Source organism: Sphaerodactylus townsendi, linkage group LG01, assembly GCF_021028975.2.
Source record: "Sphaerodactylus townsendi isolate TG3544 linkage group LG01, MPM_Stown_v2.3, whole genome shotgun sequence".
In the NCBI taxonomy this organism is placed as follows: Eukaryota; Metazoa; Chordata; class Lepidosauria; order Squamata; family Sphaerodactylidae; genus Sphaerodactylus; species Sphaerodactylus townsendi.
This window is the reverse complement of record NC_059425.1, coordinates 10,224,971-10,286,233: the sequence shown is the minus strand read 5'-3', so window position 1 is coordinate 10,286,233 and position 61,263 is coordinate 10,224,971. Positions and strand designations below refer to the sequence as shown.

Sequence of the window (61,263 nt, the reverse complement as noted above, 5' to 3'; positions counted from 1 at the left end):
CGGGCTCGGACCAGACACCACAGCTGAGACCACTGTGCAGAACCGGGGAGGAGGGGGGCCGGAGCTGGGGGGAGCCACACCGTTGACAATTGGAATAAATTATGTGAATCGCTTTGTTTCTGGGTGTATTCGAATCGCATTTTGGGTCTTGAGTGGAAACGGGATCCGAGAGGAGATGGAAAGGGTTCATTTCGGCGGGGCGCTGAACTGTTTGCCTTGGTACAAAGAGAAGAAGGAGAGCTGGATTTATATCCCCCCCTTTCCTTGGGGGGATTTATATCACCTATGGCAGTGATAGCAAACCTTTTCGAGACCGAGTGCCCAAATTGCAACCCAAAACCCTCTTATTTAACGCAAAGTGCCAACACGGCAATTTAACCTGAATACTGAGGTTTTAGTTTCGAAAAAAACGGTTGGCTCCGAGGCGTGTGTTACTCGGGAGTAAGCTTGGTGGTAGTCATTAGCTTTGCTTTGAAACAACCATGCAACTCTTCGAACTGGTGAATCACGGCCCTAGGAGGGTTTACTCAGAAGCAAGCGCCATTGCCAGCAACCGAGCTTACTCCCATGTAAAGGATCGCGCTTTAGTTCTTCGCTTGAAAATCAGTGGAGTTCAACAGCACTTAACAGGGTTACCTACACTGCTTCCCCAAAACTAGGTCTTAGGTTTAATGCCATTAATCGAGCCCAGCGGCCCAGGCCAACCTGGACGTGTGGGGGGGGGGGGACTCTGCGCGTGCCCACAGAGAGGGCTCTGAGTGCCACCTTTGGCACCCGTGCCATAGGTTCGCCACCACTGACCTATGGTGAAAACAATCACAAAATGGTTGCCGTGGGAGGTGGAGCCAGTCACAAAATGGCTGCTGCAGTAGGTGGGGCCGACCACAGAAAGCCGGGAACTGATGAGATGAAACATAACTCATAACATTTCAAGCAAAAGCTGTTTAACAGGGTGCCTTTTAACCTTCCAAGTCAATCAAAAGTCGTGCCGGGCAAAACGACTCATCTAGCCCTGTCCGCTTGGTGGGCACCAGTGAAGGCACGGGGGGGTTAGGGACTCCTGTCCCACAGGCTGCAATTCAAGCAACTCACCCAACAACTGAGGAGGGGGGGCAGAGGGGAAGGGCAGCATATGGGAGCAGCAGTGGCGTAGTGGTAAAGAGCAGGTGCACTCTAATATGGAGAACAGGATTTGATTCCCCGCTCTGCCACATGAGCTGTGGAGGCTTATCTGGTGAACCAGATTAGCTTGTGCACTCCAACACTCACCAGCTGGGTGACCTGGGGCGAGTCACAGTTCTCTCGGAGTTCTCTCAGCCCCACCCCTCGCACAGGAGGAGAGGGCCCAGAGACTGCTGGCTGTCAAGTTCAGCAACCAGTACATAAGAACAAGCCAGCTGGATCAGACCAGAGTCCATCTAATCCAGCTCTCTGCTACTCGCAGTGGCCCACCAGGTGCCTTGGGGAGCTCACCTGCAGGATGTGAAAGCAATGGCCTTCTGCGGCTGTTGGTCCCGAGCACCTGGTCTGTTAAGGCATTTGCAATCTCAGATCAAAGAGGATCAAGATTGGTAGCCAGAAATCGACTTCTCCTCCATCAATCTGTCCAAGCCCCTTTTAAAGCTATCCAGGTGAGTGGCCATCACCACCTCCTGTGGCAGCATATTCCAAACACCAATCACACGTTGCGTGAAGAAGTGTTTCCTTTTATGAGTCCTAATTCTTCCCCCAGTATTTTCAATGAATGCCCCTGGTTCCTGTATTGTTGTGAGAAAGAGAAAAATTCTCTCTGTCAATGGCGTTTTCTACCCATGCATAATTTTATAGACTCCCAATCATATCCCCCTCAGATGTCTCCTCCTCCAAACTAAAGAGTCCCAAACGCTTTGCAGCCTCTCCTCATAAGGAAGGTTGCTCCAGTCCCTCAATCATCCTCGTTGCCCTTCTCTGCACTTTTTCTATCTCTTCGATATCCTTTTTGAGATGCGGCGACCAGAACTAAACACAGGACTTGATAATAAAAATAATAGAAAAGGAATTGATAATAAAACTGCAAAGATTGTCATGCCCTTATATAACTAGCAGTGGATGCGACGACGCGCTTGGAGTCACTTTGTGGTAAGTCCGAAGTTCTTGGTGCGCCGCCATCTCAAAAAAGGATATTGGAGGAGATAGAAAAAAGTGCAGAGAAGGGCAACAAGGATGAATGAGGGACTGGAGCACCTTCCCTATGAGGAGAGGCTGCAGCGTTTGGGACTCTTTAGTTTGGAGAGGAGGCGGCTGAGGGGGGATATGATTGAAGTCTACAAAATTATGCATGGGGTAGAATATGTTGACAGAGAGAAATTTTTCTCTCTTTCTCACAATACTAGAACCAGGGGGCATTCATTGAAAATGCTGGGGAAGAAGTAGGACTAATAAAAGGAAACACTTCTTCACGCAACGGTGATTGGTGTTTGGAATATGCTTTGCCAAAGCGAAAGTGGTGATAATACTAACCTCGGAATTAGCTTTAAAAGGGGCTTGGACAGATTTATGGAGGAGAAATCGCATTTATGGCTACCAATCTTCGATCCTCTTTGATCTTTGAGATTGCACAATGCCTTACTAACAGACCAGGTGATCGAGGGTGGCTTTAACAGCTTCCCATGAAAGACCATTGCGTTCACATCCTACATGTAGGAGTCTCCCAAAAGGCACCTTGGTGGGCCACCTGCTATGAAGCAGTGCAGAGAGGTGGACTAGATGGACTGTTTGGTCTGATCCAGCTGGCTTGTTCTTATGTTCTTAGAGGACTCCAAGTGCGGTCGCACCACGGCTTTATATAAGGGCGTGACAATCTTTGCCGTTTTATTCTCAGCTCCTTTCCTAATGATCCCCAGCATAGAGTTTGCCTTTTTCACAGCTGCCATGCATTGAGTTGACATTCCCATGGAACTATCAACTAAGACGCCCAAATCCCTTTCCTGGTCTGTGACTGATAGCACTGGACCCCTGTAGCGCAGTGTATGTGAAGTTTGGATTTTTTGCCCTATGTGCATCACTCTTTACATTTTGCTGCATTGAACTGCATTTGCCATTTCTGGAGCCCACTCACCTAATTGATCAAGGTCCGGGCTTGGAGCTCTTAGCAATGATCTTTTCTGTGGTTCTCACCCACACTACATAATTTGGTATCATCTGCAAACTTTGGCCACCACGCTACTCCACCTACTTCCAGGTCATTATGAATAGGTTAAGAGAGCACTGGTCCCAAAACGGATCGCTTGGGGACACCCACTCCTTACATCTCTCCATTGTGAGAACTTCCCATTTTACACCCACTCTTTGCTTCCTGTTTCTCCAACCAGTTTTTAATCCATAGGAGGACTTCCCTCTTATTCCTTGATTGCTGAGTTTTCTCAATAGTCTCTGCTGAGGAACTTTGTCAAAAGCCTTTTGGAAATCCAAGTAGACAATGTCCACTGGTTCCCCCTTATCCACATGTCTGTTTACACCCTCAAAGAACTCTAGTAAGTTTGTAAGACAGGATTTGCCTCTGCAAAAGCCATGCTGACTCTTTCTCAGCAGGTCTTGCTTTTCTACATGTTTTATAATTTTATCTTTAATGATAGATTCTGCTAATTTACCAGGAACAGATGTCAAACTGACTGGCCTGTAATTTCCCGGGTCCCCCCTAGATCCTTTCTTAAAGATTGGTGTGACATTGGCCATCTTCCAGTCTTCAGGGATGGAGGCAGATTTCAGGGATAAGTTGCATATTAAAGTGAGAAGATCAGCAATTTCATGCTTGAGCTCTTTAAGAACTCTTGGGTGAATGCAATCTGGGCCAGAGGATTTGGTAGCATTTAGTTTATCAATGGCTGCCAGAACTTATTCCTTGTCTACCACTATCTTCGCTAGTTCCTCAGATTCACCTCCTAAGAAGCTTGGTTCAGGTGCAGGAATTTTCCTCACCTCCTCTTGGGTGAAGACAGATGCAAAGAATTCATTCAGCAATGGCCTGCTGCTGCTGCTGCTGCTCCCGAGCACCTGGTCTGCTAAGGCATTCATGTCTTCCCTCTGTGTGTGCTTGCAACGGTGGATAACAGCGGTATCTCTGGCCTTCTCCGCGAAGGGAGGGGTAGCCAGGTGGCTCTCTATCGTTCCCCGGTCTAGACCTTGGGAAGGGACTTTCGCTTTCCTCTACTTTTCCCGCTTTTACTTTGCGTAGTTGGGGGCAGGGGAGGGGGTGGACTACAGGGGTGATAAAGCTATGGGCATTCAGGATGCGGGCCAGAACTGGGGTTCAGTGTTTGTCCCAGTAAAGACTTCTGATGGATGACATCCAGAGTCGGTCATTGAATTAATCATAGACCTCCCCAGAAGACAGCCCTAATAGCTCCTTAGGGCGCAGCAGTGGTGTAAGAGGTTAAGAGCTCGTGTATCTAATCTGGAGGAACCGGGTTTGATTCCCAGCTCTGCCGCCTGAGCTGTGGAGGCTTATCTGGGGAATTCAGAGTAGCCTGTGCACTCCCACACACGCCAGCTGGGTGACCTTGGGCTAGTCACAGCTTCTCGGAGCTCTCTCAGCCCCACCTACCTCACAGGGTGTTTGTTGTGAGGGGGGAAGGGCAAGGAGATTGTAAGCCCCTTTGAGTCTCCTGCAGGAGAGAAAGGGGGGATATAAATCCAAACTCCTCCTCCTCCTCCTCTTCTTCTTCTTCTTATTTCAAGGCAAGCTCCCCCTCCCCCAAAAAAATTAACCAGATTTTTAGGAACTTGGAGCCTCCATAGGCCCTTAATTTCTAGCCACTGACGGCAGAGCCTTCCTGGGTTGTTCTCAAAGGAGAAAGGGAAGAAAGAGATGTGAAGGGATTCAAACTTGCCACCGCAAGCTGCAACAGCCAGCCACGTGCTAGCCCACGGCATAAACTCAGTCTGTTTTAGGGTAGTTCTGCACAAACCACTCCCACCGCAGGCCCTTACCACAGCCCGAGAGCATTTTGCAAACAAGCGTACTTCAGATCACAGAACAACACATGACTTCTTTCTTAGACCCAGTGTCTGACATGTTATTGTGAGGATTACAAAATAAGTTTTAAAATGTGCAAACCATGATAAAAATCAAACCTTGGCCCATTCGTCATTCCCTTCACCCCGCCCCCCGCCCGCGCCCAAACCTTTCCTAACTGTTTATAGCACACCAAAAAAAGGATCTCTCTCCAAACCGCAAAGCAGATTCGTCACTATTATTTTCTGAAATAAGAACTTACAACAGTCAGGCTTCCGTTTCAAAGTGTATGTTACAGATTTCTCTTTAAAGACACACGCTTGGTTAATAAGCATTAGTGACTAGCTGAAAACAGAAAAAACCGAGTTACTAAAAATAATTCACTTATGCACAAACTAAAAAATAAAAGACCGATCTTGTCCTTCCCCCCTCCGAAAACTGAAGTACTTCAGAAAGAGAAGGGTGGGAGGGAAAGATATCCCTCCCCTGCCCCCCCACCCCAAACATGAAAAGGCATGTGTGTTAAAAAGAACAGACACATATTCTCCAATCCTTGCGCTGGAACCGAAAAGGGGGTGTCGCGTCCGCCAGCCGGCCTCTTGGTCACGTGATCTAGGAAATGGGGTACTCCGGAAGGGGGACAACAGCATCCCGGCGGAGGGAGGGGAAGAGATCCAATGCCGTGATTTACAGCAAAACAGTCCAGCGTACAGGCTGTGTTGAGACATGATTACGCAGAAGGCCCAATGGAAGAGAGAGGAGGGAGGTTTACAGCAGGACAGACTGGGAGACAGACAGGCCTGATTTTTGGCTAGGTGGTGGAGGGCGAGACAGGATATGCCCAGGTCAAAATTATTTGGGCAGTTCCTCAAGCAAGCCCCATAGGAACAGACAGAAAGAGACAGGAGCCTAAACCTTTTCAGTGTGGCGTGTGCAACTGAGTTTCCTGGCCCACGCCGGGCGTGGGGAGAAGCTCCCTGGCTTTTGCCCACCTCGAGCATCGAAACATCTTGGACTCCTGTGACGAAGGGCATGATTTTAGCCACAGGGTGCCACTGGGAAAAAGGATCATTCCAAGAGCCACCTTGCATTCAGAACACGGAGGCAAGAGGGGTGGAATACAGGTGTCAATGCACGGCAAAAGATGTTGCAATGTGGGCGTAGTGGGGGGAGAGAACACCAGCGGGATGGCCAATTGGCCGTGCCAGCAGGGGCTGATGGGAATGGACACCCCTGCTTTAAGGGATCAAATGCCGATTCCAACTGGCGGCGTGAGTTTCCAAGGGACCTTTAAAGCAGGGGTGTCCGACTCTGGCCCTCCAGGTGTTCATGGACTACGATTCCCATCAGCCCCTGCTATGCTGGAGGGCCAGAGTTGAACACCCCTGGTCTAGAGGGTGCGAGGGATCAACCTGCCAGCGGGTTTCTTATTGGTCCTCGGGCTTGCAAAAAGGTCGGATCCCCGGTCCTGCCACCACAAAGAACTGGTGCCGCATCTGCCCCCGTCTCCCCTGCTCTGCGCTACCCGGAAACAGCCGTTCTCCAAGGAGACAGAGAGGAAAGATAGGCAGACTCCGTGGAAAAGTCTACCCAAGCCCACGCGCACATGGACAAACTGAACATCCGCGTGAGGAGCATCTGGGGGAGCAACGGTTCGACTCCACCGTGTGGAATGGCTCGAAAAGGTTAGCACACAAACAAAAGAAGCTACTTGATGGCCAACAGGCCAGAAGCAGATGTGGGGTTTTTTTCCCCAGAGAATGAGAGACAGAGAAAGAGAGACACACAGAGAGAGAAAGACAAGAGAGAATTAACCTGTAATTCCCATGGGGTGGGGAGGGGGAGGGGGGGTTAAATCCAGCCTGTAAGCACCTGAAAACCAACACAAGGAATTGTTTAAAAGAAGCAGGGGGTGTCGGGAGAAGAGTGTATGGAAGTGAAGACACCCCCCCACCCCCAGAAATCCCAAACAGAGCTGGAAAAAAACAGAGATCCCTCCTGAAGGAACCTGGAGGGGGGAGTTCGGCAAGATGGACGCCGGGGGATGGGGTGGGGGCATGGTCGCCCAGCTGCTGCCCAAAATGTAGCAATGGTTTTGCCCGAGGTGCCGGGGTCAGGCAAAGAAAGGAGACGTGGGGAGCCAATCGCCTGCTTTTTACAGTGATTACCAGAACGGCTGCAGAAAACGCCTCCAGGCACTCAGTTATATCTCCGCAAGGAAACAGTCCCTCGGGGCTTTCGGAGTCCAGTCCCGCCCCCTCCCCCAAACGTAATGCCCCGCCCAATTCCCCCTGGCACAATCCGTGAGGGGGGGGGAACGGACCCGCTCCCCGGAGCAAAGAGCAGGGCCTGAGAGACCGCTGATCTAGGTTATAAATAAGGCTCCCGGAGACCCCTCCGCCATCAAAGCTTATCGATCCGACTGAGGCAGGAGAGAGGCGGATGCGAGGACGCCCCTTCCGCTCCGAACCCGGGGCGAGGCTCCGCCCATCACCCCCGAACCGGCGGGCTAGTTCTCCGCCCCAACGTTCTGCCGGGCTTTGATGAACGCCATCCCGTGGGTGCGGAAGTGAGTCTTCAGGTTGAGCTGCGTGTCGAAGCCCTTGCCGCAAACCGTGCACAAGAGTTTCCCTTCGGCGTCCGGAGGGGAGCCCTCCTTGGGGTCGCCCTGGGCCCCCGGCTCCTCCGCGTCGCCCGCCCCCCTCTTCTTCTTGTGGGTGATGAAGCGGTGGCGGTTGAGGGAGACCTGAGAAGTAAAGCAGAGCCCGCACTCGTGGCACTGGTGGGCGCTCTCGCCTGTCCGGTGCTGGGGGATGTGTTCCTGGAAATCCGCCGCCGTGGAGGCCATGTAGCCGCACTTACGGCAGTGGTACTGGGCTTTCCTGTCGCCTCTGGGGGTCTTGGAAGGGGGAGTGGTACTGTCTGGCTCTTCACTGCACGAGTCTCCTTCGTCGGAGGACAGCTTGCGCTTCCGGCCGGAGGCCTGCAGAGGTGGGATTGAGAAAACAAAGCAGCTTACACTACATGCGAAAGGGATCCAGGAGTCTTAGTAGACCATAAACTGAACATGAGTCAGCAATGTGATGCGGCGGCCAAGAAAGCCAATGCGATTTTGGGCTGTACCAATAGGAGTATAGTGTCAAGATCGAGGGATGTAATTGTACCTCTCTATTCTGCATTGGTCAGACCTCCCATAGAGTGCTGTGTTTAGTTCTGGGCACTGCAATTTAAGAAGGACATTGATAAGGGGGCTGGCCGCGGTTCTACTGCCCCCTACTGAAACTGAGGCTGCCTGTTGTCCCTCTTTCTCCACCTTGGTTGGGCCTGATTCCCTGATTCCACCACGGGCCCTGCCTATTCCCTCCCTTTGTTTTTGGCCTTTAGATCGGGCGCCTGTTTTAAACAACTCTTGTTAAACAACTTCTGTTGTTTAATTTATATTTGTCGTGAGTAACTGCTGCTTAAGTTTTAATGGGTTTAAGTTTTATGTTGTTTTGATTTGCTGTTTGGAGAACAGCCATACTGTGAGCCGCCTCGAGCCCTTCGGGGATGAGGCAGCCTATAAGTTTAATCAATCAATCAATCAATCAATCAATCAATCAATCAATCAATCAATCAATCAATCAATTAATAAGATGGAACGGGTCCAGAGGAGGGCAACCAAGAGGCTCAAAGGTCTGGACTCCATGCCCTACGAAGAGAGGCTTAGGGAGCTGGGGACGTTTAGTCTGGAGAAGTGAAGGTTAAGGGTCAGGGGACATGATAGCCATGTTTAAATATTTGAACGGATGCCATGTCAAAGAGGGAGCAAGCTTGCTTGTTTTCTGCTGCCTCAGAGACAGCGGCTGGATGAACATCTGTCAGGAGTACTTTGATTGTGTGTTCCCAATCCGCCCCGAACAAGTGGGCTTTTCCAAGGGGAAATCAACACTAGACCAGGCCCATGTCCTGGCCCACTTAGCTAATAAATACTCCAAGAACAGATCTTCCAAACTAAGTGTGGCCTTTTTTGGACCTCAAGGGAGCATTCGACTCGGTGAAAAGAGAAAAACTCTGGAGAAAACTCGCAGCCCTTCACATCGACCCAAGACTTCTCTTCCTGATTAAACAACTGCACACTCAAAGGGATTGTGTGTTCCTGCATTTCAGGGGGTTGGACTTTGATGGCCCTTGGGGTCTTTTCCAACTCTATGATGATGTGGAACAGGGGTGGGCAATTATTTTTTCCATGGGGCCGCATAAGAAACAGAAAATATTGTGGAGGGCCGGGCCAAAAGGCAGGGGGGCGAGGCGCTTTTGAAAGCCCTGCAGTAGCCGGCAGCCAAGGCAACCGGCTTCTGCAGGGCTTTCAAAGGCGCCTCGCTCCCCAGCAAGGCAGGGGGGCCAGTCAGGGTCATCCGGCGGGCCGGATGTGGCCCGTGGGCCGTATGATGCCCAGGTCTGATGTAGAAGGTACAGGTTGTTTGCAAAGCAAACGCACCAGAAATGGAGAGCTGTAACGCGAAGCCGGAAGCGTGCTTTATGTGTCTGAGCGGCACAGAATTCTGGAGGGGCGAGAGAACCCCCTGGGCCTACCTGGGAGTTCCTGGAGCCCAGCCGGGTGATCAGCACCTCCTGGCTCCGCGTCTCGTCGGTCACTTTGATGCCGTGACGTACCTGGATGTGTTTCTCAAGGATGAGGCGGCTGCTGAAGGTACGTTTCCCTTCGGTGCAGTAGCTGTGCCGCAGGAGGAAAGAGGGAAAGGCGGGTGAGAAACCACAGGAGGCCTCGGGGGCATTCACGCAACCCCCCTCCCCACAGGCCGGAGAGCGGGATTCAAGGGGCCTTCCGCTTTGGTACAATTTTTCTCTCTTTCTCACAATACTAGAACCAGGGGGCATCCATTGAAAATGCTGGGGGGAAGAATTAGGACTAATAAAAGGAAACACTTCTTCACACAACGTGTGATTGGTGTTTGGAATATGCTGCCACGGGAGGTAGTGATGGCCACTAACCTGGATAGCTTTCAAAGGGGCTTGGACAGATTTATGGAGGGGAAGTCGATCTATGGCTACCAATCTTGATCCTCCTTGATCTCAGATTGCAAATGCCTTAGCAGACCAGGTGCTTGGGAGCAGCAGCAGCAGCAGATGGCCATTGCTTTCGCATCCTGCAGGTGAGCTCGCAAAGGCACTTGGTGGGCCATTGCGAGTAGCAGAGAGCTGGACTAGATGGACCCTGGTCTGATCCAGCAGGCTCTTTCTTACGTTCTTAAGACAGTGGTGGCGAACCTATGGCACGGGTGCCAGAGGTGGCACTCAGAGCCCTCTCTGTGGGCACGCACAAACAGAGTGCCCCCCCTCCCCCCACATCTAGGCTGGCCTGGGCCGCTGGGCTCGATTATTAGCATTAAACCTAAGACCTAGTTTTGGGGAAGCAGTGTAGGTAACCCTGTTAAGCGCTGTTAAACCCCACTGATTTTCATGCGAAGAACTAAAGCGTGATCCTTTACCTGGGAGTAAGCTCAGATGCTGGCAATGGGGCTTGCTTCTGAGTAAACCCTCCTAGGGTCGTGATTCACCCGTTGGAAGAGTTGCACGGTTGCTTCAAAGCAAAGCCACCGACTACCACCAAGCTTACTCCTGAGTAACGCACGCCTCTGAGTCAACCGTTTTTTCTAAACGAAAACCTCAGTATTCAGGCTAAATTGCCGTGTTGGAACTTTCCGATAAATAAGTGGGTTTTGTGTTGCAATTTGGGCACTCGGTCTCGAAAAGGTTCGCCATCACTGTATTAAGAGATCCAGGGTATGAGCTTTCAAGAACCAAAGCTCCCAGGTAGCCCCATCCAAAGGGCCAGCAGACTGGATGAAGAAGAAGAGTTTGGATTTATATCTCCCCCTCCCTCTTTCTCTCCTGTACGAAGACTCAAAGGGGCTGACGCTCTCCTTTCCCTCCCCCCCCCAACAAACACCCTGTGAGGTGGGTGGGCTGAGAGAGCTCCGAAGAACTGTGACTTGCCCAAGGTCACCCAGCTGGTGTGCATTGGAGAGCACAGGATAATCTGGTTCCCCAGATAAGCCTCCAAAGCTCAAGTGGCAGAGCGGGGAATCAAATTGGTTCCACCTGCTCTTAACCACTACGCCACGCTGGCTCTTAACCACTACACTGCACCGCTACGCCTGGTCTTAACCACTACACTGGACGATTCCCCACAACCACGCCAGTGTTCCCAAATATCACAATTCGATATGCTGATCAGTTTATAAATCATGGATATGTTGTTAACGCTCTAAAATTAGTTCATTTGATAGGACAGGATATCTTGCATATATTTCAATTCCCCCCGCCTACTCCCCCCGGCCAATATTTCAATTTTTTCACCATGGTTTCAACATTAAGAACATAAGAGAACATAAGAACTAGCCTGCTGGATCAGACCAGAGTCCATCTAGTCCAGCTCTCTGCTACTCGCAGTGGCCCACCAGGTGCCTTTGGGAGCTCACATGCAGGAGGTGAAAGCAATGGCCTGCTGCTGCTGCTCCCAATCACCTGGTCTGCTAAGGTATTTGCAATCTCAGATCAAAGAGGATCAAGATTAGTAGCCATAAATCGACTTCTCCTCCATCAATCTGTCCAAGCCCCTTTTAAAGCTATCCAGGTTCGTGGCCATCACCACCTCCTGTGGCAGCATATTCCAAACACCAATCACACGTTGCGTGAAGAAGTGTTTCCTTTTTATTAGTCCTAATTCTTCCCCCCAGCATGTTCAATGAATGCCCCCTGGTTCTAGTATTGTGAGAAAGAGAGAGAAATTTCTCTGTCAACATTTTCTACCCCATGCATAATTTTATAGACTTCAATCCTATCCCCCCTCAGCCATCTCCTCTCCAAACGAAAGAGTCCCAAACGCTGCAGCCTCTCCTCATAAGGAAGGTGCTCCAGTCCCTCAATCATCCTTGTTGCCCTTCTCTGCACTTTTTCTATCTCTTCGACATCCTTTTTGGATATTGGATATTTACACTGGCATCCTTGTCCCAAAGCACGGGTTACTAGCAAGGTGTTCCCCTCACACAACCTTGGAGATACGGCTCCCTCTTCTCTGTACCAAGTGGCATACACTGATTGTTGTGGGTTTTCCGGGCTGTGTGTAACAGACTTCCCTCTGTGATACACCTCTGAAGGTGCCAGCCCCGGATGCAGGCGAGACTTTAGGAACAAGATCCACCAGACCACGGCCACACAGCTTGGAAAACCCACCAGAACCAGTTGAATCCGGCCGTGAAAGCCTTTGACAATACATCAGCTATCACTGCTTATCCAGCAGATATCATCTGTAAGAGGGTTTCCTTTCAAAGCAAGGAAGACCAAAGCAGAAGGAATAAGAAAAAGGCTCTCTTTCTCCACAGCATGGAGGTCGGTCCGTACCGGCAGGGGTAGACGCGTTTGATGCCTTCGTGGTTCACCCGAACGTGCCTCCGCAGGCTGGGGGCGGAGCAGAAGGAGCGTTCGCACAAACGGCACGGAAACTTCTTTACACACTGATGGGGGGAACGACCCAAGAGAGAGAGAGAGAGAGAGAGAGAAGACAACAGGGTGAGCGCATAAACTCCTTTCCGTCTCCCACAAAGCCCTTGCAGGGGGCCGCACACGAACGGGGCTCCGCTGCTCACGGCCTCTGCCTCTGGCCAACATTTCTTTGAGCATGGGAGCCTTCTCGCTGGAAGCAGGCAGGCGGCGTTTGGTGAGAGGGGAAGGCCCAACAAGCCGGGGTCCCCGGCTCACCACTTCTGCCCCACCCCCACCGCATGGGGGGTTGTTTTTTTCAGAAGCTGATAGGTAGAAAGAAAGAGTAGGAAGAAGAGGAAGAAGGAATAGAAAGAAGAAGAGGAGAAAGAAGAAGAAGAAGAAGAAGAAGAAGAGGAAGAAGAAGAAGAAGAAGAAGAAGAAGAAGAAGAAGAAGAAGAAGAAGAAGAAGAAGAAGAAAGATGGAGAGAAAGAAGAAGAAGAAGAAGAAGAAGAAGAAGAAGAAGAAGAAGGAAGATGGAGAGAAAGAAGAGGAAGAAGGAATAGAAAGAAGTGGAGGAGAAAGAAGAAGAAGAGAAGATGGAGAGAAAGAAGAGGAAGAAGGAATAAAGAAGAGGAGAAAGAAGAAGAGAAGGAAGACGGAGATAAAGAAGAGAAAGAAGGAAGAGAAAGGAAGAGAAAGAAGAAGAAGAAGAAAAGATAGAAGATGGAAAGAAGAGGAAGAAGGAATAGAAAGAAGTGGAGGAGAAAGAAGAAGAAGAGAAGGAAGACGGAGAGAAAGAAGAGGAAGAAGGAATAGAAAGAAGTGGAGGAGAAAGAAGAAGAGAAGATGGAGAGAAAGAAGAGGAAGAAGGAATAGAAAGAAGAGGAGAAAGAAGAAGAGAAGGAAGACGGAGATAAAGAAGAGAAAGAAGGAATAGAAAGGAGGAAGAAGAAGAAGAAGAAGAAGAAGAAGAAGAAGAAGAAGAAGAAGAAGAAGAAGAAGAAGAAGAAGAAGAAGAAGAAGAAGAGGAGGAGTTAGGACGAGGAAGAAGAGAAGGAAGAGGAAGAAGAGGAAAAAGAGGAGGACAAAGAAGAAGAGGAGGAGGAAGGAGAAGGAAGAAGAGAAGGAAGAGGAAGGGGTTAGGAAGAAGAAGAAAAAGAAGAATTTTCTCAATGTTAAGGAGACTCAAGGCAGCTTACAAACTCCTTTCTCTTCCTCTCCCCAAAATAGACACCTTGTGAGGGTGGTTGGGGCTAAGCGAGTTTGGAGAGAACAGTGACTGGCCCAAGGTCACCCAGCAGGCTTCATGTGGAGGAGCGGGGAAACAAATCCAGTTTACAAGGCAAGAGTCCACCACTTATGTGGAGGGGCAGGGAATCAAGCCCAGTTCTCCAGCTTAGGGTCCACCGCTCTTACCCACCGCTCCCCGCTGGCTCTGTGCCGGGCACGTCTCAAAACGATGCATTCATTTATTTTTGTCCCACTTTTCTCCCTGACTGGGATTCCAAGTGGCTTTAGAACACCGTTCTCTCCTCTCCTCCATTTTCTTGCAACAACCACCCTGTGAGGTTGGCCAAGGCAACAAGTTTGTGGCGAGCCCACAGTCACCCGGCGAGCTTCCAGGGCAGAAGTTGGGATTCGGACCCTGGGTGATCCAGAGTCCTTGTCCACCACTCTGTCCTCAACACCAGAATGGCTGTCGAAGCCACGAGGAGACTCTGCGAGGAGAAGGAGGGGCTGGAGACTACAGATGGAACTCAAATGTGCTAGGCGGGATGAAGAAGAAGAGTTTGGATTTATATCCCCCCTTTCTCTCCTGCAAGGAGACTCAAAGGGCCTTACAATCTCCTTTCCCCCTCACAACAAACACCTTGTGAGGTGGGTGGGGCTGAGAGAGCTTCGAAGAACTGTGACTAGCCCAAGGTCACCCAGATGGCATGTGTTAAGGGTGCACAAGCTAATCTGGTTCCCCAGACAAGCCTCCTCAGCTCAAGTGGCAGAGCGGGGAATCAAACCCAGTTTTCCAGATTGGAGTGCACCTGCTCTTGACCACTACACCACGCTGGCTCGTAGGGGAGGGTGGGAAACTCAAGCAGAGCCCGACAAGGGTGCGCCCCCCCCCCCATTAAGGCACCAAGCCCAAATCTGGGACAAGGCCAACCACAACTTGTGCATTCACTGAATTTGCTCACTCTGATCCAGTTCCTTCCTTCCAGGAGCTCTGTGTGTGCAATTCCCCAACAGAGATGGATTATCACAAGGGCCAGATCCAATACCTTCCCATCGGCCATTACAAAGGTCATTACTTATCCATCCCTCTCCAGGATCGGGTTTGTCCACACTGTAAAAACCAAGTGGAGACTCTTGCTCACATTATTCTTGACTGTCCGAGATAATGTGGGCATTAGGAATTTCTCTCCCAGGCTGGCCCTAGACCAGGGGAGTCGGGGAACCTGCTGACCGCATGAGGAAGCAGCATAAGCGTCTTTAAGAGCCTGTGAATTAGCTGGACTCCCGCGCCCCTTCCTGAGCAGCGTGGGAGTTCGCCCCCTTACCCAGCGCAGAGACTGCCGCCGTTACGCCCGTCCCGACCGGAGAGAAGCGACCTCAGCGCCGCCCGCTTAAGAAGAAGTGGCATCCGATTACCACCGCCGCTGAGAAAGCGACCTCAGGCGCCCGCCGCATACCACCCAAGAGAAAAAAAAGCGGCCTCGGTGCTGCGGGGAGAAAGCGGCCTCCAGCCGCCACGCGAGGAGAAGCGGCCTCCGCGCCGCCACGCTGGGGAAGAAAAAGCGGCAAGCTCCAGTGTTTTTCGATACGATAAAAGCGAAACCCATCAGAAACTCCCCTGCGTTGCCAACTCCAGGGCTGAGCTGGGGGGATTCTGGACTGTTTCCAGGGATTTTTTTTGAAGTAGAGGCGGCTGGTGCTGGCTTTTCTCTTCCAGGAGAACGATGGAAGAGAAAAGCCAGCACCAGCCGTTAAACTAAAAATCCCGAAGCAGTCCAGAAGCCCCAACTCAGCCCTGGAGATAACTGGGGGATTTTGATGGAAGAGGAAAGAGGCAAGGAGGAGGAGCACGAAGCAGCAAAACCACAACGGCTGTCCGGCCGGTTGAAAGAGGTAAACCTGCCCGAAGGTGGCCTGCGCCTTGAGAAGAAAGCCTCGGCGCCTCCGTCCGCTTACAGAGACGGAACGGCAGTCGCGGCTCTATGAATTTTCTTTTCCGGGGAAAATGGGCCCAAATGGCTCTTTGAGTCTAAAAGGTTCCCGACCCCTGCCCTAGACAAATCTGAAAGTGACTCTGACTGTTCTGTTGTGGAGCTTCCGTTAAACAACACAGATGTCGTGCTCTTGGAAAAAGTAGCAAAATTTCTTTTGCAAGTGACCGAACTTTCTAAGTAATGTATACTGCTATATACAGTCTTCCTGTCTGCGCTTTCAATGTACTCTTGATTTGTATTTCAAAAATGTCTGGCAACGCTCTAGAACCCATTTTTAAATGCCAAATAAAGGTTGTTGTTGGTGTTGTGTGCAATTCTAATTTCCTCTAAATAACCCCTGCAACTGCCCTGCGAGGTAGGCTGCGCTCAGAGAGATCGACCCCGAGTACCTCAAAACAAGGAGAAGGCGGCTGTACCACCCCCCTGCTCACCTTGCCGTGGATTTTTTTCGCGTATTGCACGGCGTTTTACTGCGTCGCCATCTCGGGGAACCAGGAGTGAAAGCAGATGCCGCTTGAGGTCCAGCCTGTTCCTATCGGGGAGGCGCCTGCTCACCTCGGACTTCACGGCTGGAAGCTGCCCACGTTTGCTCTTCTGCAATTCGGGGGGGTTGGCAGGGTCCTCGTCTTCGGAAGACGAGGAGGAGGTGTCCAAGATCTTGGCCGCTGGTGTTGGGGGCTCTTCTTCCGCCGGCTCCGGTTTAGGGGTGAGGGGGGCGGCGGCCGGCTTCTTGGCAGGCTCCTCCTTGGGCTTCTGGGGCTGGTGAGTGTTCTGGGCCCAAACGGAAAAGGTGGGTCAGACTGAGCGACCGCGGTTGCCCCCCACAAGGGCCCAGGGGAGGGTCAGAGTTCTACCAAAGCAGCAATCGTCAGCATAAGGGCTGGCAAACGGGGGCCGCGTCGAACTGCCCAAACTAGCTGGAGGATCCAAAATTGGTTTATATTTAACAGAACTGCTTGCCTTCCTAGCTCGGTCCTGCCTCCTCTAACCGGCTCTCCAGGGACTCAGTCAGAGACAAGCCTTTCCCTCCATCGGCTACTGGAGAGGCCAGGAACCGAATACAGGGCCGAATACAGGAGATCAAAAACTAGCTTATACTGAGCAGAATTGCTGGCCTACCTAGCTCGGTCCTGCCTCCTCTAACCGGCTCTCCAGGGACTCAGTCAGAGACAAGCCTTTCCCTCCATCAGCTACTGGAGAGGCCAGGAACCAAATAGAGGGCCGAATACAGGAGATCAAAAACTGGCTTATACTGAGCAGAATTGCTGGCCTACCTAGCTCGGTCCTGTCTCCTCTGACTGGCTCTCCAGGGACTCAGTCAGAGACAAGCCTTTCCCTCCATCAGCTACTGGAGAGGCCAGGAACCGAATACAGGGCCGAATACAGGAGATCAAAAACTGGTTATACTGAGCAGAATTGCTGGCCTACAGAGCTTGGTCCTGCCTCCTCTAACTGGCTCTCCAGGGACTCAGTGAGAGACAAGCCTTTCCCTCCATCAGCTACTGGAGAGGCCAGGAACTGAATACAGGAGATCAAGCAGCATACTGAGCAGACATTCCTTTCCCTACCTCAGCTACTGGTTCAGGAACTGAATAACCAGTATTTCAGTTCTAGGTTTTGCTGAGTACGATTGCCTGGCCTACAGGCAGCTGGTCTCTGACTGCAGTCCTAACCTAGGCTCCAGGGACTCAGTCAGAGACAAGCCTTTCCCTCCATCAGCTACTGGAGAGGCCAGGAACTGAATACAGGAGATCAAAAACTAGCTTATACTGAGCAGAATTGCTGGCCTACAGAGCTCGGTCCTGCCTCCTCTAACCGGCTCTCCAGGGACTCAGTCAGAGACAAGCCTTTCCCTCCATCGGCTACTGGAGAGGCCAGGAACCGAATACAGGGCCGAATACAGGAGATCAAAAACTGGCTTATACTGAGCAGAATTGCTGGCCTACCGAGCTTGGTCCTGCCTCCTCTAACTGGCTCTCCAGGGACTCAGTCAGAGACAAGCCTTTCCCTCCATCAGCTACTGGAGAGGCCAGGAACCGAATACAGGAGATCAAAAACTAGCTTATACTGAGCAGAATTGCTGGCCATTTAGCTTTCGGTCCTACCTCCTTCTAACCCGGCTCTCCAGGGGACTCCAGTCAGAGACAAGTCTCTCTTCATAGGGCACGGACTCCAGACCTTTAACCATTTTTGTTGCCCTCCTCTGGACCCGTTCCGGCTTGTCAATACCCTTCTTGAATTGTGGACCCCTGGATGACATGGCCCGGCTAGTCTGATCTCATCAGATTCTCTAGAAGCTAAGCAAGGTCGGCCCTCTGCTCATCTCTTGCCTTGACCTGGATGCTCCAAAAACCTTCCGGCGTCCATCACTTAAGTCAGCTAATCGGCTTGATGGCTCTTTGCATCACCACTGATTTCTGTGGGTGACCCAGCGATTGAAACGGAGCCTCTGTCTTGTAGGCACTTCACTTCCAGGTTCTGGCTCTCACCTTGAGATGCTCCAGCATGGTCCGCTTCTGGGCAAAAAGGAGGGGGCAGTCGGGACATTTGAAGACGCTGACCCTCTGGTTGAGCAGATGCTGGTCAAAGTGCGAGGAGAGCAGAGGCTTGTGGGTGAAGACGGTATCGCACATGGCACACTTGTAGATCATCCTGCAGGGACAAACCACCGTCAGCCACGAGGACCGAGGGAGAGAACGAAAGGGAGGAGGAGGACGAGGAAGAAGAAGAAGGAGGAGGAAAAAGAAGGAGGAGGAAGAGGAGGAGGAGGAAGAGGAGGAGGAGGAGGAAGAAGGAGGAGGAGGAGGAAGAAGAAGGTGGAGGAGGAGGTGGAGGAGGAGGAAGAAGAAGGCGGAGGAGGAGGAGGAAGAAGGAGGCGGAGGAGAAGGAGGAAGAGGAAAGAAGAGGGAAGAGGAGGAAGAGGAGGAGGAGGAAGAAGAAAGAAGAAGAAGAAGGAAGAGGAGGAGGAGGAGGAGGAAGAAGAAGGCGGAGGAGGAGGAGGAAGAAAGAAAGAAAGAAAGAAAGAAAGAAAGAAAGAAAGAAAGAAAGAAAGAAAGAAAGAAAGAAAGAAAGAAAGAAAGAAAGAAAGAAAGAAAGAAAGAAAGAAAGAAGGAGGAGGAGGAGGAGGAAGAAGAAGAAAAAGCGGAAGAAAAGTTTGGATTTATATCCCCCCTTTCTCTCCTGCAGGAGACTCAAAGGGGCTTACAATCTCCTTGCCCTTCCCACCCCAACGAACACCCTGTGAGGTAGGTGGGGCTGAGAGAACTCTGAAGAACTGTGACTAGCCCAAGGTCACCCAGCCTTTTATTCTGATCTCCACCAGCCCACTGGAGCCCGGGAGGATCTTCAAGGCCAGATTGCTAAACAAACTAAAGCATTACGGAACGGCCAGCGGTCTCCCGAGCCACATGCTGAGTGTGGCACCATCCAAAGTTGCTCTGCTCCCCGCACCGCTGCCCCGTGAGCAGGTCCCCTGCCCTTACTTGGATTGCTGGTTGCTGAAGCCCGGGTGCTGCGTGTAGATGTGGGCGTGGGCGCTGGGGGGGCGGCAGAACGCCATGAGGCAGATAGAGCACGCGTAAAGGCAGCAGTGGGACTGTCTGAAGGACCCAGATTTGATGGAGTAAACACCTAGCCAAACGACTAAGCAGCTTCCGGGCACCTTGAGTGACTCCAGAACAGAGCAAGTTTCGGAGAGGGAAAGAGGCTCTTGGGTGGCTGCTGTGCCCACCTATGCCCCACATGTACCCTTGTGTGGCAGAGAGAAAAATGGCAACCAGCTTCTACTCTCTGGCACAACAACAAAAGCATATCAGAAAGCCCTGCTGGATCGGTCCAAAAGCCGGGCTAGATCAGCACCCCGCCTCTCACAAAGACTAGGCGCAGTGACGGCGAACCTTTTCGAGACCGGGTGCCCAAATTGCAACCCAGAACCCACTTATTTATCGCAAAGTGCCAACACAGCAATTTAAGTAGAATACTGAGGCTTTTCGTTTAGAAAGAAATGGCTGGCTCTGAGGCGTGTGTTACTCGGGAGTAAACTTGGTGGTAGTCAGTGGCTTTGCTTTGAAGCAACTGTGCAATCTTCCAATAGGTGAATCACGACCCTAGGGGGGTTTACTCAGAAGCAAGCCCCATTGCCAGCAACCGAGCTTACTCCCAGGAAAAGGATTGTGCTTTAGTTCTTCGCATGAAAATCAGTGGGGTTTATCTGCTCTTAACAGGGTTACCTACACTGCTTCCCCAAAACTAGGTCTTAGGTTTGATGCTAATAATCGAGCCCAGCGGCCCAGGCCAGCCTAGATGTGTGTGTGTGTGTGGGGGGAAATCTGTTTGCTCGTGCCCACAGAGAGGGCTCTGAGTGCCACCTCTGGCACCCGTGCCATAGGTTCGCCACCACTGGCCTAGGCAGATGCCTCACGAAAAATAACAAGGAGGATGTGAAGTGTATGTCCCCCTGCAGTTGGTAGAAGAAGACAACGATGATTTTAGATTTATACCCCCTTTCTCTCCTGTACGGAGACTCAAGGTGGCTTACAAGCTTCTTTCCCTTCCTCTCCCCACAACAGGCACCTTGAGAGGCAGGTGGGGCTGAGAGAGTTCAGAGAGAACTGTGACTGGCTCAAGGTCACCCAGCAGGATGTAGGAGTGTGGAAACACACCTGGTTCACCAGAGAAGCCTCCGCCACTCAGGTGGAGGAGTGGGGAATCAAACCCGGTTCTCCAGATTAGAATCCACCTGCTCTTGACCACGACACCACGCTGGCTCTCAGTCGGGCCTTGCTTCTGAGTGCAGAGATTCCATTTAACTATCAGGACCACCAACTGTTGATAATGATAACGTCTGTCCTCTATTCAGTGGTGTAGTGGCTAAGAGCAGGTGCACTCTGATCTGGAGGAACCGGGTTTGATTCCCAGCTCGGCCACTTGAGTTGTGGAGGCTTATCTGGGGAATTCAGATTAGCCTGGGCACTCCCACACACGCCAGCTGGGTGACCTTGGGCTAGTCACAGCTTCTCGGAGCTCTCTCAGCCCCACCTACCTCACAGGGTGTTTGTTGTGAGGGGGGGAAGGGCAAGGAGCTTGTAAGCCCCTTTGAGTCTCCTGCAGGAGAGAAAGGGGGGATAAAAATCCAAACTCCTCTTCTTCTCTATGCATCAAAATGGCCTGCCCCATCAACGGCCTCCCTCTCCTATCTATGGCCACAGGAATTAGATATTGCAGTACTGAGTTTTAAGCTACCACTGGGTTCTGTAACGTTTTATTACAGTTGTTGTGATGACTACAGTTATGATTTTAATTTCCCGTTTTATTGCCATTTATATTGTTCTTGTGTGTTGCAGAAACTCGAAAGCTGCCCCGAGCCCGAAAGGGGGAAGGCCAGCCTACAAACCTAATAAACGAATTGATGAATCTAAGGTAGCAAATGCCAAATGGTGACAGTGAATTCTGAAAATCAGGAGACACCCCCCCCCCCACACAACCTTTTTTTAGGCTTTGGGGACCTTTGAGATTTTTGAGAGGGGGCCGTGAGCGCTGCCCCCAAGATGGCTTCCACAGGAAGTGGAGACAAAATCAAGATGGCCACCTCAGGAGGAGGAGTCAAACAGAATATCCCCCCCCCACACACCCCGTCCTTACGCATCCGGTGAAGAAGGAAATCCTAAAAGGAGATCAGAGCCGGGGGGGATGGCACCCTGGCAAAATGGCGCCCAGCCCCCCCCCCTTTATTTACCTTAGTTTATTTATCATTTGGATTTATAGACCGCCCCATCCCCAAGGGGCTCTTACCTTAGTTTAAACCAGGGGTCTGCAACCTGCGGCTCTCCAGATGTTCATGGACTACAATTCCCATCAGCCCCTGCTAGCATGGCCAATTGGGAACTACCTTAGTTTGAAAGAAGCCTTTAAAAGCCGCCTGGTGGGAACTACACTTCCCAGGAGACCTTGCAAGCCCCAACTCCTGCCCCCGTGACCCCAATGGCATGCGCCTAGGGCGGGGTGTCCCCAGCCCTATTGGCGCAACGCCACTGAATAGAATGACACAAAAAGAAAACAAGGGAGCGGATCCAGCCCCCAGGCCGCATGTATGACCTCCCTGCCTTAGAGAGCAGTTGGTAATCCCTGACCCTGCGACCATGTGGCTGGCCTCGACCCGGGCCAGGGCAGCTACGGCTCCTGGCCGGCCTGAGCAACGCTCTCCCTCCAGCTGTCCAGACCCCTGGGACCTTGGTGAGTTCCACTTGGGGCCTGTAAAGCCAGAGCTGTTCCACCCGGGCTTTTGGAGGGAGGCGGCAGCGGTTCCACCGCCCCCCAGTGAAATCAAAGCAGCCTGTCTGGACCACCCCGGATTTGGGCCCTGGTTCCATCTTAGGCCCTGCACCATCTGTACCTGCGGCGCTACGAGATCTTGGCTTTGTGGCAGCGTGAACACAATCATGTTGTGAACATCCATTTGTTGTTACTAACTGTTGTAGAGCTTTGCTGGGTTAAGTTTTGTGGTTGTAGACATGTTGCTGTTTTGGAAAACAGCCATGTTGTGAGCCGGCTCGAGCCCTTCGGGGATGAGGCGGCCTATAAATTAAAGTAAAGTAATTAATAAATTAAATTAATAAATTAAATTTAAAAATTAGATCAATAAATTAATAAATTTAATTTAAAAATTAGATCAATAAATTAATAAATTAAATTTAAAAATTAACTTAAACTAAACTAAAAAATTAAATTGATAAATTAACTTAAACTAAAAATTAAATTAAATTAAATTAATAAATTAACTTAAACTAAAAATTAAATTAGGTTAAATTAATAAATTAATAAAGTGAAGTAATAAAGTAAATTAATAAAGCAAAGTAAATTAAATTAACAATTAAATTAAGTTAAATTAGATTAGATTAGATAAATAAAAGTATTCCATTGAGTCCTAGCTAGGACCCGAGGTAGACAGCAACAGACACCCCGTCACCTTCTCCTACCTGTAGCCTATCCTCCGGGAGAAATGGAGGCAGGCCTCCTTCAGGTGGGCCTCGAAGTTGGCCAAGAGGAAATTCCCCCCACACTCGGGGCACACGTGGGGCGGGCGGTTCTTGTGCATCCGCTGGTGGGCGCTGAAGCTGCACCGATTGGGCATGATCATGGGGCAGGTGCTGCACACCTGCGGGGGATGGAGAAAGGGGGAAGAAAAGGAGTTAGCGCCATGAAGGGCAAGGAGAGGAAAGAACAGCCTAAGGCTGTGGTGGCGACCCTTTGGCACTCCAGATGTTATGGACTACAATTCCCATCAGCCTCTGCCAGAATGGTCAATTGGTCATGCTGGCAGGGGCTGATGGGAATTGTAGTCCATAACATCTGGAGTGCCATAGGTTCGCCACCACTGACCTAAGGCCACCACTGGAAGCTCGCGGAGGGTATGGCAGGAGCACACGTCAGCTGCCACGATGCCAAGCCCGGAACGCCACCGAAATCTTGAGTGTAGGGGCTTACCAGCGGGCACACCCGGAGGCAGCCAAAATCTACTCGGAATGTGGAAGTTGTACAAGCTGGCTCTACTAAGGCCCCTTCTGCACGTGCAGAATAATGCACTTCCAATCCACTTTGCAGCTGGATTTGACTGTGCGGAATAGCAAAATCCACTTGCAAACAATTGCGGAAGTGGATCGAAAGGGCATTCTGGAAGTCAGTTCCCAGAACCGGCTTCTTCCGTAGTCACTCTGATGTGCGTCAATAAAGACGGAATAAAGGCGTCGCCGCGCTCCAATGCTCAATGGAATACTGTGTTGGTTACTGGTGCAGATACAGGGCTTGATGCGTAGCTGTGCTGAAGTCTTGCCCACGACAACCTGAAACGTTTGCCCTCTTTTGAGGCTCACACGACATACACACATGTTGGATTTTACCGGCATCAGTCACTCTCAAGCTTTGGGAATGTCCTCCTTTCCTTTAACCAAAAGCACCGTTTCTCAATTTGGTTAGCAACCAGCGATGTCTAGTCTGCCTGAACAAGACAGGTTCAAAGTCTAACCTTTCCCCTTTTTGCAGCTGCTTCAAGCTAAGAGGAGAAGTGGGGAACGGCCATTGTAATAAGTAAATACATTAATGAACAAACGTTATGAAGGAAAAGGAGCACTCAAGTACGGACTATACCACACAGCGTTTCAAAGGGCTATACCACACGACGTTTCAAAGGACTATACCACACGGCGTTTCAAAGGACTATACCACAGGGCGTTTCAAAGGACTATACCACAGGGCGTTTCAAAGGACTATACCACACGACGTTTCAAAGGACTATACCACACGACGTTTCAAAGGACTATACCACACGGCGTTTCAAAGGACTATACCACAGGGCGTTTCAAAGGACTATACCACAGGGCGTTTCAAAGGACTCTACCACACGACGTTTCAAAGGACTATACCACACGACGTTTCAAAGGACTATACCACATGGCGTTTCAAAGGACTATACCACAGGACGTTTCAAAGGACTATACCACATGACGTTTCAAAGGACTATACCACACGACGTTTCAAAGGGCTATACCACACAGCGTTTCAAAGGACTATACCACACGGCATTTCAAAGGACTATACCACACGGCGTTTCAAAGGACTATACCACACAACGTTTCAAAGGACTATACCACACAACGTTTCAAAGGACTATACCACAGGGCGTTTCAAAGGGCTATACCACAGGGCGTTTCAAAGGGCTATACCACAGGGCGTTTCAAAGGACTATACCACATGGTGTTTCAAAGGACTATACCACATGACGTTTCAAAGGACTATACCACATGACGTTTCAAAGGACTATACCACACGACGTTTCAAAGGGCTATACCACACAGCGTTTCAAAGGACTATACCACATGACGATTCAAAGGACTATACCACACGACGTTTCAAAGGACTATACCACACAACGTTTCAAAGGACTATACCACAGGGCGTTTCAAAGGACTATACCACACGGCATTTCAAAGGACTATACCACAGGGCGTTTCAAAGGACTATACCACACAACGTTTCAAAGGACTATACCACACGACGTTTCAAAGGACTATACCACACGGCGTTTCAAAGGGCTATACCACAGGGCGTTTCAAAGGACTATACCACAGGGCGTTTCAAAGGACTATACCACACGACGTTTCAAAGGACTATACCACATGACGTTTCAAAGGACTATACAACATGACGTTTCAATACCACATGACGTTTCAAAGGACTATACCACACGGCGTTTCAAAGGACTATACCACATGGCGTTTCAAAGGACTATACCACACGACGTTCCAAAGGACCATACCACACAGCATTTCAAAAGACTATACCACACGACGTTTCAATGGACTATACCACACAGCGTTTCAAAGGACTATACCACAGGGCGTTTCAAAGGATTATACCACAGGGCGTTTCAAAGGACTATACCACACGCCGTTTCAAAGGACTATACCACACGACGTTTCGCCACAGGCACCCTGGCCCAAGAGCCCTGCTTCTCCCCCTCCACTCACACCCCCAGCCCTCAATTTCTGAGCCTTACCGTGGAAGAGGATGGCGTCGCCTGCTGGAAATGAGCCGCGAGGCCTGCTTTATCCTTGCACTGCTCCTTACACTCCAGGCACTGGCAGGAGTTGGTGGTAGCCGGCTCGCTGCCGCCGTTCAAAGGCAGGACAGGCAGGTCCTGAGACGCGCCCCCGTTGGCGGCGGCGGCCACCGCCTCCTGCGTCACGCCCGCTGCGGCGGCCACCTTGCCGGCGTTCAGGGAGGCGACGGAGACCAAGGGGGTGATGTCGGGCTGGCCGATCATCTGGTCCAGGGCAATGGGCCGCATGACGAGGTGCGAGCACTGCATGACCAGCCCCTTGTCCTTGTGCTCGCGGGCGTGCAGGAGGAGGCTGCACTTGTTGAAGAAGACCAGGCGCTTGGTGCAGTGGTTGCAGGTCACCTCGATGCGCATGCTGCGCCGGTCGTAGTGGCGGGCCAGGCTCTTCTCCAGGGCGAAGGCGTCGCCGCACTCCAGGCACCGGTAGCCGAGGGGCGGCAGGGTCAGGCTGGAGTCCGTCGGGGGGGCCAGGTTGGGCTTGTAAGTGGGCAGCAGGTTCTTGCTGTTCAGGATCTTGTTGAAGGCCTCCACCAGGCTGGACTGGCTGCGGGAGATGACCGTGCCGGCGACGGGAGGAGAAGAGTTCTGCGGTTGCATCACCACCACCGTGGTGCCGTTGACCTTCTGGTTCGCCGCAGCCGTCGCCGCGGCCGGCTGGGGGACCGTGCCAACGTTGCCCCTGGCATCAGAGGCCTTGGGGAAGGCCTGCGGCACCAAGCTGATGATGTTCTTGGCCACGGCTTTGCTGGGCAACACCACCGCCTTCTGCTGGGCGACGCTGGCGGCCATCAGCATGGCGCTGCTGGCGTTCTGGATGGTGGAGACGGGCAGGACCGTCCCTTTGATTTTGGTGCCGTCTCCCAGCTGCACGCTGATGACCTTCGGCCCTTCGATCACCTTCAAGGGGCTGGTCACCACCATTTTCGGGTTGGGGGACTCCGTCGGCCCCTCCCCTTTCTCAGCGGGAGCGGGGGGCGCGGCTTCCTCGGCAACGGGTCCCCCTTGGGAGTCGTGGTCGGAAGGCGGCTTGGCGGCACCGGGGTCCGAGTCCGAGGGGACCCTCGTGACCGTCCGAGTGATGCTCCCGGAAGAGGTTTTGATGGTCTTGATTCTCACTTTGAGAGGCCGCGAGGAATTGGACGAAGGCGAGCCCGTGCTCTCGTCATCATTCTCCTCTTCCTCCCCGCTGGACGCGTCCGGTGGGCACTGCACGGGTTTCTCCACGGGCTCCTCTTTTAGGGCCCCTCCTTCCGGTTGTTTGGGGGACGCAGAGGGGCCGAGGCTCCTGTCCGCTTGGGGGGAACTTTTGAAAAAGGGACCCGGAGGGCTGGCAGGAGAGCGCTTGACTCGGGGGCCGCTGCCACTGTTGACGTTTGTCTCCGAACGAGGCCAAGGCCCCCGGGCAGAATCATCCACAGAATAGCAGACGGAGCTTGATTTGGGGGGGCCCAAAGGACTCCCTCCCCGACAGGGCACCTCGCCGTCTGCCTCCTGCTTGATGGCCAAGGGAGTCAGCGGAGGAGGACTAGGCGGAAGGCCCGCTCCGCCGGACGAGCCGCTTTCAAAAGGTTGCGGAAAAGTCGATGGGAGAGACCCGGCAATCTCTGCCGCCGGCTCTCGACAGTCCGGCGGCTGGGCGGAAGGGAGGGTGGGCGACGGGGAGAGGGAAGGCACAGAGAGGGGCTTCTCTTTCGGTTTGCATTCTCGGGGCTGGTCGATCAGGTTGGCCGCCCCGTCCTCGTTGGGGTCGGGGCTGAAGTGGGAAAAGAGGTCCAGGCCTTTCGCCGCTTTCTCCTTCGGCGTCCAGCACTCCCCGTTGGTGGAGGCGGCTACTTCGGCCGGGCCAGCCAACGGGGAGTGGGGGACCTCGGAGGGAGCAAACCCGTTCTGCAGCAAGCGGGGCCCGATCGCGTGGCTGTCTTTGACGCGGCTGTCCGGGGGGTCCAGCTGCTCCGGACAGACGGTGTTCTTCACGATGACGCTGACTGTGGTGATGTCGCCGTGGGGGAGGACGTGGTCTGGGACCACGGCCTCCACCGGAACGGGCTTGATGTGAGCTTCCGCCTCCTCGGAACCAGAGTGGATGGCCTCGTTTGTGTCTATGTCCGGGATGTCGAAAGCGGCCAAGAGGTCATCGAAGTCCGGGGTCTTCATGTCACCCATGGTGAGGACTTCAGAAGGTTCTAGAAGGCGACAGGAAAGAGAAAAAAAAAGAACAGGGTCAGACTTCCAGGGATGATACACTAAGATGCAGTCACTTCAACCAAGACTTGGAGTTCAGAACTCTCATAGAGAGGACTAAACCCAGCAGCTATGGTTATCTTTGCAGGCCCCACATTGGATGCCCCTGACTACACCAGCGTGGGGTAGTGGTTTAAGAGCAGGTGCACTCTAATCTGGAGAACCGGGTTCGATTCCCCATTCTGCCACTTGAGCTGTGGAGGCTTATCTGGGGAACTAGATTAGCTTGTGCACTCCAGCACATACCAGCTGGGCAGACCTTGGCTAGCCACAATTCTTTGGAGCTCTCTCAGCCCCACCTACCTCACAGGGTGTTTGTTGTGAGGGGGGGAGGGAAAGGAGTTTGTAAGCCCCTCTGAGTCTCCTTACAGGAGAGAAAGGGGCAGGAATATAAATCCCAACTCATCTTCTCAGATAAGGCGGGTGGCAACTGAGGACGAAAGAAGAGGAGGCATTTAGATTTATATCCCACCTTCCTCCCCTGCAAGGAGTCTCAAAGGGCTTGCAAACTTCTTCCCTTCCCCTCCCTACAACAGACACCATGTGAGGTAAACACAGCTGAGGGAACTCGGAGAAAACTGACTGCCCCAAGGTCACCCAGTAGGCTTCATGTGGAAGAGTCGGGAAACCAACCAGGTTCAGCAGACTTGAGTCTGCCGCTCATATGTAGTAGTGGGGAATGAAACCCGGCTCTCCAGATTAGACTCCACCTCACTGTGCCACGCACTACCCCACACTGCCTCTCACGTGGTCCTTCTCAGTCACGGCACCAAAACTCTGGAACTCTCTCCCCTGCCTGTCCCCTACTAATGCCATCTTCTGCCGGTGAGCTAAGCCTTCTTTGTCTCACGTGGCTTCATCTCAGTGACCCTACCTTCTAATTCTGTGTCTTCACTGTTGTTTTTAATATACAGAATCATAGAGTTGGAAGAGACCAGAAGGGCCATCAAGTCCAACCCCCTGCCATGCAGGAACACACAATCAAGGCACTCCTGACAGAAGACGGCCATCCAGCCTCCCTTTCAAAACCTCCAAAGAAGGAGACTCCACCACACTCGGAGGTAGTGCGAATTCCACTGTAAAACCCTGACGATCAGAAAGTTCTTCCTGATGTTTAGGTGGAATCTCTTTTCCTTCAGCTTGAACCCATGACTACTGGTCCCAGCCTCTGGAGCTGCAGGAAACAAGCTTGCTCCCTCACCCACATGGCCTCCCTTCAAATATCTAAACATGACTGTCTGGTCACCTCTTAACCTTCTCGGGAGCAGCAGTGGTTAAGCAGTGGTAGGAGATTAAGAGCTCGTGTATCTAATCTGGAGGAACCGGGTTTGATTCCCAGCACTGCCGCCTGAGCTGTGGAGGCTCATCTGGGAAATTCAGATTAGCCTGTGCACTCCCACACACGCCAGCTGGGTGACCTTGGGCTAGTCACAGCTTCTCAGAGCTCTCTCAGCCCCACCTACCTCACAGGGTGTTTGTTGTGAGGGGGGAAGGGCAAGGAGATTGTCAGCCCCTTTGAGTCTCCTGCAGAAGAGAAAGGGGGGCTATAAATCCAAACTCTTCTTCTTCTTCTTCTAAACTGAAGACCTAGTTTTGGGGAAGCAGTGTAGGCAACCCTGTTAAAGGCTACTAGTTTTTTGTGTGAAGAAGAAGAACTTTAAGCGCGATCGCTTTACTTGGGAGTGAAGAGCTCAGATGCACAACCAATAGGGCTTGCTTCTAGAGTAAAAAACCCTCCTAGAGTGCATTGATTCTCCCATTGGAAGAGAGTTTCATAGTTTGCTTCAAAGAAAGCAAAGCCACTGACTACCACCAAGCTTACTCCCGAGTAACGCACGCCTCTGAGTCAACCGTTTTTTCTAAACTAAAACCTCAGTATTCAGGTTAAATTGCCGTGTTGGAACTTTGCGATAAATAAGTGGGTTTTGGGTTGCAATTTGGGCACTTGGTCTCGAAAAGGTTCGCCATCACTGTCTTAAGAGATCCAGGGTATAAGCGTTCAAGAACCAAGGCTCCCAGGCAGACCCCATCCAAAGGGCCAGCAGACCAGCTTTTTCCCCTCCTCCCCCTCTGTCCCCTTTGCATAAACCCGGAAAAGATGTCTGGCTGCCGGCCTGATCCACTTTAATCCACGGGCGAGCCAGCTGCACGCCCCCCAGTCTCAAAAACATTTCGGCACGCGCTCTGCCAGGGGCTGGGCAGAAGGGCTTCCCTTGACGTCGATAGCATGGGAGTTCAAGCCCCTCGCCCGACAAGGGAAAACACCTTTGAACGTTACAGCTTCCAAGACAAGCGCCCCCTCGAACAAACAGAACTCAATCACCCCCCAAACGTATGAAGCATGGAGAGATCGCGTGGTGTAGCGGTTAAGAGCAAGTGGATTCTAAACTGGAGAACCGGGTTCGATTCCCCACTCCTCCACCTGAGTGGCAGAGGCTTGGAAGCCACCTTGAGTCCCCTTACAGGAGAGAAAGGTGGGGTATAAATCCAAACTCTTCTTCTTCTTCTTCTTGGCTGGGTTTTGCCGCTGTTGATTGCGGCTGCTCTGCTCCGACTTTAAGGCCTTCTCAATGCTTGCTGTTTTGAAGAGAAAGGGGAGGGAAGATGGCGTTTCCGGTCCCCTTCCTGACCTTCCAAGAAGCAACTCCACGCACACACACACCCATATATTTTGCTCTCCAGAGGAAGCAGGCATTTGGAAGGATGCCCTCTCCCTGGCCTCGTCATCCCTAAGGCACAGCTGCCACTCTGACCAACCAGACCGGCTGCGTTGCCAACGGTGAGGTGACGCAGGCGGATTAGCTTCTGAGAACGGTGGCGGGTGAGTGTGTGGGGGGGACACGCTGGAGAAACGGCACCCACCGGCTACACTTTCTGCTCTCCCAGGCCAAGAGCTAGAACAGTGGTGGCGAACTTTTGGCACTCCAGATGTTATGGACTACAATGCCACTTGGCCATGCTGGCAGGGGCTGATGGGAATTGTAGTCCATAACATCTGGAGTGCCAAAGGTTCGCCACCACGGAGCTAGAAGGTAAGACCTGGCGCCTCTCTCTTCATCAGGGGTCTCCTTTTGAAGAAGAAGAAGAAGAAGAAGAAGAAGAAGAAGAAGAAGAAGAGGAGGAGGAGGAGGAGGAGGAGTTTGGATTTATATTTCCCCTTTCTCTCCTGCAGGAGACTCATAGGGGGTGACAGTCTCCTTGCCCTTCCCCCCTCACAACAAACACCCTGTGAGGTGGGTGGGGCTGAGAGAGCTCAGAGAAGCTGTGACTAGCCCAAGGTCACCCAGCTGGCGTGTGTGTGAGTGCACAGGCTACTCTGAATTCCCCAGATAAGCCTCCACAGCTCAGGCGGCAGAGCTGGGAATCAAAACTTGAATTCCTTTCCCAGATTAGGATGCAAACCACGGTGCATCTCTAACCTCCTAATGCCCCACTGCTGCTTTTGAACCAGATGCCTCAGGTGTGAAGCTCTTCCCGGGGCTGGAGTCCGGAAAAGCTTCACCCGGTGAATTTCTGTATCTCAAAAGGCACAGGGAAGAGGCCGCTCCTCAGCCACCAAGACCCCCTGTCGAGGCTCCAACCCACCTGAAAGAAAATCCCTCACTGCCGAAAGAGATGCCGGCTTCTGGCTTCCCCTTCCCCTTCTCCCACGGGGACAGGAAAAGAAAGCAACAGGGAGAAACCTGTTTTAAATTGGGAAAAGCTGCTCCTGTTGAAATTCCACCACACAGCTACTGGGAAAAAAGCACAACAGCCCAGCCGGGCAGGACAGAAAGGACTGGCAGCCTTCACTGGCCTCCTGTATGGTTCAGGATTCACACAAAGAGGCTGTAGGACGATGCTACCTACCTCAGGACAAAAGGCACAGGTGGATATAGAAGAAGAAGAGTTTGGATTTATACCCCCCCTCCCTTTCTCTCCTATAAGGAGTCTCAAGGTGGCCTACAAGCTCCTTTCCCTTCCTCTCCCCATAACAGACACCTTGTCAGGTAGGTGGAGCTGAGAGAGTTCAGAGAGAACTGTGACTAGCCCAAGGTCACCCAGAAGGAATGTAGGAGTGATGAAACACATCCGGTTCACCAGATAAGCCTCTGCCACTCAGGTGGAGGAGTGGGGAATCAAACCCGGTTCTCCAGATGAGAATCCACCTGCTCTTAACCACCACACCACACTGGAGGGAGTGGCAGTTTAGCATCAGGGCGCTAAGCTTCAGCACTAATAAAGATGTTTGGTAAAATGTATTTGCTTTCGTTTTATTTACTTCCCTCATCCCCTGCCTCTCTCCTCGCGGGGATCCAACGCAGCTCACACTGATCGCCTCTCCTCCATCTCTTCCTCTCAACAACATTGCAAGGAAGGCCAGGCTGAGCGCAGGTGTCCAAGGTCACCCAGCTTCCATGGCAGAGAAGGGATTTAAACCTGGGCCTCCCGGGTTCTAGACCGGGACTCTAACTGCTACGTAACACTGCCAACAAGGCAGGAGGAAGCCAAGTTTCCAAGGAGGCGAGGGTTTGCAGGGCAAAAAATACTGGGCGGGAGGGGAACAGCGAAAGAAGAAGCGAGGAAAAGAGTCACCAGGAGAGAGGGGGATGTTATCCCCAGTGAATAAATCAGTGGTGGCGAACCTATGGCACGGGCGCCAGAGGTGGCGCTCAGAGCCCTCTCTGTGGGCACGAGCAAACAGATCCCCCCCCCCCCCATCTAGGCTGGCCTGGGCAGCTGGTCTCGATTATTAGCATGAAATCTAAGACCTAGTTTTGGGGAAGCAGAGCAGGTAACCCTGTGAAGCACCCACTGATTTTCAAGTGAAGAACTAAAGCGCGATCCTTTACCTGGGAGTAAGCTCGGTTGCTGGCAATGGGGCTTGCTTCTGAGTAAACCCTCCTAGGGTCGTGATTCCCCCGTTGCAAGAGTTGCACGGTTGCTTCAAAGCAAAGCCGCCAACTACCACCGAGCTTACTCCTGAGTAACGCACGCCTCGGAGCCAACCGTTTTTTTCTAAATGAAAACCTCAGTATTCAGGTTAAATTGCCATGTTGGCACTTTGCGATAAAAAAGTGGGTTTTGGATTGCGGTTTGGGCCCTCGGTCTCAAAAAGGTTTGCCACCACTGGAATCAATCAACGATTTATTTACGGTCATTGACCAGCAAGGTACAAAAGATTCAAAATCACAAAAATTGCAGAGATTACAAAATACAAATTAAAACAGATAATAAAATGCAGCTAACGGGCATCGGAAAATTCAAGACATAAGCACAAATGAATGAACAGAATGTCCAGCTAATAATAAATAAAAATTAGCTGGAGCAGTGTGGGGCCTTCCTGATTTTACTAGATATCCAGGCAAACTCGGCAACAGAGCGCGTTAGATGTTTATTTGTACCAGACAGCTGCATTTTAATCTTTTCTTTCTTAGCCCCAAAGGGTCATGAGGTATCCCCAGTGCTTGAGGCAAGCAAAGAGGATGGCGGGAAGGCCGAGCGCCTCTCGAACACAGAACTCACCTGACAATGTCAGATCCTGGAGAGCAAAGGCCTAAGTGGGCGGGGAAATCAAAGGAAGGGGGGGGGTGTGAAGTGGCTGAACATAGGGGAAGCGCCTGGAACCAGCTGCTGCTCGGAGGCAAAGGAAGCATCCTCACCTTCCCGGCATGATCTCATGAGGTCAGGTCTCAAGGGGGACAGCTGCGAGGGAAGGGGTGGAAAACAACACCCAATCCCCCCCCCCCGTCGCCCCATGGGAGTCCAGCCCCCGCCCTGGCAACTCTCGTCTCTGCCTCCAATCGCCTGCCTGCCCCCCCCCCCCAATTAGCAGGCGGCAGCTCAGCTTTTGCCATCTGCCAGCGAGGGCTCGAGATTCGGCACAGCCCTGCCAAGCCACCTCGCGAAAAGGATTCGCGAGGGCGGGGAAGGAAACGGCGGGATCCACTCCCAAAACGAGGGCTGCCCACTGTGGGTTGGGGAATTCGGGAGGTTTGTGGGGCGTAACCTGCGGAGGTTAGAGTTTCACGAAAGGAGGGAGAATATCAGGGGTTTGGGGGTGAGCGCCCCCTCCAACGCCGCCTGGAGAGGAACCGTAATTCCTGGAGAGCGCCGGAAGAAGAGTTGGGTTTTTTACCCCGCTGTTTCTATCTTTAAGGCATCTCAAAGTGGCTCACTATCGCCTTCCCTTCCCCTCCCCACAACAGACACCTTGTGAGGCAGGTGAGGCTGAGAGGGTCCGGAGAGAACTGGAACCGACCCGAGACTACCCGGCAGAAATGTAGGAGCGGGGGAAGCAAATCCAGTTCACCAGATAAGAGTGCACCACTCACGTGGAGGGGGTGGGGGAATCGAACCTGGTTCTCCAGATTAGAGTGGCGCAGGAGGTTAAGAGCTCGTGTATCTAATCTGGAGGAACTGGGTTTGATTCCCAGCTCTGCCGCCTGAGCTGTGGGGAGTACTTATCACCAGAATTCAGATTAGCCTGTACACTCCCACACCGCCAGCTGGGTGAGCCCTTGGAGGCTAAGTCACAGTTCTTTTGGAGCTCTCTCAGCCCCACCTACCTACACAGGGGTGTTTTACGGTGGCCAGAGTGGGGAAGAGGCAAAGGGAGATTGTAAAAGCCTTGCTTGAGTCTCCTGCAGGAGAGAAAGGGGGGGGGGATATAAATCCAAACTCTTCTTCTTCAACCATGCTGGGTCCCACAAGGAGGTTGGTAGCCCTCTCCAAGGCACTGACTAGCCACCAGAGGAGGACACTGTGAGATCGGGGCGGGGTGGGTGTAAGGACCCCTCCTAATGCCCACACTCACATCTTGCTTGCAGGGTTGGCACACCCAACCCAAGGTGAGCATTTTGGCTCAGGGGTCACCAGCGGCAAACCAAGAACTGCTCTGTCCATTTAAACAGGAGGGGGGCAGATCCAGGAAGAAACTTCCAAATATCTGCCCTGTGCTTCAATATGGCTCAGGGGCTGGCATTATCACAGGGGGAGGCTCCCGAACCCCTCGCCCGACATATGAGGCTCACAGCACAAGCCCACTTGCAGAGATCTTCGCATTCTGATTGGAAGCCAGCGTGGGGTAGTGGTTAAGAGCAGGTGGATTCTAATCTGGGGGACCAGGTTCGATTCCCCGCTCCTCCACCCGAGTGGAAGACTTATCTGGTGAACAAGACGTGTTTCCGCGCACTCCTACAGGATGACCACAGTTCTCTCAGAACTCTCTCAGCCCCACCTCACAAAGTGTCTGTCGTGAGAGGGGAAGGGCAAGGATTCTGGTGGGTTTTCCGGGCTGTGTGGCCGTGGTCTGGTGGATTTTGTTCCTAACGTTTAAGCCTGCATCCTGTGGCTGGCAAAAAAAAATGCTTCAGAGGGGTATCACAGAGAAAAGGCTGTTTCACACTGTGAAATTGTTTCTCTGTGATACACCTCTGAAGATGCCGGCCACAGATGCAGGCGAAACGTTAGGAACAAAATCCACCAGACCACGGCCACGCAGCCCGGAAAACCCACCAGAACCAGCTGAATCCGGCCGTGAAAGCCTTCGACAATACATTGAAGGGCAAGGAGTTTGTAAGCCCCTTTGAGTTTCCTTACAGGACAGAAGGGGGGGGGGGGGAATAAATCCAACTGTTCTTCTTCTAATATCCAGTCGGAATTGTTCTCCCCATAATTTGTACCCGTTGTTGCCAGTCCTGTCCTCCGCTGCCAATGGGAACAGCTCCCTGCAAACCGCAAAATGACAGCTCCTCGAATACTTCAAGAGAGCAATCATGTCCTTCCTTAGTGTCCTCTTCTATGGACTGAATACCCCCAAATTCCTTGATCAGGAAGTAGTACCGGTAAAGTGACAGGTCTACACTTCCATATTGCTGCCCAGAAGGATGCTCTATACAACTTAGAACAGTGGTGGCGAACCTTTTCGAGACCGAGTGCCCAAATTGCAACCCCAAACCCACTTATTTATCGCCAAGTGCCAACACGGCCATTTAACCTGAATGCTGAGGTTTTAGTTCAGAAAAAACGGTTGGCTCCGAGGCGTGCATTACTCGGGAGTAAGCTTGGTGGTAGTCGGTGGCTTTGCTTTGAAGCAACTGTGCAACTCTTCCAATGGGAGAATCATGACCCTAGGAGGTTTTACTCAAAAGCAAGCCCCATTGCCAGCAACTGAGCTTACTCCCAGGTAAAGGATCGCAGCTTTGAAGTTCTTTGCACTTGAAAAATCAGTGGGGTTTAACAGTGCTTAACAGGGTTACCTACACTACTTCCCCAAAACTAGGTCTTAGGTTTAATGCGCTAATAATCCAAGCTTCCAGTGGCCCCAGGCCAGCCTAGATGTGTGTGTGTGGGGGGGGGAGGGCTCTGTTTGCACGATGCCCACAGAAAGCACTCTGGAGTGCCACCTCTGGCACCCGTGCCACAGGTTCGCCACCACTGACTTAGAATAATAAGAGTTGGAAGAGACTCCCAAGGGCCATCAAGTCCAGCCCCCTGCAATGCAGGAAGACACAATCAAAGCACTCCTGACAGATGGCCGTCCAGCCTCTCTTTAAACACCTCCACCGCACTCTGAGGCAGCGCGTTCCACTGTCCAACAGCCCTTTCGGCTTTCCTGGGTGCCGCGTCACACCAAATCAACGCCAAATTACAGCCAGAGAAGCGGAACTTCCCTGGCATCCAGAGGGACGTCCTTGTTTTCAGCCGGGACCTGTGGCTACCCAGGGGCTACCTGGTGGGGGCATTTGAATTTAAATAGAAAGCTGCGGCTACGAGGAAATCGTCCCACTGAAAGGCCCAAGGGCACGCCTCCTCCTGACCCAGAATTTCCCCTTCGAGGATTGAAAACTTAAGTGTTGCATTGTGGGGTTACTGCATGACAATGCCAGCCTGGAGGGAGGAAATCTATCCGTTGTGTTTAGGGTATTGCAATTAACAATGAGCCTCCATTCCTTCCAGGGTGTTTTTTTAAAGGGGGGGGGGGTGGACATTGGGGAAAAAACCTCTCCTGGCAGAGATTGGAAACTTGTTCTCAAGAAGGAGAGTTTGGCTTTCTACCCCACCTTTCTTGCAGTGGTGACGAACCTTTGGCACTCCAGATGTTATGGACTACAATTCCCATCAGCCCCTGCCAGCATGGCCAATTGGCCATGGGAATTGTAGTCCATAACATCTGGAGTGCCAAAGGTTCGCCACCACGGCTCTAAGGCGTCTCAAGGCAGCTTACAAGCTTTTTCCCTTCCTCTCCCCTCAACAGACACCTTGTGAGGCAGGTGAGGCTGAGAGTCCTGAAAGGACTGGCCCAAGGTCACCCAGCAGGCTTCATGTGGAAGAGTGGGGAAACAAACCCAATTCTCTGGATTAGAGTCCACCACAATTGATAACACTACATGCGAAAGGGATCTGGGAGTCTTAGCAGACCACAAACCGAACATGAGTCAGCAGTGTGATGCGGCAGCCAAGAAAGCCAATGCGATTCCGGGCTGTATCAATAGGAGTCTAGTGTCTAGATCAGTGGTTCTCAACCTTCCTGATGCCGCAACCCTTTAATACAGTTCCTCATGCTGTGGTGACCCCAATCCTAACATTTATCCATTTTACAGATGGAGAACACTGATGCAGAGAGTCTTACGCGACCCCTGCGAAAGGGTAGTTCAACCCCCAAAGGGGTCGCGACCCACAGGTTGAGAACCACTGGTCTAGGTGGAGGGATGTAATTGTACCTCTGTATTCTGAATTGGTTAGACCTCACCTGGAATATTGTGTACAATTCTGGGCACTTCAATTCAAGAAGGATATTGACAAGCTGGAATGGGTCCAGAGGAGCGCAACCAAATCGGTCAAAGGTCTGGAATGCATGCCTTGCAAGGGGAGACTTAGGGAGCTGGGGATGTTTAGTTCAGTGGAGAGAAGGTGAAGAGGTGACATGATAGCCATGTTTAGATTGCTGAAGGGATGTTATGTTGGTGAGGGAGCAAAGTTTGTTTTCTGCTGCTCCAGAGGCTAGGACCAGGAGTCATGGGTTCAAAGTGAAGGAACAGAGATTCTACCTAAACCTAGGTAGGATGTTGTAGCTTAGGTGGTTTTGGGGTTGTAAAATTAATAGGAAGCTGCCATCTGCTTTTTCTTTCTTTATATCAGGTTAAATAGAATGTTGTTCGTTTTGTGACGGCCTATGACCATGGTGGCGAACCTTTGGCAATCCAGATGTTGTGGACTACAATTCCCACCAGCCCCTGCCAATTGGCCATGCTGGCAGGGGCTGATGGGAATTGTAGTCCATAACATCTGGAGTGCCAAAGGTTCGCCACCACTGGCCTATGATATTGCTATGCAATGATGTTTATTGTAGATTTAGGTTGGGAATGGCTGTTGTGATATTATTATGTTATTGACATGGCTATTGTACTATTGTTGTTGAGACTGTCATGCTATTGTTAGATTATTATGTGTTTGTTGCTATGAAATGTTCTGCTGATGCTGTTGTAAGTGCCTTGATCTGTTATTAGTTTGTTAACCTGATACTGATTCATTAAGTATTTACTGGATTATTGATTATTGTGGGGCTATTGTACTGGATTTGTTCTTACGTTTAGTCCGATTGTGTTATTATATTATTGTTACTTATTATGTTGTGCACTGTTCTGAGCCCTTCCGGGGAGGGCGGTATATAAATTAAATATTTAATCTAATCTAAACATTAGGAAGGAGCAGCAGTGGCGTAGGAGGTTAAGAGCTCGTGTATCTAATCTGGAGGAACCGGGTTTGATTCCCAGCTCTGCCACCTGAGTTGTGGAGGCTTCTCTGGGGAATTCAGATTAGCCTGTGCACTCCCACACATGCCAGCTGGGTGACCTTGGGCTAGTCACAGCTTCTAGGAGCTCTCTCAGCCCCACCTACCTCACAGGGTGTAAGTTGTGAGGGGGGAAGGGCAAGGCGATTGTAAGCCCCTTTGAGTCTCCTGCAGGAGAGAAAGGGGGGATAGAAATCCAAACTCTTCTTCTTCTTCTTCTGACAGTCAGAGCCGTTGGACAGTGGAATGCACTACCTTGGAGAGTGGTGGAGTCTCCTTCTTTGGAGGTTTTTAAAGAGAGGTTGGATGGCCATCTGTCAGGAGTGCTTTGATCGTGTGTTCCTGCATGGCAGGTGGATTGGACTTGATGGCCCTTCCAACTCTATGATTCTATGAGGAGTAGGGAATCAAACCACATTCGCTGGATTAAAGTCCACCTCTCTTAACCACTGTATCACGCCGGCTTTCAAGCCCTCCAGGAGACAGGACCACATCTTTGAAGGGACGTCTTCTTCCAGATGTCCCTGTGTACCAACCATGGTTGGCAAGCAGCCATCTTGTTGGCTGTTCCGCTACTTAGGTTGGCCCGTCTGGCATGGACCAGAACCCAGGTCTTTTCTGATCGTGGAACGGGCTCCACAGAGAAGTGAAAGGATCCTTAAAGATCTTCTGGAGCTGCTAAATCGGCAGGCATCTTTTAAGGGGTGGGGAAGGGAGGAAATCTTTGGGGCTGGCTGCTTTATTTTTGGTTCTAGCCGAGGGCGTTTTGAAGTCTTATTTCAAGTTGCTTCGCCCCAAGAGGAAAGCCAGGACAGCAATGTATTAATAAGACAGCTCGGCCTCCGGGGGCTTCTGCCTGCCACCGCTCATGACTTGCTCGGCCTGACCGGAAGCTACTCCGCAGATGTCACCAGGAGCCCACGTGACAGTCCAAACTGCAGTGCGAAGGGGTGCAAACTTGCCCCTTCTCCCCTGCAAGGAGACTCAAAGGGGCTGACAATCTCCTTTCCCTTCCCCCCACCCCCAACAACAAACACCCTGTGAGATAGGTGGGGCTGAGAGAGCTCCAAAGAACTGTGACTAGCCCAAGGTCACCCAGCTGGCGTGTGTTGGAGTGCACAAGCTAATCTGGTTCACCAGATAAACCTCCACAGCTCAAGTGACAGAGCCGGGAATCAAACCCAGTTCTCCAGATTGGAGTGCACCTGCTCTTGACCACGACACCACGCTGGCTCGTAGGGCACAAACGTCTCACGGCACCTCTCAAATTGCCCCGCACCGAGAACCAGGCACAGGGCAGAGCGCAAGATTGTGCCAGGGCCCGCTCGGATTTGGGCCCTCCTGCTTCACAGGTGAAAACTGGAAACTACCACACAAAAAAACAAAAACCACAACCCCCCGCCGGTTCCAGAGGCACAGAAAGCTGCCTTCCCCCGAGGCTGCCAATCTGGACATCAACCAGATTACAATTTATCTGCAGACAACCGAGATCAGTTCTCCTGGAAAAGAGGAGGAGGAGGAGATTATACCCTGCCTTTCTCTCCTGTAAGGAGACTCAAAGGTGGTTTACCAGCTCCTTTCCCTTCCTCTCCCCACAACAAACACCTTGTGAGGAAGGTGGGGCTGAGAGAGTTCAGAGAGGACTGTGACTAGCCCAAGGTCACCCAGTAGGCTTCACGCGGAGGAGTGGAGAAACACATCTGGTTCACCAGATAAGCCTCTGCCACTCAAGTGGAGGAGTGGGGGGAGGGTTCTCCAGGTTAGATTCCACCTGCTCTTAACCACTATACCACATTGCCCTCTTTTGGAGGTCAGGCAAGACTCTAAGGCAGGGGTCTGCAACCTGCGGCTCTCTAGATGTTTATCGACTACAAATCCCATCAGACCCTGCTAGCATGGCCAATTGGCTGATGGGAATTGTAGTCCATGAACATCTGGAGAGCCACAGGTTGCAGACCCCTGCTCTAAGGTGTTACAGCTGGCTGAGACCCCTCCCCAAACCCTTCCCTGCCCAGTCCACCCCAAAACCCCCAGGGATTTCCCCAGCCAGAATTACCCACCCTCCCTCGTTCCTGGAGGCCCCTCAGCCTGGCTCCAGCTCTTCAGGGTCTTTTCGGCCTTCCCAGCAGCCCTGGGGTTGAACCAGAGACCAGGTGACCTGATCCTGTCGCCCACTCTCCGCCCAGTCTACCACGCAGGGTCGTTGTGAGGGCAAAACGGAGGAGAAAACTGTGAGCTGCTTTTGGTCCCCCACTGGGAAGACAGGCAGGATACAAATGAAGTAAACAACTAAGGCATTCTCCGGCCTGATGTAGCTGCGATGCTGGCAAGGAGCTGCCACGTGGCACGTGGCACTCTTGTAGCATCTGCCCTTTCCCCTGAGCAAACTGCTTTGCAGGCAACGGCCCAGTTTAAGTGAGATACCCACAGAGAACAAAGTCCCACTGGAGCCGGCTGCTGCCTTGCCAATCTGGGCCATGCAGGTCTTCCTCTTTTATTGTTATTATTATTTATTACATTTCTAGACCACCCACCCCCTCCTCCTCCTGACATAGCGGTTAAGAGCAGGTGCATTCTAATCTGGAGAACTGGATATGACTCCCCACTCTGCCACTTGGGCTGTGGAGGCTTATCTGGTGAACCAGATTAGCTTGCGTGCTCCCACACATGCCAGCTGGGTGACTTCGGGCTAGTCACAGTTCTTTGGAGCTCTCTCAGCCCCACCCACCTCACAGGGTGTTTGTTGTTGGGGGCGGGGGAAGGAAAAGGAGATTGTAAGCCCCTTTGAGTCTCCTTGCAGGGGAGAAAGGGGGATATAAATCCAAACTCTTCTTCTTATAGAAATGTTGCTTGTAAGCTCCTTGGGGCAGGCGACAGCTGCCTTTGCTCGCAACACCCTTTAAAGCACCCCATTTAGCAACAGCAATACAACAGTCCTATCAAGAGAGACCCCAGGCACCAGGGCAGGTGATCTTGATGACACAGATTGGAACACATAACAACAGAGGAGGAATACAGTGTGCAACAACAAAGAAGAAGAGTTTTGGACTTATATCCCCCCTTTCTCTCCTGTAGGAGACTCAAAGGGGCTTACAATCACCTTGCCCTTCCCCCCTCACAACAAACACCCTGTGAGGTGGGGGGGGGGGCTGAGAGAGCTCCGAGAAGCTGTGACTAGCCCAAGGTCACCCAGCTGGCATGTGTGGGAGTGCACAGGCTAATCTGAATTCCCCAGATAAGCCTCCACAACTCAAGCGGCAAAGCTGGGAATCAAACCTGGTTCAGATCAGAGTGCACCTGCTCTGAACCACTACGCCACTGCTGCTCTTAGCCACTACGCCACTGCTGCAAAAGGGCTTACAAGTTCCTTCCTCTCCCCACAACAGACACCTTGTGAAATAGTGGGGGCTGAGAGAGTTCTGAGAGAATGCAGGAGAACGGAAACACATCTGGTTCACCAGATAAGCCTCTGCCACTCAGGTGGAGTCATAGGGAATCAAACCTGGTTCTCCAGATTGGAATCCACCTGCCCTTAACCACTACACCAGTGTGCAAAATGCTAGCAGCGGTGCCTTTCTCCTGCTTTATAGTTTCCCCACCTTTCCCTCTCTTCGCCACCCCAGACAAGATCAAGGGTGGGAATTGCACCCAACGGACGAAAGCTCAGCCCTTGAGTCAGATTCTGGGGTCTGTTGAGAAGACCACCACCTGCACCTATAGACTCCACAATACCACCTGCACCTATGGACTTCATATGGACTCCACAACAGCCCTTCAGACCTTTGCAGCGCAGAGTTTCAGTCACTCAACGCACTAGATATTTTCTTTTAGAACCTCTTATCTCCAGCCTTAATAAGAGTTAAGATCTTCTAGAGAGGCCTCCATTATGGGCCATTCAACACACACGGCAAAGATTGTCATGCCCTTATATAAAGCCGTGGTGCGACCGCACTTGGGAGTCCTGTGTTCAGTTCTGGTTGCCGCATCTCAAAAAGGATATTGAGGAGATAGAAAAAGTGCCGAGAAGGGCAACGAGGATGATTGAGGGACTGGAGCACCTTCTCTAAGAGGAGAGGCTGCAGCGTTTGAGACTCTTTAGTTTGGAGAGGAGACGTCTGAGGAGGGATAGGATTGAAGTATATACAATTATGCATGGGGTAGAAAATGTTGACAGAGAGAAATTTTTCTCTCTTTCTCACGATACTAGAATCAGGGGGCATTCATTGAAAATGCTGGGGGGAAGAATTAGGACTAATAAAAGGAAACACTTCTTCACGCAACGTGGGATTGGTGTTTGGAATATGCTGCCACAGGAGGTGGTGATGGCCACTCACCTGGATAGCTTTATAAAGGGGCTTGGACAGATTTATGGGGGAGAAGCCGATCTAAGGCTACCAATCTTGATCCTCCTTGATCTGAGGTTGCAAAGGCCTTAACAGACCAGGTGATCGGGAGCAACAGCCGCAGAAGGCCATTGCGTTCACCTCCTGCAGGTGAGCTCCCAAAGGCACCTGGTGGGCCACTGCGAGTAGCAGAGAGCTGGACTAGATGGACTCTGGTCTGATCCAGCTGGCTTGTTCTTATGGTCTTATGTTCTTATGTTCACACACCCCAAGCGGTTACTGGGGAGAGCTCCTTCCCCGTCATGGGTCCCCTCCAAAATTAGTCAGGGACCAGCACCAAACACTCTCCAACTTTTAAAGGAAGGCGAGTTCTTCACTCACCCTCGCTGACGCGGCTGCATCGCCTGCAATTATTATTTCGTAAACATCGGGGAAGCGTCACAGTTAAAAGACAGGTCAGAAGCAGATTTTAAAAGTAAATCAACACAGAGCCGGACGTGCCGGCATTCGCTCATCCTCCTCTCTGGCTAGGCCAGCCCTCCTGCCGCTCCCGCCAGCTTCCAACTCGCAGCAAAATCCAGCCTGTGCCCCCCCCCCTGGAGCTAACCCTATGCTCGCAAGGGAGGGACCACATGGGGCGCTGGCTGGACTAGGAGTGGGGAGACCTGGGTTCAAACCTTACCCACCTGGGAAGTTATAAAACAGTGGTGGCGAACTTATGGTACGGGTGCCAGAGGTGGCACTCAGAGTCCTCTCTGTGGGCACGTGCAAACAGAGTTGCCCCCACCCCCACACACACCTAAGACCTAGTTTTGGGGAAGCAGTGTAGGTAACCCTGTTAAGCACTGTTAAACCCCACTGATTTTCATGCGAAGAACTTAAGCGCGATCCTTTACTTGGAAGTAAGCTCGGTTGCTGGCAATGGGGCTTGCTTCTGAGTAAACCCTCCTAGGGTCGTGATTCACCCGTTGGAAGAGTCACACGGTTGCTTCAAAGCAAAGCCACCGACTACCACCGAGCTTTCTCCTGAGTAACGCACGCCTCGGAGCCAACCGTTTGTCCTAAACTAAAACCTCAGCATTCAGGTTAAATTGCCGTGTTGGCACTTTGCGATAAATAAACGGGTTTTGGGTTTCAATTTGGGCACTCAGTCTCGAAAAGGTTCGCTATCACTGTTATAAAAGATCTAGGAGGGCAGTTTTATACAAGAAGCAGGATTGCAACCTGTGACGCTGTTGTTGCCTGTGCGGGCCGGTCCTGACTGCATTGTGTTCTATATTTGCAATTCATTTTGTGTGTGTGTGTGTGGGGGGATTATGATAACACATCTGACATTTTTGGGCATTCTTTCAAAATTCAGAAAGAGCCAGCATGGGGTAGTGGTTAAGAGCGATGGACTCAAATCTAGAGAACTGGGTTTGTTTCCACACTCCAGCACATGAAGCCTGCTGAATGACCTTGAGTCACTCACAGATCTCTCTGAGAACAGTGTGCCAGCGTGGAGCAGTGGTTAAGAGCAGTGGACTCTAATCTGGAGAACCAGGTTTGATTCTCCACTCCTGCACATCAGTGGGGGACTCTTATCTGCTGAACCAGGTTTGTTTTCCCGCTCCTACACATGAAGCCTGCTGAGTGACCTTACTCACTGATCTCTCTGAGAACAGTGTGCCAGCGTGGTGTAGTGGTTAAGAGCAGTGGACTCTAATCTGGAGGACCAGGTTTGATTCTGCACATGAGTGGGGGACTCTTATCTGCTGAACCAGGTTTGTTTTCCCGCTCTTACACATGAAGCCTGCTGAGTGACCTTGAGTCACTCACTGATCTCTCGGAGAACATTGTGCCAGCGTGGTGTAGTGGTTAAGAGCAGTGGACTCTAATCTGGAGAACCAGGTTTGATTCTCCACTCCTGCACATGAGTGGGGGACTCTTATCTGCTGAACCAGGTTTGTTTCCCCGCTCCTACACATGAAGCCTGCTGAGTGACCTTGGGCCAGTCCCAGTTCATTCAGACCTCTCTCAGCCCCACTGACCTCACAAGGTGCCTGTTGTGGGGAGAGGAAGGGAAAAGAGTTTGTAAGCCACCTTCAGACTCCTTACAGGAGAGAAAGATGGGGTATAAATCCAAACTCATCTTCTGGTAATCCAAGTCCCGCTGCACTGTTCGTTGGCCATCTCGTGCTGTTTGAGAGCAGAGCCTCATGCCGTGCGATCCGCTTTGTGTCTCAGGGAGAAAGGCAAGCAAATAAATCAGGGACCAGTTGTTCGCACTCTGAAAAGCTGCTGTGAGGACAAAATGGAGGTCAGCTACACAGTCTTGTCTCCAAACAGTCTGGGTGGGATAAAACAGTGACCCAGACAACAGATAGGCTTGGGGGGGGGAGGGGTTTCCCAAGCAACACACCTCTCCTGCGCAACAGAAGCAAGAAAGAAGATGATGAGTTTGGATTTAAGGAGACACAAGGTGGCTTATAAGCTCCTTTCCCTTCCTCCCCCCACAACAGACACCTGGTGAGGCAGGTGGGGCTGAGAGGGTCCTGAGAGAACTGTGACCAGCCCAAGGTCACCCAGCAGGAATGTGGGAGTGTGGAAACACATCTGGTTCCCCAGATAAGCCTCTTCCACTCAGCTGGAGGAGTGGGGAATCAAACCCAGTTCTCCAGATTAGACCACACCTGCTCTTCACCACCACACCACGCTGAATAGTCACTTCAAGGCAACCAACCAGGAAAATGTTTGTAAAAGCAGGAACTGATTTTTCTTTAGGGCCGGCTCCACTTCTGGCAGCTTACTTGGAAGACCGTGCCGAGCGCAACATCCACAGATTGTAAGACAGTCTGGGGCGGTTTTCAAAGGTTGTTTACAAATTCAAACGGAGGCCGGCCGTCTCCGCAGAGGCAGCAAGCTGTAATGGCGAGATTATAGGACTAGGAGCTGAGAAAACCAAGTACGAATCCCCGCTCTGCCATGGAAGTTTGCTTCCTTGGCCTAGTCACACACCCTCAGATTAACCAACCTCACATGGTAGTTGTGGATATAAATGGAGAAGGGAACGAGAACTGCTTTAGGTCTCTGCACTGGAGAGAAAGGCAAGTTACAAACAAACAAACAAATAAAAATACTGGTGGACAAATGGAGGAAGAAGAAGAAGAAGAAGAAGAAGAAGAAGAAGAAGAAGAAGAAGAGGAGGAGGAGGAGGAGGAGGAGTTTGGATTTATATCCCCCCTTTCTCTCCTGCAGGAGACTCAAAGGGGCTTACAATCTCCTTGCCCTTCCCCCCTCACAACAAACACCCTGTGAGGTAGGTGGGGCTGAGAGAGCTCCGAGAAGCTTTGACTAGCCCAAGGTCACCCAGCTGGCGTGTGTGGGAGTGCACAGGCTAATCTGAATTCCCCAGAGAAGCCTCCACAGCTCAGGCGGCAGAGCGGGGAATCAAACCCGGTTCCTCCAGATTAGATACACGAGCTCTTAACCTCCTACGCCATTGCTGCTCCCCGAGCACGTGGCAACTATCCCTGCTGCATCTCCACAAATGAAGGGATATCAGACGGGCACAGTTTTGAACTCGGGTATCTCTGAATGTCACAGAAGTAAGCGCCACCTTCCAGTGGTCAGAACACAACACTCAGATGCCACAAACCTTGACACAGAAGCCCCCCAAAACAGCGAGAGATTCCAACCACAGCTGCCCCGTGGCTGCCACGGCATAGTCTGGCAAGCGATTAGATTCCAGCGTCTTTAACAGAATTAAGTCTCAACCATCTGCTAACTTCTGCACAGGCGCCGGGGCAGAGCCGAGCTGGGGGAAAACATCGCATGCAAATAAAAGAGAGACCATGGGGCTCGAAATGGGAGCTGATCTCGAAACTGCAGACCAGCCCAAATGCTGACGCTATACAGGGGAACAACATGAGGGGTCTCGAAAATCCGCCTCGGCCCCCCAAGCCAAATTCTAAAAGCCAGGACACGCTGGCAGCAGGGTCTAAGGGTGAACCTTTGCAGGGACTGTACCACCTGCAGTTGCTGGTGAGAAACAATACAACTGATGGTCCACGTTTCTGACTAAATCACTGAAAGCAGAAAGGCCAGTACGAAGGATCAAGCCAACGTTCCCCTTGAGGCAAGGTTCCTCTAGATCAGGGGTCTGCAACCTGTGGCTCTCCAGATGTTCATGGACTACAATTCCCATCAGCCCCTGCCACCATGGCCAATTGCTGTCATTTATAAGACATGAACCATGAACATCTGGGGGGGCATAGGTTGGCCACCACTGCCCTAGGCGTTGCCAGGTTGACTGCCTTTGAACGTGGAGGTTCCATTTAGTCCCAGTGGCTTAAGAAGAAGGGGAGGAGGAGCAATACTTCAACCAATAATAAATTGGAATGCACGAATGACCTTACATGAATTATGTAATTATGTAAGTGTACATGGGATTGGGCTTCTATTTTGAAAACTGTAAAGACAAATAGGATGTATGTATTTGAATATACGTTGGCCATGGTGGCAGGGGCTGATGGGAACTGCAGTCCATGAACATCTGGAGAGCCACAGGTTGCAGACCCCTGATCTAGATGCAGAGGTTATTACCCACCATGTAATGGTAAAAAGTCTTGGATTCCGTGCCCTACGCTACGAGGAGCAATTTAGGGAGCTGGAGATGTTTAGTCTGGAGAAGAGAAGGTTAAGGGGGGGTCATAATAGTCATGTTTAAACATTTGAAGGGATGACATGTTGAAGAGGGAGCAAGCTTGTTTTCCGCTGCTGTTCAGACTAGGACAGGAAGGAAGGAAGGAAGGAAGGAAGGAAGGAAGGAAGGAAGGAAGGAAGGAAGGAAGGAAGGAAGGAAGGAAGGAAGGAAGGAAGGAAGGAAGGAAGGAAGGAAGGAAGGAAGGAAGGAAGGAAGGAAGGAAGGAAGGAAGGAAGGAAGGAAGGAAGGAAGGAAGGGAGGGAGGGAGGGAGGGAGGGGGGGAGGGAGGGAGGGAGGGAGGAGGGATGGGGAGGGAGGAAGGGAGGGAGGGAGGGAGGGAGGGAGGAAGGAAGGGGGGGGGAGGGAGGGAGGGAGGAGGGAGGGAGGAAGGGAGGGAGGGAGGGAGGGAGGGAGGGAGGGAGGAAGGAAGGAAGGAAGGAAGGAAGGAAGGAAGGAAGGAAGGAAGGAAGGAAGGAAGGAAGGAAGGAAGGAAGGAAGGAAGGAAGGAAGGAAGGAAGGAAGGAAGGAAGGAAGGAAGGAATTCAAGATACAGGAACAGAGGTTCCACCTAAACATTAGGAAGAATTTCCTGACGGGGAAATGGCTGTTCAACAGTGGAATGGGCTGTCTCAGAGGGTGGTGGAGTCTCGTCCTCCGGAGGTTTTTAAACGGAGGCTGGATGGGCCATCTGTCATGAGTGCTTTGACTGTGTGTTTCTGCATGCCAGGGGGTTGGACTGGATGGCCCTTCTGGTATCTTCTAACTCTATGATTCTATGGGGAAAGAGGACTCGCTTCGTTCCTCTGCCAAGCACACTTTGACCAACAGGATCCAGCTAGCACAGCCGTGGTTTTGGAATTGCTCACAGATCTAGGGCAGCTAGAAGAATGTGCAGTCATGAGACTCTATCTGCCACCCAGCACAGATGACTAGTCTCGACAAGACCAATACTGGACCCAAGAGAACGGCTCCTCCTTCCCCAAAGAGGCAGAAACATCTTTTGGTTGGGGAAAAATCAAGCTATTTCAGTATCCTAGGATAAACAGAGGACTGCAAAGGAGTCGATCCATTTCCTTTACCTTCACGAGCACTAGGGCCGTGGTGGCGAACCTTTGGCACTCCAGATGTTGTGGACTACAATTCCCATCAGCCCCTGCCAGCATGGGCAATTGACCATGCTGGCAGGGGCTGATGGGAATTGTAGTCCATAACATCTTGAGTGCCAAAGGTTCACCACCAGGGCACTAGGACAATTAATTGCTACCTCCCAAATATGGCAACTTCCCACAAATAATTTTAATTGGGGGGGGGTGGGGAGGAAACGGACATGAGACATAATTCTTCAAAGTTGGGTTGAGTTTGTAGCGACTTCCTGGTGTTACATGTATATTAATCTCCTCCCAAGGGAAAGTTCCCAATTCCCATGCAGAAATTTTGGAGGATGGGGAACCCTGACATTGAAATGCACGCAGGCTGTTTATTAGAATGCCAGACCAGGGCCAGGTTCGAAACCCCACCCTGCCACTGAAGTTTGCTCGGGCAACTCTGGGCCAGGCAAATGCTCAGCCTACTTTGCCTCCTCGCAGGGCTGTTGTGAGAAAACGGAGGAGGGGGAGGAGACATTCCAAAGCCACTTGGAGTCCCCATCAGAGGAGAAACGTGGGACATACGGACATAAACGACTGCAAACACGAAGACTGCCAAAATTATTTGCACTGAAGATTCACAGCCACCCCCCCCCACCCACCATTCTCAAAAATGTGGGTAGGGGGCTTCCTCCCACTCTTCCTCCAATTTGGGTGACTCCTGCCCCCCCAAATTGACCCCCCTTCTCTTAACACAGATGACACAGCCTAGCCTACTTCAAAGGGTTGTTGTGAGGAGGAAAAGGAGGCAAATTAAATATTTTTAAGGAACACACTCACATCACGTTCCACCAAAAAGCAGGGAAGTTCCCCAACGCACGCCCGTGCCTCGGTTTCCCGAAGCTACTGAAATTGCTCCCTGGGAATGCACAGAAGTCCCAGGTAACCCCCCCTCCCCCCAAGTATTTGCACCACCAAACTGGAAAGTCCTGGGGCAATTCCAACCTGGTCTACTTGGAAGCAAGTGCCATGTTATCCAGTGTGGCTGACTCCCAGGAAAGCATCCTTTGGGACTTGGATTTTCCCCGAGCTACTGAAATTGCCCCCCAGGTATGCGCAGAAGTCCCAGGTAATCCCACCACCCCCAAACTGGAACGTCACAGAGCAGCCCTGACCTGGTCTACTTGGAAGCAAGTGCCATGTTATCCAGTGTGGCTTACTCCCAGGAAAGAATCATTTGGGACTTGTTTTCCCAGGCTCCTGAAATTGCCCCCCAGGTATGCTCAGAAGTCCCAGGTAATCCCATCACCACCAAACTGGAACGTCACAGACCTGGTCTACTTGGAAACAAGTACCATGTTATCCAGTGTGGCTTACTCCCAGGAAAGCATCATTTGGGTTTCCCCAGGCTCCTGAAATTGCCCCCCAGGTATGCTCAGAAATCCCAGGTAACCCCACCACCCCCAAACTGGAACGTCACAGAGCATCCCTGACCTGGTCTACTTGGAAGCAAGTGCCATGTTATCCAGTGGGGCTGACTCCCAGGAAAGCATCATCCGGGCGGCATCCTCGGAGTGGCTCCTGCAAAACAGCTCTCTTGAAAGTGAGGCTGGACAACCGGCAGAGGCCATTCCCCCTTCACTCTCCCAGCATGCTTTGGGGGCAGATGGTATGTATGTGTGCGGGGGGGGGGGGGTTGGAGAACAACACAGCAAAAGCACTGAAGATTCACAGCCATCCACCCCCCACCCCCCATTCTCAAAAACCTGGGGAGGGGGCTTCCTCCTCTTTCTCCCATGGGGGGGGGGGCTCTCGCTCCCCAAATTGACCCTCCTTCCCTTACACAGATGCAGGGGAGGGGGGGGGGGGCAAGGCGAGGCACACCCCTGGCTCCCTGCCATTTTGGAAAGGGGGGGAGAAAAGAAGCCCCCCCTGGCTGGCAGTAGCCCCTCCCTCTTCCTAGACTCCCAGTTTTAGGTGGGGCCCCCCACCTAATTGTAAGTGGGGGGGGGGCACCTAGTTGTAAGAGCGAGGCCCCCTCCCACCCAAAGCCCATGATTTTTGGATTGGGGAGGAGGAACAGATCATTGCCCCCCCCCCATTTCAGAGGCCATCCCCATCAATCACCCCATCAATTCCCCCCCCCCCAATTTCTTCAATGGGTCCAACCCACAGGTCGTTTCCTTTTCCTGTGTTTTCTATGGGGGGGGGGATGTTACGAAGGCTCACTTATCTCGCTTGTTTTTTTGGGGGGGGGGATACCACAGTCGCCCCAAATGTGAACTACCTGCTTGGCCCCCCCTCAATCAACACCACTTGGGGGGGGGTCAATTTTTCCAACCTCCCCCTTATACACTCTGCCCCTCCCCCTCACCGAGCGCAACTGGGGGGGGCTTTTGAGGCTCTGGGGGGGGTGAATGTTACCCCCCCCCCGCAAGCCCCTCCCCCACCCGTGATTGGCAGCCGCGGGGGGCCTTGGGGGCAGGTCACGAGGAGGCCCCTCCCACTACCTGTAGCTCCGGTCCGTCTCTCGTCGCCGGCGGGTCCCAGGCGGGCGGGGGCGACCGGTCCTTCGGTGCCTCAACCCCAAGGCCCCTCTCCAGACTGCAGGGGCCTCCGCCTCCTCGGCCGCTTCCTGCTTCTCCCCGTCCCGGGCTTCGTTCTCCGATTGGCCCTGCCGCTTGCCAATCTAAGCGCGACCCCGGCTTTTCCGGCGCGCCATTGGGCTGTGAGCCTATCGCTCAAATGTAGCTCCGTTTCCCATTGGCTGGAGGATTCGGTCGCTGAAGAGACGTGCCCCTCCTCCTTTGGTGCCTTAAAGGCTAGAGAAGGGGGAGGAGTGAGGTTTTCTAGTCGCCTACAGCGTTCTGATTGGTCGGCTCACTCGCCACTCAACAGGTCGGCCAGCCTCGTCCACCCATCATTGGACGCCACTTTGAGGCTGGGTCTGAGGAGCGAAAGTAGCCGAGAAGCCGCCCTCACCCAATGCTGGTTGGCTATGAGAGTTGTCAATCTGTCAGGGGGATGCTACCTATGTGATTGAGATGCGTTCCCAGTTCAATGTAACTGTGGTGCTTCCATGCCTCATCACTACTGATCACTACTTCAGAGTCCGTTTATTGGCTTAAGGTTCCGAGACCTGACACAATCACAGGTCATTTCTTCTGCCCATTGGTCAACGGCAATGTCACTCGGCCGTTCACCCATCTTGGCATTTCAATTGGCTGAAATGACGAGAGAGGCTGTTCCCTAACCCCATTGGCTGGTTGGACACTGCCGCAGGTGTCCATTTGCTGAAGCCACCGGTCTCATAAATGAACTTCCCACAGAGGCTGGGCTGGGGCGGAGCCTCTGAGTATATTATGTGATTTCAATTGGGTATCACAACTGTCAATCGAACTCTTGCGCTTCTAATTCGGGAAAACCCCTGCCACTCTATAGTTCCTTCTCTCAATTCGTTTCCCTTTGATGATTTTGCTTCTCGCGTATTGGCTAAAAGGATTCTTAGAAGGCGGGCACTACTCCTCTCCTGCAAAATAATACGCCCGCCCTTATGGAATATTCTCCGCCAATGAGCAGCCCGAACTGATCCTGAGGTGCAGGTTGATTGGTCAAAATGAACGTCCCTCAAGTGGTCCTTTCAGCAAATAAGCCAAATTGGTGGAAAACACCAGGCGGCTGGGAATTCTGGGATAATAGGCTTCCAAGGAGGCAGCACGCAAAGGATTCTGGGAAAAGTGTTGTTTAAAACTTGGGAGGGCCAGACTGTGGAGGATTGTGGGTAATAGACTCTACTTGTGTGCAGTTGCCAACCTCCAGGTGGTGCCTGGAATTCTCCTGGAATTATAATTCTTCTCCAAATTATGAGAGGAAGGTGCCTCTATGGCACAGGTGTCAAACTCGTGGCCCTCCAGATGTTATGGACTACAGTTCCCATCATTCCCTGCCAGCTGGCAGGGGATGATGGGAACTGTAGTCCATAACATCTGGAGGCCCACGAGTTTGACACCTATGCTCTATGGCCTTGGTGGTGAACCTTTGGCACTCCAGATGTTATGGACTACAGTTCCTATCAGCCCCTTCCAGCATGGCCAATTGGCCATGCTGGAAGGGGCTGATGGGAATTGTAGTCCATAACATCTGGAGTGCCAAAGGTTCGCCATCACTGCTCTATGGCATCACAGTCTGGCTGATCTCCCTCCTCCCCTGAAACTCTGCCCTTCCTAAACTCCACCCCCAAATCTCCAGGAATTTCTGCACCCAGAGTTGGCAACCTTAACAGTGCATATTTCAAGCCCTCAATATATATAGAAGAGCTGTTTCCTCTGGCAAGGAAGGATTAGCTGCAGCACTTTTCACTATTTATTTTATTCCATTTGCACATTGCCTTTTTCCAGCAGAGAGACTTTACAATGTCAACACAATCCCTTAGATATATAATATCAGATTAAAACATATAATTAAAACAATAATTGCTAGCTGTAAAAACAATAACGGAGGGATACACTTTTGTCACCCCTATAAGACTTTATATAAGACTTTTGTAAACCCTATAAGACTGAGCCCTTTGAGGGAGGGCGGTATATTAAACAAACAAACAGCAACAACAATAATAATAATATTAACAACAACAACATTACAACTTCCTAGGCCTCTGGGGGAGGCTCAAATTGTAATGAAGGCCAACAACCAGCTAAAGATCTGGCAGCTGTGAAATTACTACAACAACAACAACAACAACAACAACAACAATAATAGTAATAATAATAATTTAGAATACAGACAGACACCTTGCACATAACACCCCAGACATAACAGTGATAGAGAAAAAACATGTTTGGATCATAGATGTTGCTGTGCCAGTTGACAGCAGGGTAGAGGACAAAGAGCTGGAAAAGATCACAAAATACAAGGACCTACGATTGTGGCAAAAAAGAACAGTAATCCCACTAGTAGTCGGTGCTCTAGGAGGAATCCCAAGAAATCTTGAAAAACATCTGGAAAGCCTAAACTTGGACAGAACATCAGTCCACCTGCTGCAGAAAGCAGCACTTCTAGGAACTGCACATATTCTACGCAAATACCTCTAATATCCTAGGTCCTTGGGAAGGACTCGATATTCAGAGATGAATTCCAGACACTTGTGCGGTGTTGTTATGTGTATAATGATAATGATAATGACGATGATAATGATGATGATGATGATGATGATGATGATGATGATGATAATTAAAAAAAAAACTCTGACATTATTAGCGGGCATTTCTCCTTTAAACTGAAGCCTGACTGATATGCTACGCTGAACATAGAATCTAACATCACCGCATGACGTTAAGATATCTAAAACAGTCCGGCGTCTTCACGTAACATTGCCATCCAACGCTGAAGGGAAGACATTGGAATTGGGTCTTTTCAGCCGCAATGTTGATTTTGCCTGGATTTGCTATGTGGATTGTTTCCAAAATTGTTTGGTTTACCACATTAACAAGACAGGCCGCCTGCCAAGTTCGGAGATGTCGGGCTTTGAGTTATGCAGTGCTCCTTTGATCCTGGCATTGTACGGGCATATTTATTTGGTGACGGGTGCATTTTAGCATTTAGTTTACAGTTTATAGCATTTAATACTTTCACAAATTCATGGTATTAAATTGAGGCAGCCGCTGGAGTGAACGCGTTTTGTTATTCTCCAATATTGTATGTTGCATCCCATTCCTCCGATATTGTACATTGCATGCCATTCCTCCTATCTACAGAGACATGTCATGCCTCTGAGGATGCGAGCCACAGAAGCAGGCGAAATGTTGGGAGCAAAAACTACCAGACCACCGCCACCCAGTCTGGAAAATTCACCACAGCCAGTCGATTCTGGCCACGAAAGCGTTCAACAATACACAGTTAAAATACCTTAAAAACAGGTAACATACATACAAGACCTAAAAGCAATGGTTAGGAACAAAAGATCATTGAGGGAACGCCAAATGAAACAGAAATTCCCTCCTGGAGGAAGATGACAACAGAAAAGTGTCTGAACCTCCTGCATCTGTGTATGGTTCTCCAGTTGGCACAGTGGCGGATAGGAAGGCGCTCCAAAGGGCGATCACTACTGCACAGAGGATTATCGGCTGCCCTCTCCCCTCCTTGGAAGAACTCTATAATTCCCGAAGCCTAAAGAAAGCCCAAAATATTCCGAGAGACCCGTCTCATCCGGCACACTCTCTTTTTGAACTGTGACCATCCGGCAGACGATACAGGTCTATCAAAACTAGGACCAAGAGGCTTAGAGACAGCTTCCACTCTAGAGCTGTGGCGATGCTGAACTCCGCGGCTTCGTGTTGATGTGTTTGGGGCTGCATAGGGATGGGTGGAGGAAGGGGAAAGTGAGGATGGGGTATGAGTCTGAAATTGTGTGCATCGAGGAATGCTGCTGTAAATTTTCGTTGTGCGTGCACAATGACAATAAATGCTTATGCTTATATCAGAAAAGGACCCATAAAACTTCTTGCAGAGAGAGGTCCAGGTATTTCCTGCTTTACTCAGAAAGGCCTTTTCTTGTATTGTCGAAGACTTTCACGGCCGCATTCAACTGGTTCTGGTGGGTCTTCCGGGCTGTGTGGCCGTGGTCTGGTGGATCTTGTTCGTAACGTTTCGCCGGCATCTGTGGCCGGCATCTTCAGAGGTGTATCACTACTGTGATACACACTTCCCTCTGTGATACACCTCTGAGGATGCCGGCCACAGATGCAGGCAAAATGTTAGGAACAAGATCCACCAGATCACGGCCACACAGCCCGGAAAACCCACCAGAGCCGGCCTTTTCTTGGTTCGCCACCTGTCTAATCTCAAGACGGTAGGAACATTCGAAGGAGGGCATCCAAAGATGGCCGTAGTGGTTGAGCAGGTTCATATGGGATCAGGTGGTCCTTCAGGTGTGTTGGTCTCAAACCATACTGGGCCTTGAAGATCGAGACCTTGAATTGCACCTGGAAACAAACTGGGAGCCAGCCCAGATGGGCCAAGATTGGAAATATAGGGCAGCCAACCTCCAGGCTATGGCTGGAATCTCCTGCTGTGACAACTGATCTCCAGGCAACGGAGATCCAGTCACCTGGAGGAAGTGACTATCTTGAAAGGTGGACTCTGTGGCATTATAAAGTCCCATCCCCCCCCTCCCCCCCGGCTTCCTCAGGCTCTAACCAAAAATTTCCAGTTCTTTCCCAGCCCAGAGCTGGCCACCCTACCCACAACCCCCTCCTGTGGACATCCTGGCTGCCACATTGTATACTGAAGTTTCCATTTTCTGGGCTTGGACAGATTTATGGAGGAGAAGTCGATCTATGGCTACCAATCTTGATCTTCCTTGATCTGAGATTGCAAATGCCTTAACAGTCCAGGTGCTCAGGAGCAGCAGCCGCAGAAGGCCATTGCTTTTACATCCTGCATGGGAGCTCCCAAAGGCATCTGGTGGGCCACTGCGAGTAGCAGAGAGCTGGACTAGATGGACTCTGGTCTGATCCAGCAGGCGAGTTCTTATGTTCTTACGTTCCAAACACTTTTCAAAGGCAGCTGCTGCTGGACCACAGAAGAAGGTGGAGGAGAAGGAAAAGGGGGTGGTTTGGATTTATACCCCTCCTTTCTCTCCTGTAAGGAGACTCAAGGTGCCTGACAAGCTCCTTTCCCTTCCTCTCCCCACAACAGACACCTTGTGAGGCTGGTGGGGCTGAGAGAGTTCGGAGAGAACTGTGACTAGCCCAAGGTCACCCAGCAGGAATGTAGGAGTGCGGAAACACATCTGGTTCACCAGAGAAGCCTCCGCCACTCAGGTGTAGGAGTGGGGAAATCAAACCCGGTTCTCCAGATTAGAATCCACCTGCTTTTAACCACTAGGCCACGAGTTCTCAGATCTAGATGCACTCAGCGCAAGCAGCCACAGTGCTCCAATCCTTGCAGTCCAGGAATTATTTTATATATGACTTTAGATGCTTTTTTAAGTGTTCAAATGTTTTCATGTTCAGCTCTTTGGGGACCCAAACTGAGTGGAGAGGGAGCAACCCACCCAGAGGTGGGATCCAGCAGGTTCTCGCAGGTTCCCGAGAGTAGGTTACTAATGATTTGTGTGTGCCGAGAGGGGGTTACTAATTGGTGATTTTGCCACGTGATTTTTGCCTTAGTGACGCCCCTCCTCTCAGCAGTGGCGCGCAGAACTTGAAGCAGTCTAGCAGGAGGTCACCGGCGCGCGTGGCAGCCTGCGCCTGCATGCATTCGTTTCCCGCCCAAGGACCGGCGCAGCGGCTGCGTCCTTGCCACAGCCCCGCCCAGGAATGCCCCGCCCCCAGAATGCCCTGCCACGCCCCCGTCGTGCCCCGCCCAGCCCCATTGGCGCTACGCCACAGTTTGAATCCCACCACCATGGGAACCTGCTACTAAAATTTTTGGATCCCACCACTGAACCCACCCACCCGTTTTAAATAAATAAAAATAAAGACAGTTCTATTCCGTGCCTCTTTGCAAAGGTGAGTGTTCAAATGCTTTCATGGTGGCCTCCTTGGGGATCCAAACTGGGTGGAGAGGCAGCCAAAAAACAACCACGACCCTGTTTTTAAATGAAGAACAGTAAATACAGTTCTTTTTCTGTGTCTCTTTGCAAAGGTGCTTTGGTGAGCCCGGAGGAGTTAAAAGCCAGGCTCCAGTTACCTTACCTTAAGCCGTCCTTGTGCTTTGTTTTTTTTCTTGGTCCAGAGAAGCCATGTCTGATTTTTATCTCCCCTGCTTGTCATTGCAACTGATCTCCAGGCTCACCTGCTTGAGAACAGTTTCCCTTTTATGCGGCCTCGAAATCAGGTCCCCTTTTCTAACGCCAAGGCGGTGCTCTCGGGAGCAGACCGTGACGCAGCGGGTTCCCTTCAAGACAAGCTGCCGTTTGTGCCTTGCTCCTGGATTCTCCACAGCTGCGTGGCTCGGTTGTCAAGATCTCCCGTTGTCTTTCAAGAGTCATTTTTCCCAGGAGGTTGACAGAGAAATCAGATGGAATCTCCTGAAAATTGAGAAGGGCTACCATATGCTGTACTATGCTTAGAAACTGGTCAGAACCTACTTGAAACAAGAGCATGGCTGAATACATTCAAGTATTGGATCAAACTATGTTTTAACTCTGATGAGCGCAGTTTGACATATATTGTGCGCCCAGACCTATTTGCCTCCGAATGGTATCAACTTCTTAAATCAAAAATCCACTCTCCAGGTTTAATACTTGAAGATCTCTGTATGCTGTCACCCAGAGAGATTCTGCAAACCTTAAAAAGCAGACTTCTAGGACAGGAATACCATATCTTGTTGGGCCAAGCAAATAAATCATGCTCACCCCTTTCTGTCGGAATAATACCAGAACAGGGGCAAATATTTTGAACTATTAACTGAACCCCAACAGAGATGGATTATTACAAGGGCCAGATGCAATACTTTTCCATCGGCCATTACAAAGGGTCGCTACCTATCTATCCCTCTCCAGGATCAGGTTTGTCCAACCCTGTAAAAACCAAGTGGAGACTCTTGCTCACATTATACTTGACTGTCTGAGATATGTGGGAGATCACCAAGGAAGTCCAGGGTTGCTATGCCTGCATCTGTGGCTGGCATCTTCAGAGGACCTGATAGTAGGAAAGCAAGTGGAGTATATATACTGTGAGGTCAAAAGGTGAGGCCCTCTGAATAGAGTAGCCTGGCATGTGAGTCACAAAGAAGTCTGTAGCCTGGGAGTAACAATGAAGATAGCAAGGTCAATAGGTGAATGGATCTGAATAGAAGTATCCTGGTCTTTGTTCCCTTTGATTGTATATTGTCTATAGTTGTCCTGTGTTTGTGTGGAGCTGATTAGTCACTGTCTTGACTCTAGCGTTTTTCAACACTGGCAGCCAAATTCTGTTCATTCTCATGGTTTCTTCCTTCCTGTTGAAGTTGTCCATGTGCTTGTGGATTTCAATGGCTTCTCTGTGTAGTCTGACGTAGTGGTTGTCAGAGTGGTCCAGAATTTCTGTGTTTTCAAATAATATTCTGTGTCCAGGTTGGTTTATCATGTGTTCTGCTATTGCTGATTTTTCTGGCTGAAATAGTCTGCAGTGCCTTTCGTGCTCTTTGATTCGTGTCTGAGCGCTGCGTTTGGTGGTTCCTATGTAGACTTGTCTGAAGAAGAGTTTGCCCTGCCTAGTACTTGTCCGGGAGAGCACCAAGGAAGTCCAGGGGCACTACAGAGGCAGGCTATGGCAAACCACCTCTATCTGTTTCTTGACTTGAAAACCTTCCAGGGTTCCCATAAGTTGGCTACCCCTTGATAGCGTTTCCCATGCTTTTCGGAGATCCTCCTCCTCGCTGCCATCAATCGCAGCAACAAGGACACATCGGCGCGTGGCACTGCTGCCTGGTTTTGGATGTGTGAAAAAAGGATCGGGGGAGGGGGAAGGTTCATCTGAGCACAGGCAGAGTGCCCACTGTGTTTCTACTGAAGGGGAAGGAAGAAGAAGAAGAGTTTTGGATTTATATCCCCCCTTTCTCTCCTGTATGAGACCCAAAGGCGCTTACAATCTCCTTGCCCTTCCCCCCTCACAACAAACACCCTGTGAGGTGGGTGGGGCTGAGAGAGCTCCGAAGAACTGTGACTAGCCCAAGGTCACCCAGCTGGCGTGTGTGGGAGTGCACAGGCTAATCTGAATTCCCCAGATCAGCCTCCACAGCTCAAGCGGCAGAGCTGGGAATCAAACCGGGTTCCTCCAGATCAGAGTGCACCTGCTCTTAGCCACTGCTCTTAGCCACTACGCCACTGCGTAGTTTATCCTACACTACGCCACTGAGAGTTTATCGTGCCTGGAAATGCCAGTGGTGTCTTACAGAAGAAAAGGGGCACCGCGTCCGCACCCCAGGTACACAAGGAGAAACAAAAATGTCCGAGCAGACAGACTTTCACGGTTGATGAGCACCAGGTATGGGGGGTGGGGGATGGGGAATGAAAGCCTGGCTATACCTGCTCCCAGGAGCCTCTGTCTGGGCACAGCTCTGGGGAAAACACAGAGGGGCATTGTTCGGCTGGGCTGGGGGCCAGCAATGGAGAGCCAGCCCCCCACCTTATAAGAAGGCACCTGGGGGACTCCTTGTCGCCACTCAGCAAGGGGACCCTGTCGCTTCGGAGGGCAACCCGCGCAGGCAGCATGGCTACCGAGGAGAAGAGCGCCGCTGACTCGTGGCCGGTGGGGCTGCATCTCAAAAGCCCCCCCTACGTAAGTAGCAAGCGGGCCGCCTCTCGGCTTCTGCGCCTTACAGGGCTGTGCGAAGGTCAGAAATCCACCAGGGTGAAAACTCCCTTTCACTGCACTTCCATGCTGAGGGGGAGCTGCCCCGGTTGGACATCTGCCTGCTTTCGCAGCCTTGCTAATATGAAAAGAGTGCACCACGCAGTTTACAGCTAGGGAGAAAAACTGGGATTTTTGCAATGGTAATTTCTGCAAATATTCAAAGAGGATGCCAAATAGGAACCTGGAAGTTGGCGTTTGTACCCCTGTGTGAAGGGCAGCAAACTTCTGCAGAAGAACAGAAGTATTTTTTTGTATGTATGGTTTTAATTCCTCGCTCAGAATTAAAAACAATCTAGCACCACTGGACACAGTGTGTCACAGGCTTCTCTCTGTGATACGCCTCTGAAGATGCCAGCCGCAGATGCAGGCGAAACTTTAGGAACAAGATCCACCAGACCAAGGCCCCACAGCCCGGAAAACCCACAACAACCAATCTAGCAACAGCTCGTGTGTAACATTCCCAAATTTGGGGGGAGACCTTTATGTATTTGCGGATCCAAAAAGAAAAGTTTTGATGACTTGTAGTTCCTGTTCGTAATGTCAGAGAGTGGATCTTCCATAATACTGATGGAGTTTGAACTTGTTTGCTTCTAAAGATGTTTTGGTTCCCCTGGGTGACTAGATAATCGCTGAATCTTGCAAATCCTTTCCATCACTGAAGGCAGTATTTCCAGCACAAATGGCTCCCCCCCCTCCAGGAAAAAAAGATACGCCTCTTTCTTGGGGGAAGGGGGGGGGGGAACTGAAGGAAATATGTGCAATAGTTACTTTCCTATCAAACCCAAATTTTTACTGATTTACCAACTTAAAATGCGTAATTTAGGCTTCTTTCTGAACTGGTTTCCTACACCTGCAAGGTCAGCTTTGTAACTGTCTCTTCCAATGGTCACGATTTTGACTATAGTACAATTTCGTTTGATAACTATTCGGCATGTTTACATAATTTAAAAGCATAAATATCTTGATTTGCTATAAGAAACAATGCAAACATAAGGGGCAAATTAAAGTTAATGATCGAAAACAAATTATTTAATGAACAAAAGTCTGAAACACTTTTAGACGGTTAGAACAGGGTCGATTATCGATGTCAGCAGCAGAAGGCCATTGCTTTCACCTCCTGCAGGTGAGCTCCCAAAGGCACCTGGTGGGCCACTGCGAGTAGCAGAGAGCTGGACTAGATGGACTCCGGTCTGATCCAGCTGGCTTGTTCTTATGTTATTATGTCACTGGATATTGTTAAGCTTCATAAAATCAAAAACTCCAAACTCTTTAATATTATGAAGCACCTTGTAGCACTGGCGTTCCTGCCTAGGGACATGGGGTACCCCTTGTCCCCGGGCGCATCGATTGAGGTCACGTGGGGGGCGCCAAAACATCCTCCTACACAGCCAGGGATTGAGCAAGCCCTAGAAAGCAGGCACTGCCTGTCGTAGCCCCACCCACTCTATATGGTGGCCTGGAGTGTCCAGGGGGCGGGG

The 61,263-nt window shown here is 51.3% G+C and overlaps 1 protein-coding gene across 1 annotated transcript; it reads right to left on the bottom strand.

Annotated features, from left to right (window-relative positions):
- Positions 1 to 5,211: 5,211 nt before the first annotated feature.
- ZNF687 (zinc finger protein 687) lies at positions 5,212 to 51,104 on the bottom strand. The gene is made up of 12 exons (XM_048503731.1): positions 50,957 to 51,104; positions 25,257 to 27,502; positions 22,681 to 22,859; positions 22,089 to 22,091; positions 20,703 to 20,708; positions 19,189 to 19,356; positions 18,196 to 18,358; positions 16,218 to 16,477; positions 16,138 to 16,174; positions 12,401 to 12,513; positions 9,569 to 9,710; positions 5,212 to 7,976 (listed from the first exon to the last, which is right to left on the bottom strand). Exons 2-12 carry the CDS (start codon positions 27,480 to 27,482, stop codon positions 7,503 to 7,505), a joined length of 3,771 nt encoding a protein of 1,256 aa, XP_048359688.1. The 5' UTR covers positions 27,483 to 27,502; positions 50,957 to 51,104; the 3' UTR covers positions 5,212 to 7,502.
- Between the last annotated feature and the right edge of the window lie 10,159 nt (positions 51,105 to 61,263).

What these genes read in the sequence shown, in the direction of transcription:
- ZNF687 (XM_048503731.1), bottom strand. Translation starts at nt 27,482, where the DNA reads ATGGGTGACATGAAGACCCCGGACTTCGATGACCTCTTGGCCGCTTTC. An exon ending in CGACGCCATCCTCTTCCACG is followed by an intron (nt 22,860 to 25,256) that starts GTAAGGCTCAGA and finishes CATCCCCCGCAG; the next exon opens with GTGTGCAGCACCTGCCCCAT. An exon ending in TGGGCTCCAGGAACTCCCAG is followed by an intron (nt 7,977 to 9,568) that starts GTAGGCCCAGGG and finishes CCACCTCTGCAG; the next exon opens with GCCTCCGGCCGGAAGCGCAA.